We start from the raw sequence: 72,089 nt of genomic DNA, 5'->3' as shown, positions 1-72,089 counted from the left end.
TATATTGCCATAAGAGAAGGGCAGTATTGGATCTATAGCTGTGGTAAGACACTTAAGTGTAGTCTGGTCTCACCTGTAACATAACCATCTATAATACCTGAAATCAAAAAGTGTGGGGGAAAACTAAGCTCAGTAGTCTCATACCACAGAAAAAATAAGTGGGATGCCAAGTCAGGATGTTGTTGCCTTGATGGTGGGGTTCCCAGGTAGCTGTAATCTTGATTAAGCCTAAGAATAACTTTCCTACTGCTGTAAAAGGTTGTAATCACAGTATGTCATTCCGTGACAAAAGTAGGCACAAAATAGCCAACTCAAACCAGATTTCTGATATCAGCAGAATAATTCAGGAATATTTGCATGGCAAATTCCACAAGAGTAAAGAAAAATGTCATTCAAATAATTTCCGTTTGTTGGAGGGTAACCCAAACACCCAAAGACCTTGGAACTGACTTCAATACTGACAATTTCAGTTTGTTGCTCATTGAAAAAAATGTCATTGTATCTGCACTTGTGTGCATGAGAAAATGATCAAATCTTACCTTATGAAGTACATTACTAGAGATGTTCAGATCAGGAGGCATTTGGATGTGGCCCACCCTTTTAAACTTACCTGCATTGTAGGATGGGAGCAGCTGGCATCAGACAAGGTCATTTGTTTGAAAATGTTGCACAGTAATGCATCAGAAGTGGTAGATGCGACATCAAGTTGCCATGGCACAAGCTTCTAAAAGACCAAGCTTTGCTGAACCAAACTTCCAACTTTAGAGTTGTGTTTGTCACAGTCAGATGCAGTTGGCCCTTCCTATACATGCCCACTGCTGCTCATGATGCACGTCTACTTACCCGACATCACAGGTGATCCCTTATGTCATAAATGGCTCCATGTTAGGAGAGAGAGTCTATATAAAATATTCTGCCACCATAATGCTTTTTGTCCTCTCATTGAGTCCATTTCCAGTTTCCATGAAACTTGCTTTCCAGATAGCTGGTTAATATATTTGCGGATGGCTCATGTGTTAATCTCTGCAAATTATATGACATTTCTTTCTACCGTACCTGTAGTCACAAATTATTACTTAATTCATAATAGGTTATGAATCTTCGTAAATCTAGCCATTCTAAATAAAGGTAAAGGAAGACTTCAGCAACTAGCAACGCACACAATAAAGCCACCTGAAGGGAGCTTTATGCACCAATATAGAAGCAATGCAGATCTTTTTTCCAATTTTCAATCTAATGAGCATTAGGGGAAATATTTTAAAGTTCAGCAAGTAGTTTTGAATTTTAATACTCACATTTATTAACACAGTTCTTAGACGTGGTCTAGCATTCTAATCAGGATGGAAAATGTCAGTGCACTGCGAAGTAAGGAGTCATTTAATCTCCTTTGTCTCATCCCTTCCTCAGTTCAGTTTTCTTTTATTAACAAGAGAACGTCATCAGGTTTCTCCAGACCCTGTCATGCTATTATTTCCCATCTCTAAAATGCAGCTGGCATTCACCAAAGTCACCACTGACTGGCATTCACCAAAGTCCATCATTCCGTATTACTGGTTAAAATGGATTAAAGCCGGAGAGTGAACACACTGCACCAGGAAAGAGAAGTGTTCGCCCTATGGCTACACTACAGCTGGGAGGATGCTTCCCAACTAGGTAGATGGACATACATTACCTCTGCTTGAGCTAGTGTGCTAAAAATAGCAGCATAGCTAGGTAGCATGGATGTCTGCTCCGGCTAGTTCTCCACAGGTTTGTACTTAAGCAGCCCAACTTGCCATTTATGCTACACAGGGCCATGCTGCTGTTTTCAGCATACTAGCTCAAACAGATCTAGCACAGGTCTGTCTAGCCATACTGAGAAACTGCAGTGTAGACATAACCTATATATCAAAGCAGAGGAGGAGGAGCTGTGATCCCAACCCACCCAAATCTCACTTAATTGACTCCTTCATACTTTCCGAAAACCTTAAAATTCCCTCACTTCTGTGGGGTGAATTTCATTGAATAACACTGAGTTCCTTTAAAAAGCACTTAAAAGACTTTGCGTTCCCGTACACCAGGATTAAATTTAAGGTCTTTTGTTACAATGCAGCTAAAACATCTATCCACTTGTGCAGTGGCATGGGGAGAGGCACACAACATAGTAGCTGGAGAATAGCAGGGAAAGACTTCTAGGTTATGTCTACACTACCAGACAAATTCAATTTTATTAAAATTGATTTTTTAATTCTGGGTTTTATAAATTCAAATTTGAGCATCCTCACCTTCCCACAGGCTCCCCGCAAATTCAGCTTATTGCTGCCAAACACAAGTCGCCAAACATAGACTGTTGCAGCGGTGTGTTGTGGGAGCCTATCCCACAGTTCCCTGAGCCCAGTAGCATTTTGGGTAATTTTCACTGGTGCAGCATGGGAAACAAATGACCTGCAAGTGGCTGTGGGTATCTGATGACATTGTCCTACATTGTATTTCCCTCATTCCCCTGCTGTGTTAAGCAAATGCCCCTCTTTTCCAGGCAGAATCTTGCTTGTATAAAGTGATTTGCTTTTTATAAGTGAGGGGAGCAGAGTGGTTCAAGCATTCACCTGCTGAAGCCAGGGCTCAATGGTTTTCATAAGAAAGTCTTCCCACTCAGATCAGTGATCTGGAATGGATTAATCCATAACTCTGAAAAGAAATTCTGTGTCACTTAAGGCCTGAGCCAAAGCCCATTGAAATCAATGGGATTCTTTTAATTGACTTCAATGGTGTTTGGATCAAGCCCATATTAGGGTAATTATAGAGCTAATACACTGACTTAATGACCTTTGGATCAAGCTTATACCAAGCTATTACTCTGAAATGTTTATTTCTTGATGCTTCATAATCTAGAAATGTATGTTTAAGTATACACGGGCATTACACTACAAATGCAAATGTCTCATTAAATCAGATATGGTTCCTTTGCTCACTAAGCCTAACTTGGCTAACTGTGGTAATTGTAGAGCTAGTACATTGACTTCAATTACCTTTGGATCAAGCCCATACCGAGCTATTGCTCTGTCACGTTTATTTCTCGGTGCCCCCTAATCTAGAAATGTGAATGTCTGCCCTCTCAACTTTCAATGGCACTTCTTGTGCCTACCATGGTGCAAGCCTCTGAATATCTTAGGCGCCAGGGGAAACTTCCCCTGAGCAGCAGCAAGCCCCCAAAAATCATTCCTGTACTGGGAGCCCTCATTGCGCACAACCCAGGATCTGATGCTGCCTGGCAGCATGGTCAACACCAAAAGGAAGCACGCCCTTTTATTGAATCAGGAGCTAACCGTGTGATGTGGCTGAGCACAAGAAAGACCCTCATGGTGTGGCGCCTGGGGGGGAGGAAGGGGGGTTTGCGCACAAATGTAAACAGAAGAAGTTTTTCAGACTCTTATGCAAGCATGACCCCCAAAACAGTCTTTTTGCTACATGGTGTGGTAGAGCAGTGGCTGGCACCAAGCAGCATAGATAAAGATACCAGGTGTGGAGACAGAACCACAAACTCCGTGCAGGGGTTGTTTGTAATGGGTAGATGCACTCACAGTGCTAATAGCAAAGAAAGAAAGACATTTATCAGGCTCTCATACAAATATGACACCGCACCCTCAGGCTTCCTGGTCCCAACATGAAATTCATGGTCTTTCTGTTACCTAATTCCTGTGTGCCCGAGACCAGCGGCCAGAGCGGAGCACTGTGGAGCATTGTGGGTTACGTATAGAGCACCTCTGGAGGCTAATACTTCTAATTTTAAGATGTGGTGTTTCCACATTGGCCTTAAATTGAAGGTGATGCTTGATGCTATACCCATCAGGTACTGACAATATTGTGATATCAATATTAATGTTCCCTAAATCAAGCTAATGGCATTTAGAGGGAGACGGTCAAGTGGCAATATCAAGCTAACTGCCTTAAATTTGAATTTATCTCATAGTGTAGATGTAGCCTAGTTTGATCACTAGGGAAAAACCTCTAGTCTTACAAACACTGCTGCAAAATCTTAAAGATCTAAGCAGAGCAGACAGGGAACTATTTTTAAGAACAAAATCAAAAAAATAAAATGCTACCCAGAGTAAACTGTGCTCTATTTAACTGCTTTGGAAGGCTTTGAAGCTATGATTCTAGGTGTTTCAGGGAAGATGTTTAAATGACTAAGCCATTAACATTTGACAGCTTATCTACTGCACTCAAGCTGTTGTCTGCATGCTGATGCTTTCCACCATGGTAGAGTCCTATAAAAACATTTTTCATGAAGAATTCTGAAGCTGTCAAGCTCCTGTGTATTTGCATAGTTCTGAGTCCTCTTATTAATACTGGTGTAGAGAGTGACTGACTAACCATGTTTGTATCTTGAATTTTACTATTAATTAACAACAGTGACTCATAGCACTGGTTGGGGTAAAGCACAGCAGGAATCACTTCCTTGTACAATTTCAGGCTCAGGTTTGGCAACGTTGCACGTTCCCTACCTGGGGTGACTATTCATGGGCTTTTTCTGAACAAAGACTGCCACCCATGCAGCCAACTGTGAGGTGAATTGATGAGGAAGACAACTTTCCAGCATGGAATGAACTATTATCAGCAAGCTTAAGTCTTGAATGGCAAAAGGCTGGTGCAAATGATTCATCAGAATTATTCTGTGCTTTCTGAATGCAGCAATCTTATTGCTTATTTTAACCACACTGTACTGTCCAGTCCAGTTCCTAGATTTCATAGATGGCTTAATGACTCCATGTTTATTTCCATTCTCAATATTTTGTAGGAATATTACATCCCTGTTTCTCCTTGTTCAACAACACAGGGTGCCCTTTTTGTCACTGAATGCCTTTATTAGCATTATTAGAGGGCTATTTCTTCCTTTTCCTTCCTGAAAACTGGATAAAATCCAGGCTTTATTTTATTACTGGGCTTTTTCCATGTGATTTCTTTGATTTTAGAAGCCAATTACACTAGTTAATCAAGAAGCATCTGAAGACTTCATAAGACATAAGTGGGGTGCAATAAATAAACGTCAAGTCTTGCTGCTGTAGGCTAGAAATAAATGCTCCTTAGGTAATGATGTCTTAGAAACTGAAAAGAATGGAGTATTTCTAGCTCCTAGTTTACTAGCAACATTAATGCCTTTACCACTGAAATCCAAGTAGCAAAAAAGCTGAAACCAGTGTAGTGACATTTTGTTAATTATTTTTTTCAAACAACCACACTCACCTCAAGCAATACCCTTCAAATTAAACAAAAATTGGGCAAGAAGCAGTTTTTCCACAGTAAGGATAGTCTTTTCTTTCAATTTGTCTACTGCAAATGTCTAGAACAATGAAAAAAAATCCCTTGAGACAATACCATCATCAGAGAAATGAAAATAAGAGGCATTCTGTTATGGGAGGGACATATGCCAGAATGTTCTCTGTCAAAATATCACACAACACATTAAAGGACCAGAAAAAATGACAGGACTGTATCCTGTGTTGCATATTTGTTATACTCGCACAGTCAAACGAGACATTAAGTGATCTGGTTAAAAAAATCTCTATTTCACTTGGACGAATTTTTAAAAATTCCAGGTGTTTGGTTAAAAGGGTGAAAGGAAGCAGAAGTGTTTAACCTCGTGTTGAATTATGTCCACAGCCTTTAACAAGCCAAAATCTATGAGGGAAAAGCAGAGTGCATAGTTCTTATGATGTGACAGCCCTGATAGAAGCACTGACTCTGGTGCCACTGTGAAGTGGCATACGCCCAGTGTCAACTTTAGATGCACATGTGCCCTAGTGTTAGTAGCATGACCACCTTCATGTGCCTCTTACCCATACCATGTCTTCTAGAACGGCGAGACTGATGTGTAGTGTAGGCAGCAAAGCTTGCTGCAATGGAGCCTTCTTTAGAGCAGTGGTGAGTTTACTCCTAGCACTGCTTCAAATGAGGCCATGACACCTGGCTAAGGATCCCTTTGTTTCCCAGGTTATACCCTTCTACCTACCACCTGCTGCTTCTGAAATTACCTGATGAAATTAGATGACTTCTCCTTCCCCAGAAGAGCAGGGGTGTGGGTGAGGAGAAGGGTTAACCAAAAGAAACTAGGAAATAGTGAAAACAGAATATGGAATAATTGATGAGAATTGTGTTCCAGTGATGTAATGCACGTTATCACTCATTAACCTGTTCATCAGTATGTTCTTTGTTCTCCTGCCTCAAAATAGGACTCACTAAATTTTCATCTAATCATTGTGTTAAGAAAGGAAGCTTTACCCCTGCAGAAATGGGGGAGAGGGGAAATCTAACCACTCCAGATGTGCAGGGTTGTGGGAGACCAAGGCTGTTCACCCTGTCCACACACCCTTCTCCAGCTCTCTTCTTCTCCCTATCAGCATGATTAACATGGAGTCAGGTTGACAGGGCTTCCTGTGCAGACAGCTGCCTCCAGAAATGCAAAATGGAGGTGTACAAAAGTATTAACTTCAAATCAAATATTAACTTCAAAGTGGACTGCCTAGTGGTTTCAAAGTTATTGAGGATGGGGGGATGTAAAGAAGGATAATCCATATGGCAAACCCATACCTTCACTTGCTCTTCCTTCCTGTCCCCACCCTGCCCTATGTTTGGATCTTCTTTGTGAATTGTAACAAAGGCAGTGTTACTGGTGAAGAGATGGATGAATCCATTTCTGTGCCCCCAGCTGAGAATTTACTAGGTTTTCATCCCCTCTATCTGCGCAGAAGGAATTTGGCCATAAGCTTGAAAAGAAATTTGCATGTCTTCTTGGAAAATCAAGATCTCAAACCCAGACAAATCATGTACAGGCTTAGACAGTCTTTGCTTCTACAAAAACAAGATGATAGCTCCACAAGACTCAAGGAAGCTTCACACTCTTTTTTGCTGTGCATTAGTCTCAAAAAGAGAAATCACACAAAGAAAAGACTGTTGCAAAGATTTTTTTTTCAAAGAGTGCCCAAGTAAAATAGGACCACTATGAGAAATGAGAATACCTGAGTTGTGAAATAATGGCCAGGACCAGATTCAACAATCTTGGTAATTTTCTATCCCTGAGGCAATGTTTTTACAGAACCTGCTGTCAAAGCCAGGCTATCTGTAACTACTGTATTTCTCTGCCATATATTTCACATACTGATGGATCTCCAGCTACACAGTACAAATAAATCTGCATGCACAGGAATCCTTACAAAGGATTCTGAGGAGCTGTTGCCTAACACTGCTTACACTATTCTTTAAGACAGACTGGCAACACCATTGCAGAGGATCAGCATGCCACTCATATAAAGGCCTGAGGACGTAATTTGTTTTCTTAATCAATAGCAAAGCTTTTTTTCAGAGTGCTTGTGTGAGAAGACAGAGCAAATGTATTGTAGCTCAACGGTTTCAGCATTGGCCTGCTAAATCCAGGGTTGTGAGCTTAATCCTTGAGGAGGCCATTTAGGAAGTGGGGCAAATAGATGTCAGTAATGGTGCTTGGCCCTGCCAAGAGGGCAGAGGATTGGACTAGATGACCTCCCAGGTTCCCTTCCAGTTCTAGGATATGTGTGTCTCTTCCCAAATCCACTATGGAGGAAGAGAGAGACAGTCCAATGCCTTTTTTAATAAAAAGAATGGAAATAGTAAGGAATGAAACAATGTCCCCTTTTAAAAATTAAAAATACTAGGCCTCACATCTTCTCCAGAGATCACAGATAGTACTTCCTTACAAAAGGGAAATTGTTATTTTCTCAGTAATAGGGATAAATGTGTTCCACTTCATTTTCTCAATCAATTCAAACTTAATTTTTAAAAGTGGAAGGATGAAATTCAAATTGTTTGGAGGTTCAGAGGTGGTAGATTTCCTTGCATCTTGCCTGTCCAGATTAGGGTCAACAGCACATAATGAAAATCCTGCTCAATATATAATCCTCACAAGATGAAAAGAACAGCCTGAAAGTCAATAGCTGTTGAAAATTGCAGTCACAAGGTAGTATTTAAGGAGATGCAATGCAGATGTGAACTGGCAAAAGGCTGAATAGGGAAAATTTTTAAAAAATGTTTGATTTGTTTGTATTTTCAGGAGGTGAGAAGGCAAGTTTCAAAGAACAAGATATCTGTTGGGATTAGTAGCAGGATACAATGGTTAGTAAGTAACCTGTGTCAATCAACCTTAGTATATAGTGTCATATGAAGGTTATTTGTTAGCCTCTGTGAAATGAATGTGATGGTCTCTGTCCCATTTCCAGTCAGACCTTTGAGATACCACTCATTTCACGTCATGCCACTTACTTTGGTCCTGAAGTTACCACATTTCCACACATATTTGGTTTCTCATTTCATTTGCTGAAAGTTACTGATGTCAGAAATAAAGAACCCTAAATCTCAGGTTACATTGGTAGCTACGTCCAAAGGAATGACATTTTAAGTTTTCTGCATAAAGACTATTACTGGGACTTGGTAAGTTCAGAGATATATTTCTAGTTTTCTGTCTCAGTTCTTAGACCAATAGAGAATGGATACTGAATTCCTGATTAACAGCCGAAGTGGCCTCTCTGTTTAAAATCTGAGGTGTGATAAATGAGAGGTATTGCTCTATTGGTGGTAATGTTTTGCTTGTTTTGTAGATAAACAGAGAATGTAACAGTTCTAGGATTGACAATCTTCACTTTAAACAGTCACAGGCAAATCACCTTTCACATAAATTTTTTAATTAATTAGTTCAAAGTCATCCCGAGTGTAACTCCAATGGCTTCAATACCATTCCACTAGGTAAGAATCTGGCAAAGTATCCTCTTGGAAGTGTGACAGCTGATGTTTGCTTGATTGCTTGCCAAAACTGATTTTCCTCTCTTATGTGTGGACATGGATTGCTTGTAAAGACCAACCTGTGCAGACCAAGTTGTGGATATTGTACTCTTTTGTAAGAAGTAAGTAATTCCCTTGCTATGGATTGCTCTTCAGAGCAAGTCTTGTGGCCTTGATTATTTTTATTTATTATTATTTTTAATTGGTGGGGGAAGAGGTTATCAAAGCATTAGTTTTGAACCAAAGAAACCAGAATTGTCCCCCACCATGCTGCTCTCTTAGCCTATCTCCATTTTAACCCAGAGCAACTCTGCTATTCCAGCCATGCATCTCCCCTGACCAGAGATGATCATCATGCCAGTGAGATTGTTTTGAGGAGCATATGATAATTTTTCTTTTCTACAAAATAAGCTTTCTTTTCTACAAAACCAGGACTTGAATTCAGCTCTGTATAGATGAATGGGTACCCTAACAATCCAGTGGTGAGAGGTGTTAGCTCTCCCCTCGAGCCTACCAGACTTTAAAAATGTTTCCTTAATGTTAATTTAGTGGAAGTGAAAGCTGTGGGTTTATTTGACATTAAATACGTCATGGAGCTACAGGAAACCAATGGCCTCCTCTTTTTGAGAGGGAAGGGGCCACAAACACAGAGAAGTCAACTAGCATGGGGGACAATCAAGCAAGGGCAAGCACAGGTATAAAGTCAGAGGTATAATGGCAAAGCAGGATATCATGAAAGATGTTAGACTGATAGTTGCGGAAATTGAAATCTTCTGTACTGCACTGGTCATGGCAATATGCACTACTCCCACACTGTACTTCCACGTGTGTCAGATTTGACTTTGGAGGAAACTTCTGCAGGGTTGAGAAGAACGTGAAGATCCATGGCTCATCGACTCTCTGACTGCTATGCTGAGTTTTTCAGCAAAGAGAATCAATCATGATACCAGAGTGCTGGGTTTTGTGACATGGACACTTATGTGCTGGCAACTGGGCCAGCAAACTCATGCTAATATCCCTCAAGTCTTGTTCTGGTGAGCTGTGTGAATTATTTTATGCTGCCACCATGTTGGGGAAATTCAAGTTATGGGGAAGAGGAAGTCTGTATTTAGAAGACAGAGCTTTGTGACAGAAGGAGAGCAAGAGAGAGAGTTCTTGCTAAGCACATTAGAGCAGTAAAGCTTTCCTCCAAGAGGAAGAAAGACCCCTGCCTTCTAACTGAGGTGCAATGTGGCTGCTGTTTTTTTCTGTGCTTGGTGGGCAGTTTGTTTTATTACATTAAATGTTCCTCTCAGGCAGGTACTGTTAGTTTGATGGAATAAAACTAATTAGTCAGATCTTCTTGCAAAACAGGGATCGGTATTGATGCAAAATTCAAGCTGTATCTGTGTTTATTGTGCTTTTGAATTATACAAGTGTTATAAAAAGACAAAAATGTATTTTTCCCATAACATACTCTATATTTTAATAGAAAACACAGTCAGTGCTACCAAGCACAAGCATAATGTTCTCTGGTTAAAATACTACAGTATAGCATCTGCCTATTTATTGCTTTGTAAATTAATATTTGTTGGGTAAGTACTCTGAACTGCTGTACAGTCAGAAATGGTGCAACATTGCCCCCATGAGTTCGCAAATGAGATTTTTTTTTAAACGTTAATATATTTTTCCATTACAACTTGGATGTGCATATCAAAGTAGTGTTCTATGACTGTTAAATGATGCCAATCAAAAGAGCCCATTATTAATGTGGTAACCACGTTTTCCACACTCAAATTCACATTTTTGCTGTCAGTCATTTAACTCAGCTTCTTCCATAGACAATAGTTTCCTCGTAGCCCTCGTTCTACCCTCTCGAAATTAACCTTCCCTGAAAGCGTGTTCATCTTCCTTTAACATCTTATGGAAGCTCAGCAACGCTAGAATCACACTTTATACTCTCTTTTTGGATTCCTCCAATCTCAAAACTCAATTTTGAATGATTAATTAATTATTTCCAACACAAGTGGGAGACTCAGAAATCAAAATATAGTATATCCCAAATTCCCAAAATGAACAAATAGTTGCTGAAACTCTGAGCCAAATTCATCACTAGTGAAACTATACCGAGATTACAAATGGGTTACACCAGGAATGAATTTGGCCCTGTGTTAGGCTACAACCAATAAGATGTTTCAAAATATCTTATTTCAAAATAACACAATTACACATAAAGGCTATGTCTACACTACAGAGATCTTTCCAAAGAAGTTCTTCTGGAAGATATCTTCCAAACTCCTTTTGAAAGCGTATATCCACACAAAAAAGCAGATCAAAAGATCGAGCTGCTCTGTGATAGAGAGCATCCATGAAGCCACTGCTCTTTCAAAAGCATGGGCCAGGGATTGAATAATCCTGCACCATGAGGACACCTCTTTCAAAAGAAGGGCCACATGGAGCGTTTACATATGCTTTCTTTCGAAAGAAGGCATTCTTCCTGATCTGGGAGGGGGAAGAGTGCTTTTGGAAGGGCTATAGTAATGTGGCACTTCGGAATATGCTAATGAGGCACTGCCATGAATATGCAGCACCTCATTAGTATAATGGCATCCAAGCAGGCATCGAAACTGCTGGTTTCGAAATGAATGCTGCCCGTGTAGGTGGGGGGCCTTTCAAAACAGCCCCCCTGATTTTGAAAGCCTTTTCTTCTCATCTGCTTTTGAAAAGAAGGGGCTTCTGAAATCAGGGGGATCATTTTGAAAGGCCCCTGAATACACAGGCAGTGTGCATTTCACAACAGGCAGTTTTGAAGCCAGTGCGGATGCCATTACGCTAATGAGGTACTGCATATTCATGACAGTGTCTCATTAGCATATTCCAAAGTGCCACATTAACATATCCCTTCCAAAAGGAGGGGCTAGTGTGGCCAAGCCACTGTGCTATTTCAAAATAGCGTCATTGGAGCCCATTATGGTTTTTTTCGAAATAGCACTATTCCATGTTTTAATAGCACTTATTTCAAAATAGCAATTTCAAAATAGGTGCTATTCCTTCTGCATTGAGGGTCAGTAATACTATTTTGATTTTATTTCAAAACCTCACATGCATAGTCTAGACACTTTATTTAGAAATAATTTATTTAGAAATAATGGCTGTTATTTCAAAGTAACTGTAATGTAGCCATAATATTAGGGACCAAAGGTAAGGCCTTTGGAGATCTGGCTCTTTAGATCTAGAGTACGTTTGTGCCAAAGATTCACCTTGGCTGCGTCTACACTGCAGTGATCTTTCAAAAGATGATCTTCTGGAAGATCTTCTTTCGAAAGAGCACATCCACACACACAAAAAGCAGGCCAAAAGAGTAATCTGCTCTTTCAAAAGAGAGTGTACACACAGCCCCTGCTCTTTCAAAAAAATGGGCCAGAGATGGAAAAATCTGGCACTATGGGGACTGCTCTTTCGAACAAAGGGCCCTCAGAGCATCTATGCATGTTTTTTTTCCAAAAGACTCTTTCAGAAAAAGGCTCTCTTCCTCATTTGGGAGAGGAAGAGGGCCTCCAAAAGTGCCACGTTCTTTCAAAAGGAATTCAAAAGAGCGCATTTTCTGCATGCATGCTCCTCTTGTTCTTTTGGAAAAGGGCCTGATTTTCCAAAAGGATTTGCTAATGTAGATGTGACCCTTGACAGCATGCTGTGAGAAACCTTTCTTCAGGGTGTTTCCCTAGATACATTAGCTTCCCTTTCAAACTTAAGTCTGTGACTCTGGTTTGTGCATCTCTAAGAAAGCAGAAATGGATGATAAGAGTGGACTACAGTGAGAGTATGGTTGCCTAATTGTGAAGTATTTTATTTTTTCAGCTAGTTTATACTATAAGACGCCTGCTCTAGGATATTAGACAAGCTGGGATAATGAGCTCACTAGCTTTGGTGTCTGTGGACAACTTCATGAAACAGAGAAATGTTCTTGAGGGGCATCTTCCTCCCCAAACATTTAATCCCACTGTTAGGGTCTCAGACTATTCCATCCCATTTTACAGCAGGAAAGCCCCCACCAACTGCACATTGAGATAGTGCCAATTCATAAGAACCCGACGAGGAAACTGGTCAGCCTAATTTCACTGCTTTAACTGAACAAAGTGTGAAAATAAACAAACAATGGAGATAAGTAGATTCTTTGTCCTTAACACAGGACATATTTTTGTAAATACAGCATTTTACTCTTCGCAGTGTCTCTACAGGTATGTCGCTAGAGCATGGAGGACTGTATGTAAATCTTTCAAATTATCTACACGTTGGGTCAGGGACTTTAGTTTCTGTTGTGTTTGGAAATAACTTAGGTATGTACAAACTGAACCTGTCTAATCTGGCACTCTCTTATCCAGCAACATCCGTAATCAGGCATGATTTTAGTTAGCCGGATGACCAATTATCATGGTGTGCCCAAGTTTCCCACATTACCATAAAGTTTGTTTCCAGCCACCAGTCCTGGCTATCAGTGTTCTGTGCTGTTATTTGTTGTCATTTACCCCTAAATGTCACCTCAGAGCCCAGTATGCAGCGGAAGTGCTGGTAACGTGCTAGACAATGTTGACCTCCTGTAGCCTGTCAAATTCTCTCATCCAGCACCGGTCAGGTCCCCAGGGTGCCAAGTAAGAAAAGTTCAAGCTGTATATGCTACTAGAAAGTAACCAAATAATAAAAGTAGTAATAATTATTAAAAATCATAATCATGCAATTATTTGGAGTTATTCAGCTCATGTAGTGACAGCCACAAATTTAGAAACCAATTTGACTTCTGACTTGAATCACCTTCAGCTACTGATCAGTAGAAATAAGAATTTGGATTTGATTCTGGGGCTTAGGTTCAGCATATGCAATGATACAAGCCAGCTGTGAAGTTCAAATCCAAACTTCTCTAAAATTCAGAGGTGCTCTGTTCCAGGGAGACTGAAACAGATCTCATTTCAGCTATGGAGGCAATTTGCTTACTTCTTCTGCCTTCCAGAGTATAATACTTATGAAAGTTTTCATTTTAATATTCATGGTAATGAACAGCTAGTTGTGCCAACTCAGCAAAAAGGGAGACTGAGTGAGCAGTATTTATTTTCTACAGGAGGTAAATATCCGTGTAAGCTAATTTAATCATTCCATGATAACATTTAGCACCATTAAAGGAAATTAATTAACAGGCTTCCCTTCCCATCAAAGGTATAATCAAGGCTATTTGCTTCCAGATATTGTCAAGATATGTCAGGTGATCTTAGCCATATTAGGCATTTTCTTCATGTAGAAATTTAATTGATTTTCCAACATATGTTTTCCTGTGGGATTCAAATGAAGCTTTATAAAAGTTGTGGTGCTTTTATGTGTAATTAGTCCTCTTGAGATCATTGAGGTTACCTCGAATTAGACCAACAAGCTAATTTTTCTTCCCATCTTGTAGTCGCTTGCATCAACCATCATAAAAATGTGATTTAGAGGCCACTGAAAACTTGAGTGCATACAACAATTTAAAACAGAAAAACCTTAGCAGGAGTTAGCAATCAGCACTCTCTTTCACTGAATTCTTCAGTAAATACCTTTCAGAATGCTAATAAGATGGTGATGGTTTGAAAGATCCACTGCTTTTTGTTTCCTCTGTGCTTGCGGGCTATGTAAATTCCATGTAGGAACAAAAGGTTAGGAAAGGTGATCTGCAAAACAAAATTGAAAACTGAGTTAAAAGCAGGTATGTATGCTGAATGAGCTGTCTGAAGTATTTGGGATATGCCCATTACCATAGCATTGGTGAACACTCTAACCATGCGTTTCTCTGTAGGGAGTGGAGGTAGAGGTGTACGTTTAGGGAAGAAATCAGATTTGCCTTTTAAAAAGCTTTTCCTCTCTGTGAATCCTCTTGCAATTCCTGCTGACAGAAGATGCTCCAGAACCAGCATATGAAACCACAAAAGTCTAAATTCAGTCCATGATCATATGATCTGTATGATTATATGATCTCATATAATAAAGCATCCTTTCTGGAATACCTTCTTTGATGTACCAAGAGGATTTCACAGGGAATTATGGAAATAATTTTAAATGGTTAATTGAATTTACGTCTTTACTGATCTTTCATTATCATTACCACCATGACCACCACCTGCTTGGCACCAACCATTCAGAAGAAATTGGGTTGAACTGGTTCTAACTCAATTCTCATTTTCTTAATTTACAGTCTACCTATCATCTACAAGATGCCACAAGACTTCTCATTGTTTTTGCAGATACAAACTAACACGGCTACCCCTCTGATACAGTCCACTTTTCAGTTCTCTTTGTAAAAACAGGAATGCACTAGAGGGAAAGGACTTTCAACTAAGGAACATGTTTATTGGTTCCGTTGGTACTTATTTGCAATCTCCTGATACTTTGATCCAATAGGTCCTCAATATAGACCTGTAATAGAGTGATACATATATAATGAAATAAACAACAAAAGAAGCTGATTTCTAAATCTAAAACTGATTTACATCAACAACTATTGAATACTGGAGAAAGTCTGGTTTAAGGCATCCCAAAGTCAGGCTACTTATGAATTAAACTCAGGATAAAACTGAGTCACAAAGCTGAATTGAGTTTGAACTTTGGAAGCTACAGAACCATGTAGACAGGGCCCTTCTGGAAGGAACTCCCTGGAAATGTTTCAGGAACAAGAGGACTTTTGTAAGGGAGGGTTCCTTCCAGAAGGGCCCTGTCTGCATGGCTCTGTAGCTTCCAGAAGGGGCTCTTCTGGAAGCAAAATTTTGTGGGACTATGCAAATGATGCATGGGATAGTTAAATCCACACCTCATTTGACTATTCTCCTTTGTTCATTACCATGCCCCTTCCAGAAGGGAAGAACCTGTGTAGAAGTGGCTATAGAGCCTATTTCAAAATAAAGCCATTGGACACACTATGGCTGTGTCTACACTTGCATTCCTCTTTTGAAAAAGGAATGCAAATGAGGGAAATCAAAAATACAAATGAGGTGCAGATTTACATATCTGGTGCCTCATTTGCATATTATTCTTTCAAAAGAGCTTCTTTAGAAAGAAGAAAAGCAGTGTAGACACAGCTCTTTGCCACATACAGCACAGCAGACCCTGTGCAGGGACCGGATGATGTCTCCAGTGCCATGTGGATCCCCAGCAGGTCCTTGAGGGGGAGCTCTTTGATGCCATAGCCAGATGCTCGTGGCTGTCCTCCAGTGGGTCTGTGGGGCCACCTGCATAGCTGCCTTCCTGCAGACCACCCCTGCAGAGAAGATCTGGCCTCTGTGGAGATATACCAGAAGCAGCGAGTGGTGGAACCGGTGGGCATTGGGGCATGGGGATGACAACTGCTGGCTTCAGAACTTCCGCAAGACCAAGCAGATGTTTCTGGAGCTGTGTCACTGGCTCAAGCCAGCCGTCCAGCACCACAACACACAGATGTGGCCCACACTCCCCCTGCAGAAGAGGGTAGCTGTTGTCCTGTGGAAGCTGGCCACCCCGGACAACAACCGCTCAGTTGGCCACCAGTTCAAGGCGGGGTCATCCTCCTGGAGGTAAGCTATGCTTGGGTCACAGACCCACCACAGGGTTGGGGGAGGAGGATCCTGGGCATGGGGGACCCTGCAGGGGATGGCATAGCCCTGAAGGGGAAGGCATGGAGCAATCCACCACGCACTCATGGGTGTGTTCTCCCTCCACCCCATGCAGGTTGTCAGGGCCATAAACAGCACCCTCCTTCATTATGTCATCCATGTTGGGGACCTCAATGCTGCCATCACAATGAGGAGTGAGGCACGTGGAGAGAGGTCGGGTGGGATCAGGTCAATGAGGTGAGGGGCTGTGGGGGGGATTCAGGGGGAGCTGTGGGGAGGGCTGCAGGAGGAAGTGTGAGTGTGAAGTGGGGAGGATGCGGGAGTGGTTGGCATCAGAGCAGGAGGCTGGGACAGCAGGGGGTCACGACCCAGGTGACGGTGTTGAGGGCACCTGCCACCTGGCTCCAGGCCTCCTGCTCCATCACCAGCCACTCCCACAGGATGCTATTGTGGTCCTACAGGGCAGCTATGTAGGGGATAGCACCCTCCTCCTCTTGATGGCACTGCCACACAGCTGTGCTGTGGCCCCATGTGCCCCAGCCCCCTCACTGGCTGCTGCAGGGCTCCCTGACCCATGGATGGGGCTCAGCCGGCCCCCCTCGTCATCGCTGGTGGCCTCAGTCTCCTGTCCCCATCCACCGGGGGATGCTACCACCCCCTGGTCCCACTGGGTCTTTAGGCTCAGTCTTTGTCTCGTGCTCCAGCCCAGAGGAGTCCAGGATCATGGTTGGGATCCTTTGTACTGAGCAGGCAGTCCAGCTTGTTGAAGTGGGGTCAGCCAGTGGGTGCTGCCCCCAAGCGGCTGCCTGCATACAGGGCCCAGCAGTAGGCCTGCCACAGCTCCTTCACCTTTCAGTGGACCTGGTCTGAGGTGTGGGCGGGGTGGCCCCAGAAGGTTCGGCCAGTGGACAGATGGACAAATGCTGCTGTATTCTGGCGCTGGCCGGTGCTATGGAGGAGAACCCTGCCCAAAGTCCGAGCAGGTCCCTCGTCTCTTCCTCACTCCAGGAGGGGGCCCTCTTCTTTGGTCCCTGCCTGGGGTCCTGGGCCATGATGCTGGTGGGTTTGCATCTGTCGCTCTTGGTTGCAGAGAGGGCATGCTGCAGAGGGAATGTGCTCTCCTTGCAGCCAGCTTCCTGTCACAGGGTTTCTGGGTCCCAGCATCTTTAAACACAGCTGGAGGCAGAGACAATAGAACCTTGCTTGTGCTGACAGGGGCTTTTCCGCTCTCCAACCAGCTGGCGCAATGGAGGACCCCCTCTTTCAAAAGAGCGGCCCGCAGACCATCAACACATGTTCTCTTTTGAAAGTGGGTACTATTCCTGATACAGGAAGGAAAGAGCAGTTTCAAAAGGTGGGAGGCATTCTTTCAAAAGGAATTGTGAAAGAATGTGTTTTGTTTGTAGATGCTCTGCGTGATCTTTCAAAAGAGGTCCTCCTTTTGACAATTATTTCAAAAGAACCTGCTAATGTAGATGCAGCCTGTCTTAACAGCACCTATTTCAAAATAGGCACTATTCCTCATAGAATGAGGTTTACCAATTTTGAAACATGCCAACTGCTATTTCAAAATTATTTCAAAATAGTGGTTGCATTGTGTAGATGCTAGGATAGTTATTTCGAAATAATGGCTGTTGTTTTGAAATAAGCGCTGTACAGACTTACCCTCAGAAAGCAAGAAATATACCATGTGACAAATCACATGCCACAAATAGCAAACAGTAAATCTCTGTGCATACAGTCCATATACAAGCTTAAATCAGGAAAAGTCCAGTCTACCTGATGAAAGCTTATGAGTGACAGACATCTGAAAAATTCAGGAACTGTTTTCAAGTGTCACATAAAAAATAAAAGGGCATTAAACTGGTCAAAATTTTGATCCAGTGAATACTATTCAACTAGAGCTAGCTTTGAGTGTTTTTACAGCCTGGATTTTGAACTAGACTACTTAACAGAATCATTGGTGGGCTGGGAAGTAAGTCTAAACAAAGGACAGTCCTGAAGTAAATTTTCACTCGCCAAACAGTCTGAACTAAATTTGGACTTTCCTGAGCCTTTGTTTTTGAAAGCATTGTAAATATTAAGGTTGTGCATAAAAATATTAACACAACATCAACAGTGCCTGGGCAGAAACTATTAACCTTCTTTTACTGTAAAAATTCATCCAGCAGGAAAGTAGGTGGTTGGATAAATGTTTTGTCATATTTAGGGAAACTGGTTATAAATCTGATGCAGACAAAAGAGTGCATCTCAGCTTCCATCTTTTAAAGAGTGAATATGCAATTTGCAGCAAATCTAAATGGCAGAGTCAACACTTCTAAGTAATGGGTGGAATATGTCCTCTAGCTAAATTATTCTGAGAAACAGAAGCAATATGACAGATAACACTTGCATCTTTCTGAGAGTTATGCATATCAAATTTTCTAAGGTTTTATTCATAGGAACAGGAAAGCAAATGTGTTCCACAACACCTATGAATCTTGAGGTTTATTTATTGCTAGGGCCTGTGTGCATTACAGAAACAACCACGTCTTAAGGCCCAGTTACAACATAGTTCAAAATTGTTGTGCTGATTGTCTCTAACTCTGTTGTAATCATTGCATACACCCAAGAAAAGGCCTTGGACTTTAGCTTAAGGTTTTAGCATGGTTATGAAACACAATCAAGTTCTGCCTACAAATTTTAACTTTACTGTTGTGCTGTTTAAGGACAGCTGTGTTGTAGTCATCTTCATGACACAATCAGATATAATTTAATAGATATTAATAAACTTCCCATAGGTTTTTCCCTTCTGTAAAACTAAGCAGAGAATTGTATCCATGCTATAGAATTGTATAGGATTCAGCTTCAAGATAATTTCCCATTTGATTCCTATATTTTTGCCATAATTTCTATAGAACACTAATGCATTGGGTTTCATAATTATTAAAGTCCATTGGACTTTTCCACACAGGCAAGTTTCCTTACTCTACTATTTTTGTAGTGTGAATGGGGTCTTAGAAACAGCACTGAGAAACATTGTGTACTGGTCCAAGTTGGAACTTTCCCAAAGTTTGGCATGAATAGACTTGGGAGCATGACTTGGCCCTTAATACAGTGAGTGGGGACAGCCCCTAAAGCTCAGACTGAAATCAGACCCAGTGGTTTTGTCCACATCCCTCCTTACTTGCTATTTTGAAACATGATTACGTAAATACTTGATCTGAAGAAAAAACATAATACCCTTCATAAGATCACAATTGCCTGCTCTGGGGAATTTTCATTTCCACGGTCCTTTTCAGAGGTTATGTGAATAAGATAACACTTTTGCATGTTCACGGTTTATTGCACTTGATTTCCATTTAGGCATGAGGTCCATGTGACCTTTGATATATTAGCCCGACTATAAGAATGTCAGTACATCTTAACCCTTCCTTTTCTTCTTGCAAACATTTAATAAACAAGTGAGAAAGCTAAAATATCTCCAATTTGCTTCCTTAGTACCTAACAGTATCATAAACAGGTGACATGGCTGTACAATAATCCTGCCAACACACACCAAGGTGTCTCCTCAAACGGCTTTACCAAACTCATCATCATTTGAGAAGTTTAGAACTTAATTAAAACCCTTTAAAAGAAAACAACACGTTTGTTTTCAGAAAGGACAGGCACACACTTAACACCTGGCAGAATGTCATGTGCCAGGGATTGGTCAAAGCAACCAACCAATCAGTGAAAAGGATACATTCCCTTCAAGAGAAACTCCCAAGACACATGTGGCACCTCACGCCCACCTGTGCTAACTGCCAGTTCACCACAAGAAAGATCATAGTGGTGGGAATGCCCTTACTTATCGCAAGTGCTCATCTCTGTGGTGCAGGGAACTCATCTCGTGGGGCTGTGAAGAATCTTTATCAAGGGTTTCCTTGTCTTTCATGTGTCACTTCAACTATCATGAGCTGAACTTCTGTGGTTTGAGAAGCCAACATTTTCAAGTCCTCTTGTCAGCACTCAGCCAGAGTAAATGAACTACGTGTTGAAGAGCTCTGTTGGGATCAGAGCAAATGAATCTTTGCCCCATCCTTTTCAGTTGCCACTCTGCACCCCCTACTACAGCTTTAGTGCTGTGGTGGCACTCACAGCTGCTCCACCACAATTCTTTATGCAGGGTGTTTTGACCAAATAGAGGTGCATGCCTGAACTAGGGCTTAGGACCCTTCCTGATGCAGTCTGAAGAGGATGCAGGCCCCTAGCGACATGAACAGGTTCCTCTCTCTGCTTGGCCTTTCTCGCCCGCACTTGGATGGCAGAATCTGAGCCAAAGGGAAAATCAGGCCGTCACTGGTATTATCTAAAATGTGTGGTAAAAGCCGTAGAAGGCATATTTGTTCCTGCTAGTCGGGTTGGTATTTTGACATCCAAGCTGTTAGTCAAAACTGTGCAATACATGGGGTTGCTGGATTTGTGCCATACATGGGGGCCTTAGAATTTAGTTCTACGTTGAGTTCTACATCACAAAGGTTTAGGTCTGAGCTCAATTTGGGAACATCTTCAATAACATGTCACTATTCCCGAGTAATATGGGGACTTCTACAAACAATTCCAAAATGCACAGCAGGCCCAATTTCCCATACTAGATTTTCCCAGTCCTTGTACAGGTAGGTTAAAGACTTGAGAAAAAAATGTGAATTACGAGAGTGTATATGTTGGCAACACTTGTAAGCAAATTAACCTCTTAAAAATTACAAATTTGTATTAAAATTAACACTAACATATTGGAAAACTAACTGATCTAAACATGATTTGAAAATGTACTACATTTCTTTGCTAACTACAACAAAATTTGATATTCTGAAGTGTCCACAGTTAGAGAAAGAATGCAAGAGGGCTCTGTGTTGAAACTAACAAGTGAACAATTTAAGTTCTGTTCTTATATTCTGCCCCTTCCCACAAACGCAGTTTATATATTCTGATCAATCATCTGTGAGATTTCCCTTTCAAAATTTGGTCATTTTCGGAGAGAGGCCAACCCCATGCTGGTGGAACAACATACGGAAAAATTCCTCAACCTTGAATTGTTCCTTGTCCCTAATGTGGATTTGTGCCAAATACAGGAGAAGAAAATTAAACTTGTATAATTGACTGCAAATAAAAAAGTAAGTGTGCATATATGTGTTATGTATATATGTCATTGTCCTGCCCCCTCCCCACCACCACTCCCAGCCAAACACTAATTATTGGGTGGGGAGGAAGGAATCTGGGAGTTGACAAATTTTGGCACATGACCAATCAGGGTAATCCACTGGTGGGCCACTAGACTTTTGTTTTACAATGATTGTCCACAGGTAGGCCCCATCTGAGCACTCTCTTCTTCGTTTCCTGTTTATTAACCCCACTTCAAAAGATGTCATCTAATCAATCAATACAAACATATCTTGCTTTTGATGGTGCGTATTTATAATTTGCTACATAATTGAAATAATTTCCTTTAGAATGGCAATGGCCTTTTTAACTCACGGAAGGTGTTGGCTTTGGAGTAGCAATCCAGCCTCATGTATTTCATTCCAAGTGTTTGAACAGCGCATTGTTCAATCCCAGTTCTAGCTACCCAAGTATTTTTACCATACTTACTGTGCAGTTACCATATTCTACTGCAGTTAATGGTATTATGCCAAGAATAAATTTTGGTCCATAACTGAAGTTGATGGAGTTACACTGGTATGGAGCCGGTGTTGCTAATTTTGCTCATGGCTGAAGAAAAGTAAGGACTAGTAGGAGTAGGCATCCTTCAGTCTGCATAGACTATGGATTGCGCCCTTTAAAGTTTCAATTGAGGACTTCATTTACAGCGTCTATTGTGACTATGAAGACACACACGAGAGTGACAGTCCTTGCTGCATCTCTTGCAGGTGTAGTGGGTGTCTGGCAAGTCCTTATTGTGCTTTCTGTGTGCTCGCTTCTCCTCTGCTAGCTGTCTGATCTTCATCTCACCCTTCTGAAGGCCCTTGTGTAACTCCTGCCTCCATCTGCTGCGGTCGTCTGCTAGTTCTTCCCAGTTGTCCAGCTCGATGTCTACCTCTCTGAGGTCTCTCTTGCAGACATCTTTGTAGCACAACTGGGGGCGTCCGGTAGGTCTTTTGCCAGAGGCTAGCTCACCATACAGGATGTCTTTTGGAATCCTTCCATCATTCATCCTGTGGACATGGCCAAGCCAGCGGAGTCGACGCTGCCTGAGGAGGGTGTGCATGGTTGGGATTCCAGCTTGCTCGAGGATGGCGGTGTTGGTCACTCTGTCCTTCCATGATATTCCAAGGATGCGCCTGAGGCAGCACAAGTGGAAGACGTTCAGCCTCTTTTCCTGGAGGGCATGCAGGGTCCAAGTCTCGCTGCCATAAAGGAGGGTGCTGAGGATGCAGGCTCTGTAGACTTGCATTTTGGTGTGAGTGTACAGCTTGTTATTATTCCACACTCTCTTGCTGAGTCTGGACAGAGTTGTGGCCGCTTTTCTGATCCTCCTATTTAGCTCAGTGTCCAACGACAGGGTGTCAGTGATGGTGGACCCGAAGTAAACGAACTCGTGGACGACCTCTAACGTATAGTTGTCAATGCTGATTGATGGGGATTCAGCAACATCCTGACCAAGTACGTTTGTCTTCTTCAGGCTGATGGTAAGCCCAAAGTCCTTGCACGCTTTGGAGAACTGATCCAGCAGTTTTTGAAGCTGGTCTTCTGTGTGAGACACTACAGCAGCATCGTCTGCGAACAGCATGTCTCTGATGAGGACTTCTCGCACCTTAGACTTAGCTTTCAGCCTTGCAAGGTTAAACAGTTTCCCATCAGATCTTGTGTGCAGCAAGATGCCCTCTGTTGAAGATCCAAAGGCATGCTTCAGGAGGAGTGCGAAGAAGATCCCGAACAATGTTGGAGCAAGCACGCATCCTTGTTTGACGCCGCTCCTGATTCTGAAAGCATCCAATAATGCGCCGTCATATTGGATGGTTCCTCTCATGTCTTCGTGGAACGACTGGATCATCTTGAGTAACCATGGAGGACAGCCTATCTTGTGGAGCAGTTTGAACAGACCATCCCTGCTGACCAAGTCAAAGGCCTTGGTCAGGTCGATGAAGGCTATGTAGAGTGGCTTTCTCTGCTCCCTGCACTTCTCCTGCAGCTGCCTTAGAGAGAAGACCATGTCAACGGTAGACCTCTCTGCACGGAATCCGCACTGCGATTCGGGGTACACCCTCTCAGCAATCTTCTGGAGTCTGCCAAGGATGACGCGAGCGAACAGTTTACCAGTGACGCTTAGGAGGGAGATTCCATGGTAGTTGTTGCAGTTGCTTCTGTCTCCTCTGTTCTTATACAACGTTACAAAGTTAGCATTGCGCGTATCCTGTGGAACCTCACCCTCTTTCCAGCACAGGCACAGTAGCTCATGTAGGGGTTCCAGGAGTGTGTCTGTGGCACATTTGATTACCTCTGGTGGTATACCATCCTGACCAGGGGCCTTTCCTGCTGCAATGCTGTTGATGTCTCTCTTCAGTTCATCCACAGTCGGTTCTTGATCCAGTTCGTCCATTACTGGCAGGAGCTCGACTGAGTTCTGTATATCTCATGACTCGCAGTGTAAGCATTCTCTCCATAAGGTCTTTGGCCTTATGTTCTTCTTTCCTCGTATGCTATGGAGCATGTTGTATGCATTTTCACTCTCCACCCTGCAGGCTGCCACATTTTAGTGATGCTGAATGTCTGTCATGCGGTGAAAATCCTTGGGACCTTTTCCCATATGAATATACAAAATGTTCTTATTCAGTCTCAATTTTGCTTATCAAGCTAGCTAATAAGTTAACTTACTGCTATTTGGCGTCTCCTGTCCTGAAGACTTTTTGGGCTCAAAAAAGTGGGGGGCTATTTTTCAGCAATGATACCCTAATTCAAATTATATTATGGAAAAATATTGGAAAAAATAGGACTATTACTGACCTGAAGAACTGAAATCACAAAGAAGATACTGAAATCTTACCTGGGTTTGATCCTGGGTCCACGGATCTAAATCTTTACATATTAGAAAAAAGGGCTAAACGCTGATTGCTCAGTTGCAACAAGCTCATGCTTACATTCTGGAGGAAGACAGCCAGAAACAGCTCTGAGATGACTCTAGGCTGGCTGAAGGCTGAAGCTAGCACAAAATGTAGTCAGAGGGGTGGGCAAAAAGCAGCCTAGGAGCTGGATGCGGTTCGCCGGGGTTAGCTGCTGGTGAGGTGCTTGGTGCTTTATCTATCTATGTGGACTGCGACACCACTTCTGGCAGCTCCCATTGGCCATGATCAGCGATCCATAGCCAACAGAGTGTGCAAGTGGCCATAACTGCAACCATTCAGGTAAATAAAGTGGCTAGCAGCCTGTCAGGGGTTAACACTGGTGAACTATGTCTGGCCCCTGGGCCACTTCTTACCCATGCCTGCCCTACAGATATGTCAAGGGGGCAAAGAGAGAGAGGAATCTAGCCTCACAGGCTGTGGAGCTGCTATGCTTAGACTGCAAGCTCTTTGGTGCAGGGACCACCCTTTTGCTGTGTTTGAACAGATCCGAGCAAAGTGGGGTCCTGATCTATGATCAGGCCTTCTCCATACTAGAGAAATGCAAATGCTACGCGGTGACTACTTCATCCCTGTGCTGCACAGGGTACATGAACATCCTATAGATTCTATGACAGGCCCTCACTGGCTCCATTGGAAAAGAAGGAGCTGGATTTTCCTCTTAAAAATATTTTTCCAGCTGACTAACAGAGAATGCCCAGCAAGGTATGTCAGCTTCTCTCTTCTGATCCTGTTGACTCGAGGCCGACCCTTGCTTTCTTCTGTCCCGACACGTTTATAATGGCCTTCATCTCAGCCTCAGAGAACTTGAGGGTCAATGCCACACTGTCATAGTCAAATTCTGCATCAAGGGAGAACAGCTGAACTTCATCCCCTCATGGCTGCAAGAGGAACAAACACAGAAATATAAATAAAACAGCAGCAAGTAGCAAGAAAGGAGCTTAAAACATAAACTCCTGATTAATATTTAATTAAACTATTTTTTTAGATTCCAGCAATCTCAGCTGATTAAGCTGTTTTTAAGTAAAAGAATAAATTCAATTATTCAATCTGACCTAATTTAAGCCATTTAATGTGCCCCATTTATACCATACTATATCTGAATGAATATCATTAACTAATTTTTGCTCAAGGCAAGGAATCAAAAAGCCTGCCTTGCATACATCTATTACATTTTCACCACTTGTAGCAGCAGGGCTGTGAGGATATAGAAAAATTATGCAGAGCTAACTTAAGTTGCAAGGATAGATCCTGTAACTTTAAAATTTTGGCTAATTTTAAGTGTTGTTTGCTCAACTACTACTACATATTGTAGCAATGTAAATGCCTATAAGGCCATGGCACCCAACCAGTTCTGTAGTGGCTACTGCAGTGGCAAAGGAGTCATGTTATTCTGAAAACATATTCACTGTTCAAGTCAACTGGCCACACTCAATTGGGCAAATAGTCAGATGTGGCTAATGGCTAGCATGTTGGATGCCACGGCAAGGAGCAAAGAAGCATGATCAGTTTTTGGTTATTCAAACATTGCACGGCCTGTTTCCTTTAACCAAAGAAGCTGTGTGCAGTGGGTTATTTTGATTGATGGGAGGTAAAATACTGCAGAATTAGTCAATTTGACATATTGCACTGAATATTTTTAATTACAAATACATTTTGAAACAATTTCCTTGGCACCATTAGATTAAAAAAATCAGAAGATAAAAATAAATCTAAAGATAAAATAAGGTAAGATTAAAAAATCATAATACTTTAAAGGCTGCCTACTAATAAAGACATTCAGAGGGACTGTAACACAAAATGTTTGAATAAGACACTGAATAAAATTATACCTAGAAATTACTGATGGGAAAATCTTGTTCACACATCCTTCACATCCTCCCAGCTATCCTCCAGTACAGTAAACCCCTGAAATATGTGGCTTCGAGTTGTGTGTAAGTCACTTTAACATGAGTTAAGCACAACTTGAAGCTGCTCTGCAGCTGTCAGCCTGTCTAGTTTTCCACAGCTGCAGGCAGCTAAGCAAGCTAAGAGCCGCTTCTCCCTGCCTACCCCCAGCAGCGCCGCTATCAGGCTGACAGCCACGCCACTGGGGGAAGGCAGGGAGAAGCAGCCAGGAAACTGACCAGCCCTGGTAGCCTGGTCAGTTTCCTGGGTCCTCCAAGCAGTGGAGAGCTGGGGACCAAGCAGCAGCCTGGTTACTGCCTCCCCACCCCACCTTGTGTGAACATTTGAGTTACGGGGGGCGGGGGGAGGAGGGATTGCAGGAATGCAACCCCCATGTAACTCAGGGTTTTACTGTACAGGATTGTTCCCTGTGCTTTTCCCAGTTTAGTATATGGCTAGGGTATGCTTACATTGCACTGTAAACCATGGCAGAGTGGGACCTGGGTTTATGGACTTGTGGTTTTCAAGCTGACATCTGACTGTTCACACTGGTTAGTAAATCTGGGTTTCTAGTTGCCGGACCTAGGTCTCACAGCTAGGCTAACATATCCATATGGTACCACACAAATCTTCTGACTCAAATCTGCAGTTCAAGCTGCATCCACACTGCAGGGCTTGGGCCCAAGTCACAATGGGACTCAGGCCCTGATCTACCCAACTAGCAGGGCCCTAGGACTCAGGGATTGAATCCATACTGACCCAAATCAGACCGATTTGTGGATGAACATAAATGGGGCTTGGGCTCAACTTGAGTCAGCACCTGGCTCAGTGCCCAGGGTAGACACATTATGTGCAGCTTCAATAACCACAGACAATCAAAAAATCTATGCTACAAAGTACCGAGCACTCCAGGCCCACTCCATCAAAGCATTTAAACATGCTTAATGTCAAGACTGTGATCAATACCACTGAAATCTATGAAGCTACCCATGTGCTTAAAGTTAAGCACCTGCTTAGTCTTAGTGGTGTGTGGGGCAAACTATCATGCAAGATTGAGCCCCAAACGCGTCACATATGATGGGATACTTTAGAATTCACAAGTTGAAAACATTGAGGGTTTGGCACAAATTAGTATGTTACAGCGTCTTGAGTGCAAGAGAGAAAAAGGCTGTGTACCTTAATCCCCTTTGCGCCTTTGAAAATCTCAGCCCAGACTTGTTTGTTCTGTTTTCTCTTTTTCCATTTGCATTTGTGTAACATACAGCCTTGTGCCAGATGCTCAACATCTCCCTATTTGACCACTGGGATTGAGATTTTTTCATCAAATAGTGCTCCCTGGGATTGTTCGAGGGAAGGGAGGTCAAATGGTGTAAGTAAAGGCAACAGGATAAAATTAATGGGAAAATGTGAGCAGAATATTAGGAAGAATCTCTTGAGCATGAGCTCTGTTACATTGCACACTACAATCTACTGAGCACTGCCCCACCTCTTGAGTACGTTTAAATTAGGCTGGACAAAGCACTGCAAAACAATTTTGTATTGGCAGGGGGGTGGACCAAATGACCCTGCTGTAATAGAACTTCCCTATTTCTAGTTCCTGTGATATTATTATTAACTTTTGTCACTGGTACTTTCATGACAGAAACTCTGGTATCAGCAATGACTTTGGCAGCAGAAGTAAAATGTAAATTGAAGTGAGCACACATAGGTTTTCTATTGTAATCCATCTATTTCTCCTCAGACAAGTTCATTAAATTTTAGCCTATGGAAAGAAATGTCTAGCATTTACCCTAGATCTCTTACAGTACTATATCCTGGCACACAAGTATCCTCTTTTTTTCTCCCTCTAGTCTCTTGCAGGACCAGCTACGTTGATGGCCTTTTGCTTCATTTTTTCTTCCTTTGGGTATGAACATTGATTTTGATTGCCTTGGCATTTAAAGATCCAACATCAATGTCTTTGCAAGAGGAGCAGCTCTTCAGTCTGCAAAGTGAAAGCAGGCAAGGAAGCTGGTACGAGAAAACCTCACTAAGAATTACGTGTTGTAGCATGAAATACAATCTCCACTTTTTCTTGTTTCAGATGAAAGCTATAAAATCCTCAAAGTCACATTAGGAATTGCCATGTAGTGCAAATTCCCATTCAGAATGCTCCTGCTTCCTATTAGTTCTAGCTGGCAACAAAGTTTTGGTAAAGGTCTACTGGACTACTAGTTGTAGTGCAAACTGGGTTGTTACCTGAAGTCCACTGAGTTCAGTAGTATTCAACCTGTGCTGGTGACAGATATCACCAGGACCTGGGCAATGGTGGGGGAGGGGTGGGGGAGAAGCTCAGCTCCAAGCCCACAGAAGGGGTGGACTAGGGGCGGCCAACGCTCAGTGCCACCCAGACTGCACCACACTTCCCAGTCTTCATGGGTCTCCGGCAACAATTTAAGGGCCCATGTCTGTGGCTCCACAGCCTGGAGCCCTGGGGTCTTTTAATCACCAGGTCCCAGGACAACTGCTCCCCCTCCCGGTCCCAGACATCTGCAGTCCTGGATTCACCCAAGACCTATTGAAGGGTTCTACTGGGGCTAAGTGGACTTTCCATTCATGACTGTACAATAAAACAGACTTGTACATCAAAGGAAAGTGACATTTAGATCACAGTACAAATACTCTACACTTGATTTTAGACACCAGGCTAAGAACCAATCATGATCATTTTAATGAGGTTTTTTTTTTATGGTGAAAGCTAGCAATGATCTAATAAGTGTTCCTTCTTTATGTTGAAGCATGACTGGCTTTTTATGGGGTTGAGGGCAGAGAGAATGTCTTACAATCAAAAATATTTACCACATTAAATGTGAGGGAAGAGAATCTTGCAGATCTCAGTGGATCTGATTAGTATTTAAATTTAGCTTTAAGTCTCTTTGGAAATACTAGAATGTTCTCCCTTAACTTTTCAGATCCACTTTCAGATATTCAATTTCTGTATTTCTGTTCTGTGCAAACTGGACCCACCTTTCTGGTTGCTGAATCACTTACAGATAGGAAAGAAGAGTTTGCCTCCACATGAGTAGTCCCACTGACTTCAGTAAGTAACGCTCGCATGAGTAAGCATTTGCAGGATCAGATTTCAGATCTGCAGGAGGCCAGATACTGTGGACCTACTGAAAGGATTAGTGTTGCAGCCCAAAAGCCTGTTCTCTGCAGATGCTAAATACACTAAGCCTAGAAGTAAACAGACTGCATGAATGGTATTTGGGTCTTCATTTTTTTTAAATTTCCATTAATTAACCGTAGCTGTCTAATGCCTGAAACTCTTTCAATTGATGTATGTGTGCTTTAGGTCAAATCTTAGGTGCAGAGCCTTATGCCCATGATTTTTTATAAAGCACATTCAAATAAACTCTGTTGGCTCAATATGCACAAACAAGCTTTCCTGAGCCACTTTGACCCACTCAATGTCCATTGCATTGGTTCTCCCAAGAGAAGCCTGTTAAAATACCATGCCATGGAGAAAGCCCTTTAGATCTAACAGGGATCTATTCTAATTTTCTGAATGCACAGAGAACAATCCCAAACCAAACCCTAAAAATATTATTTAATGTTTTTTACATGTTTTCAATTTACTGTGGCTATAGCAGTGTCTGATAACTATGATTACAAGTAATTAAATTAAGAATACTTCAGATTGCAGTAAACCTTTGTAGCAGTTCAACAAAATCAAATGTCACCTCTGCACCAAAGCTGTTACAAGTATCGAGAATACAGTACATATTCAGCCACTATGACCTTGCGTTGATTCGTATATGACTAAAGTATTTCATGAACATACAGATGTGCAATGGAAAAGTGTTTGCAAAGGAAGAAAAATGCATATGTAATTCCAAATGAAACTGGTAGAACAAACCAGACTTCACTCTGTTAGCTCTCCATTGCAAGTTTCAAAATGTCCAGTACATCAGTATGTCTACTTATGTGATTATTTCTCAGGCAAATATTGAAAGTAGCAGTTTTTGGTTTGGTTTTTATCTTCTTCTCCCAAGCACTCGTTCATTTCAGCCTCCTCTGAAGGAAATCAGTCCAAAGGCCTTTAGATTGGAAAATGAAATTCTGATTTATTTCAAAAGGAAGAAAGTCTGCTGTGGAACACTGAATCCCTCACAGCTGAACAAAAACAACAGTGAATCAAGTTATTATCTTGTTATTTTTGCCTAAGGAGCTAAAAGAAATATGTGTATTTCAGGTGTCTAATTTAACATCTAATTGAAATCTTTTCTGGAAGCTCTCTGGAAATAGAATTTGTGCTCTATTAGAGAACTGCCAGTTTTCTTAAGATTGCCCGTGTGATTTACTCAAACAGAGGCACCGCTGAAGGAAGAATCATTTTTATTCACAGCTACCGCAAATCCAAATTAAAGAAGAAAGAATGTAATGTTCAGATTAATAACCAGAGCATTTTGCTGGAGGCCACTTTGCAAAGTAATGTTGTAAATAAAACAGCCTAAACTGAGAGTTTCAAAGGTATATTAAAGGTTGGTAACTCAGTTTCTTTTTATTTAATCTGTGTGCAGATACATTGATTCTGTACTTCATAACTTCTATTTTTGCATAGTTTGGGGGTAACCTACTGTTTTCTTGTTTAAATTATGTAAACGACGTACCTCAAAAATAAATACCGCCGCATGTATTGTATGTTCAAGGGAAAACAGACCAGCTCAATATCCCTGGCTATGGTTACACTAGCAAGTTTTACTGGCAAAACACTGGTTTTGTCTACAAAACTTGTGGATCATGCACACACAAACTGGCTTTGTCAACCGTAGCCCAACAAAATACAGAACTTTTGTCAGCAGTGTTCTGCCTCAAAACTTTGGGGCATAACACCGCTGTCGACAACAGAGCTGTGCAAATGCCCCCAGGGGGCCTCTTTCGACAGAAGGGCATCCACAATAATGGGCAGCCTTGTCTGCTGTGCTTCGGGAGGCCTGTTTTGTCTAGGGAGTGGCTGGGCAGGCCAGCTGCTCTGTTGACAGGGCAGAGTACTCTCCTGATTGGCTTTTGTGTGTGGCCACACTCCGTCGACAGAAGTTTTGTCGGGAAATCTCTTCCGACCTGATTTCTGTTGACAGGATGCTGTAGTGTAACCACAGGCCATGTGTAAAAGATTTAAAAAAAACATGTGTAAGCAAAGTATACATGAACATAATGAGCCAAGATACTTTGAGAAAGGAAGGACTGCCCAAGGGTAAGACACTGGGGTGGGAATCAGAAAGCATAGGTTCAATTTACATTTTTGGCACAGATTCCCTGTGTGACTTTGGACAAATCGTTTAGCCTACAGATATGCTGACACCACCAAAAAAGACAAAACAAACAACAAACCATGACAGCAATGCTCAGTGCCCAGCTTGACTGACCTGGGCTTGTGTACCTCATGCACACTGTGAGGTTAAACATAGACGTGTACACAGGCTTGCTGACAGAGAGGGGACAAACGGGTAACTACCCTGTGGCGTGGTGATTCAAAGGGGCCCAAGGGGCTCCTGACTGCTGCTGCTGCTGCTGCTGCTGCTGTGGTAGTGTCAGCGGCAATAGCCCTGGGCTCTGTAAATAGCCCCAGAGTGCCACATGTGTGGGGGACAACAGCCACAGCCCCACCCCTAGTGCCCAAGACCCCACCCCTTCCCAGGGTGAGGAGTAGTGCCCTCCTCTGCCTGGTCAGGGGGCTAAAGAAGCTGTTGGTCCCACTTGGTGTGCAGGGCTGTCCTTACGATTTTTGCTGCCCTATGCAGCCCAAACACCTACACCTTCCATCCCCTTCCAGGAGGGGCGGTGGCAATCCACTGTCTGGGAGGGGCTGCGCTCCAGACTGATATGCCAGGAGTTGTGGAGAGCAGGGAGGCTGATGGAGAGCACCTGGACTGAATGGTGCAGCTGGCTGGAGCTACAAGGCTGGGAGGTGGACAGGCAGAAGCAAGAGTGGTGCAGCCCATTGGAGCTGCAGGCCAGGAGGTGAAACGGGTGGGAAGGCTGGGGGATTAGGGCTGCCCACAGTCGGTGGTGGCCTTAGTCATATGCAGCATAGGGCATCATGTGCCCCAACTTTAGCTGCACCCTACACATCTGTGTATGCTGCAAATGCGTAAGGATGGCACTGAAGGTAAATATTCCCACTCAGCCCGGAGCTTGGGCTCTGAAAGCCAGAGAGAGGGACGGGTCTCAGAAGCCAACCTCCAAGCCGAGTGGGACCACCTGCATTGCTATTTTTAGCACTGTAGCTTGAGCATGAGTCAGTTGACCTGGGCTCCGAGACTTGCCGCCACAGCAGGTTTTATGCACCCCAGACACACGGCGTTTTCTTTCTCTCATACTTTGCCTTCCCTTCAGACTAGAGGCTCTTTGAAGCAAACCCTTGCTCATGCTCTGGGTATGTATAGAACTTAGCATAATGGGACCCTGATCTTGCTTGGTGCTTATGGGTAAAACTGTGAAACTACTGAAATCCATGGGAGTGACACCAGTGACTTCAGTGGGCCATGATTTTGTCTTGCAAGTGCTACCGTAATAGTCACAATAGACGCTGTAAATGAAGTCCTAAATTGAAACTTTAAAGGGCGCGATCCATAGTCTATGCAGACTGAAGGATGCCTACTGCTGCCGTAATACAAATAATAAATAATAACGACATAGTGATTGGCACTATGTGCATGCTTGAGTGGGACAGAGATAGGCAATGAGGGAAGGAAGCATATGTGTATTGAGGGATGGAAAATATATTTTCATCTAGACAGCATGTAGGGAAAAGAGCAGGAAAGGAGGGGACTGGGCAAACACAAATGAATTCAAGGGCAGCTTAGCAGTAGGGCAGGGTCGAAAGAAAGGCAGGAGGAAGCATTGAGAAAGGGATGATGATCTGAACCGGGCATAAGCAGAGGGTATAAGAGGCAGGGGGGTGCAATGCTTTTGCAAGCTGCCAGCCCAGCCCTGCTCGCATTCTGCCTCCAACTCCCTCCCCTCCCACAAGCACACTTCAGCATGTGTTCCCCAGTCTCCCAGGGCTGTCTGCCTTCAGCACTGCTGAATCTCAGGCCCATATTACTTCCTGGGGCAGGAAAGACTGGCACCATGAGCTGCCTGCACTCTGGAATCAGGGGTGGGGAACACCCACCACATGCCCTCCAGGGACACGGGCCCACCCTCCCTACGCTCTGGGTATGGCTGGGACTGCACAGTACCCTTCAGTCCATGCTTCTGCGGGGGTGAGGGGAGGCTGGGCCCACAAGCTGCCTGCCCTTCACCCTCATACTCTGGCCAGGGCTGGGGAAAGTTGAGACCACACACTGCCCTCCCACTCCCCTGTGCTCCGGCTGAGGAAGGCTGGGCTTGCATGCCACCCACCCTCCCTCCTTTGCTCTCATGCTTTGGCCAGACCCGGAGAAGCCTGGGGCTGCATGCCACGTGCTGGGTCAGGGGTTACTGCTCTTCTGGGGTTCAAGGTGGCTTGGCTCCCATGTGGTCCTGAGCATCAGGGGCAGGGCTGGGGGCTTGCCTCCCCTGGCCCTAGGTTCACACACCACCCATGGGACTGGAGTCAATGAATATTCAAGGATAATGGACTCAAACTCTGCTGTCACATACTCACAAGCTGCAGTCAGTGACAGCACCTACAGAGTACACAGTGCTGTAATTATAAAGGGAAATGCATGTGCCTAAAACCATTGAAGAAAGTGGAAGCAAGTTGCTAGCCAAAATGAACACATTACCGAGTCATTCATCCTTGTTCTCAATTCATTTGAGAGAGGGATAATTTTCAGGGAGATGGATGTCTCTTTTACAATTAGGCATGCTTACACGTAACAATGACCATGGCCATTCGATGAAAATTACACATTCTTCCAAGTCCCTCACACTGTACGGCAGGGACATGAACTCTCCTTCAGCATCCTGTAGTAAACTAGTAGTTTGGTGTATTTTTAAGGGGTGGGGGATGGAAAAGCCAAATCCCAGCAACACAGCACAGATAGCCATATTTTACTGCCCTCCTCTAGCAGCTTCTTTGATGAGCTGGAACACTTTAGGGTTGAAAGAAGGGTTGGCGATGACAGTACTATTCTGATCCCTTGTCTCATGGCAGTTTCCCATTCTTAAAAAGTTTAACAAAATACTTGCATTTTCTGGGGAGTGCGGGGTAGTCTGTGCTGCTGCCTGATTGTATATTTTGAATTCTGGTGTTCATACCTCGTAGGTCATACACTAGTACACGGCCTCCCAAACTGAGGGGGTGTATCACCCTAGGGGGGCATGGAGAAACTTTGTGGTGGGGAGTGTGGCAACCCATCGCCCCCAGGTCATTCTCCCCACCCCAAAAAGAGAGCCAGCCCTTGCTTCTGGCTCAGCCCCTGTCATTTCACATAGGCTACCTGGTGCAGCCACTATAAAAAGCAGGCAGCTGGCAAAGGCCCATGTGGAGCTAGCTGCCTCCTGCAAAGGTGAGTGAGTGGGGGTTTGGGTGGGGAGAAGAGGATGTGTTTAGATGAGGGGCTGGCAGTGCCTGGCTTTAGGGGAGGGGAGGGTCTCAGGCAGGTGGCTGACAGGGGTCTGGCCCGCCTTTAAAAAAAAGAGGTGGGAGGAGTGAGGGTTTCTCAGAAATCAAAAGAGGGGGGCATGATGCTGAAGCGTTTGGGAACCACTGCAGTAGAGCCTAACTGCAAAGAATTGGATTTTCATCTGTTTCTGATAAGTTGTAACGTCTAGTGTCATGCGCATTCAGTTATTAACCCTTGAGATTTTTGCAAACCGCCTTCCTCTTTATGTCCCCCTATGCTAGTCTCCAAGGACATGTGTTTCAATATGTTATAGTACTTTTGTGTGAAAATTTATATTTCTAAATATATAAAGCTACACATTAAGTATCATGGTATAGGTCATTCAGAGAAACATATGACAAGAGAGCTGGAAAAGATGCAGTAGGGCATTTAGTCCATCTCCCTGCCAACACAGAATTCTTCTTTAGAGTGTATTTTCTAGTGTTGATTGCAAAATATATTTGAGCTCAGCAGCAAGACTGCATAAACAATGCAGTAGCATAAATCAGGTCACACATCTTTATAGTCTTTATTTAAGCCTCATGACACATCAATAAGCAAACGAAACTAGCAAAGTGCCTGATTTAAGCCAGAAGCAATCTTAACATTTCAGCATCTAATATAATGATTAACAAAAATCAGAAACCCTAACACAACAACACATCACCTCTGCCACAGAAAAATTCCTTATTCTAAAATTAATATTTACACTGGCTGATTAGTTGGGAAGTTTAAAGGCTTACAATAAGCCTGCGTGCATTCTACACCTACATTTCTGATTTTAGTGGCACTCAAATTCTGAGGGAAAAGGGCAATTTAAATTAAAACATGTATTGACTGCTGATTTTTAACAAGCTATGGTGCAGTCCTCTGCACTTCACCTGGTGGACAGTGCAAATACACATCTCAGTGACAAAAATTTCCAAAAGATAAATCCCAACTCTGTGATCAAGGTATGTTCTTGGGATTCTTTGTTTTTTTGTCCTGTTTGTAATGTGGCATTAAAGGAATTGTCCATTCATTGCAATATGGAGTTTGTATTTTTGAACTCGCCCGAACAAAAGTTTAAGTGTAATGTAATACTGCCAAAGCCATCAGGAAATTAAATAGTATCTCATTCTGCATAACCTGATGATTTCTTAAAAGGTCACAAGCTACAAAGGTTTGTTTGAATAGACTGTGAGCTTCACCAATTATAAAAAATGCATTGTCTAAAATTACAGGCAAGCAAAAAATGATATATTTCACTGGCTCATAATGCATGGACCCAATTCCATCAAAAATCAAAATAACTTGTTTGTTTTTAATATATTTTAAAATTAATTGCTAACTCAGTTCAAGGTAGTTCCACAAGGCTCCTTCTATGTCCCTCTGTTTTTGTATGGAAATAGCATTAAAATCCACTTGGGAAATAGAAAACTATGTTTAAGTAAATATGACCTCATACCTCTTGTATTTTTCTGTTTCATGGCTGTGTAACTGACAAGGTCTTAAACTCCCAATTAGTAGCCTAATCAAATGAAGGTGTATACCAAATTGCTGTCTGTTCCACCTGCCCTGGAAGCACTAATAACCCTGCTGAAAACAAAATACCTGACTCACTCCCTCTACTCAGTGTATGATTTAGCAAAATTATACTCTAACATCATGCAGAGCTCAGTAGCACTTGCATTATACTTTGCTTGCTGTACAAAACATAAATACACATATTTATTTTTAAACCTGATGTGATATTGAACCAAAGGCCAAATCCAAAAAAATCATGTACTTTCGAGGACTCAACTAGCTTTGAACTCGATAGTTGGAACCAATTTCTCAAATAAGTTAACTCAAAACCTTAGATTGTGGAGACCCAAAAATTCCCAGGAAGTTTGGGTCTGGATGCACCTGTATTCAGAAGAGGAAGCATGGGCCAATGCAAGGGTCTGTAGAGTGGGAGCCAGGAAATATGAGTTTCATCCCCAACTCTGGCCTTCTGGGTGACCTCTGGCAAATCACTTCAGGTTTCGTCATCTGTAATCTGGAAAGGATGGGGCCCGCTATCAGTGGATCCTGGAGACAGACTTCTCTCCCGCCCACTCCACCTCCTCTGAGGTAAACTGTGAGTGTGCTGGGGAACCTGGGAGGCTTACAAGAGGGCATTGCTCTCGCCTCACCTCGTCACTTCCCACATTAACTGACATGACACGAATTTACATACTCTCATTATCCCAGTTATGCTATGGATGTCCAAGTGAGCCTAGCTGCTTCTTCTCTGAAGATTGTTTATGGATTTAAATCAGCAACATTATATATATATTGGTTTTGTAAAGGGGACTCTTCTTTATTAAAGAGCTGAAACTCATCCCCCTGAGATCTCAAATTAGGTTCAAATCATGAGTTAAAAAAATGAAAATCCAGGAATAAACGTGCTCAACATCTTTCAGACTTATTTATTTCTAGGCTACTCCATAAATCATTGCATTGGCTTTCATTTCTATAATATTTGAGCACCTTCCAAGTTAATTAGATAGGCCTGGATAAAACTGCCAATAGGTGTGCACTAAGCCTGGATGCATTTAACCTCTAAACATGGTGGGATCTCCCCCAAACTCTTTCAAATTCACTTGCTTGATATACTTATTGTGGGAGGCAGGTCTGAGCATCCCCACCTAATGTAAATCATTGATCATTTCTGTACAAAGAACAAACATACCACCTTTTACTCCCAACCGGCCTATTTGCAGAGAGACGAGGGGGGAACTCACCATAATGAAACCATCTGGCGAGATATTTAAAAAAAAAAAGTGCTAAAAATTAGGACAACCGAAGGAAATTTATTTTTGCTTTCAGCAAGAGGTGCTTTGTCACACTCAGGATGTCAGTCCTAATTTTTTAAAGCTTGTTAGTAATGCAAACAATGTTTCGGATTTCTTTCAATCACCGCCATAAGAATGTAGTAATCAACTTTTGTTTGCCAGTAGACGTATCAGAAATGAGCATTTTTCCGTACCCTGGCTGTGCAACAGCAAATGAGAGCCTAATCAGTAAATGCGGCTTTCCTTGGTAATGTTTAATCAAGAAACTCCTTCAGAGAGAAAAATTAGGGAGTCTTGACAGACTTCCTTCTCAGTGGGAGGTTCCACAGGAGCTGTAGGGCTCTGTAAGATACAGCCAGTACCTCACAGCTGGCTTAGCCCAGTGGTTCTACAGCACTTGTGGAAGATGATGATCCTAATTAAGCTACTAATTACATTGTAACTGGAGGTGATTAATTAGCAACAGGACAGCCTTGGATGCTGCCGTTGGCATCATACACACAGAGATAACTGAGCAGGTACTGATATCAGAAAAGGAAGGAGGACTTGGAATGCATCTTGCTTAATACTATGGAGAATCATTTTCCTGGATGATGTGGTTGTGAAATCCTAGGATTCCACAGGTTGAAACTCCAAAATCAGGGATTTTCTTGCCTGGCAATATCCATGGTCGTGCTGGACCATGATTCTTCCAGGACCAGAGAGTCTGGAGGCTGGGAGGGGGAGAAGCCCGCTAGGCCGGAACCCATAGTAGGGCTGAGCTGGAAGTGGGGTAGAGGGGCAGAAGTGGACAGGAAGCCTGGGCCAGGAGCATCAGCAAGGTTTGCCTGGCTGTGGGACTGGTGACCAGGGCTGGGTAGCCAGCAGCCCGGGCTGGGGTGTGGCAGCTAGCAGTGGCTCATGTCCAGGGCCAGGCAGGAAGCCACGGTCAGGGTAAGTTTTGGGCAGGGCTGGGCAGAAAGCTGAGGCCCAGGGAAAAAACAATTACCTTAATAAATAACGTCATATTGTACTTTTTGTATCTCCTATTTTAAGAACAGCGCACACACAAAGGCTACCAGCTAGTAACTAGAAAGAGAGAAAAAGAAAAAGAGAGATCCAGCAACTGACAGCACGGCGAGAAGGAACTGGACAGGACCAAACCTTTTAGGAAGTTGCAGAAGGTATTTGTGGCATTGGCAGATAGAATGAAGGGCCTCCCTGTCTCCTCCCAGTGTATCTCCTCCTGGATAGTGACCTGCATTAAAGAATGCTGCAAGCTGGTGGAGGTTCCCCTCCTCCAATCAGTGCTCACTGCACTAGAGTGCATGTCTTGCAGCATATTTGCCCATGTTCCTATCCAGGACATCTGCAGGGGGGCTTCCTAAAAGGTTTGGTCCTGTCCAAAAAGCCCTTCAAACATCCAAGGTATGTAAACTCTGTACCCTAGGAGAGGCATGAGGTTTTGGGTAAAAAAACCAGCAGAGAAATACCCTGATTGACCACCTTCGGTCAGAAGAGACCACCTTCGGTAAGAATGCCAGGTGGGGTCTCAGCATGAACTTGTCTTTGTGGAACACCATATAGAGTGGGCCCACTGTCAGTGCCCTCAATTCAGATACCCTCCTGGCTGAAGTAATGGCAACCAAGAACACTGTCTGTAACTTAGAAACCGCAGGGAACAAGAAGCAAGAGGTTCAAAGCGGGGCCCCCATAAATTCTGACAACATCAGATTAAGATTCCAGACAGGAAAAGGAGCCCACACCTGTGGTTTGACCCTCTCCAGGCCTTTCATAAATCTTTTAGTCACTGAGTCTGAGAAAACTAAGGATATCCCAGGGCCAGGGTGAAGGGCTGAGATAGCTGCCAAATGCATCTTGATGGAGGATAATGACAGTCCTTCCTGATTTAAGTACCATGAGTGGTCCAAAATGACAGGTATCGAGGCTTTTAACAGAGACAGCCCCCTCTGAGATACCCTAATAGAAAACTTTTTCCACTGGGCCACATAGTGAAAGGCTTCCTGCTATTTAACAGCCTGCCTTACAGGGCCCGAGCCTTCAACCATGAAGCTTACAAGCCATGAGGAGCAAGGAGCGAAGGTTGGGGTGCTGCAGTCACCCCCTTCCTGCATCAACAGGTCCAGGTGTAACGGGAATGTCATTTGTTTGCAGACTGACATTTCCAGGAGGACTGACTACCAGTGCTGCGGGGCCCATGCTGGGGCCACCAGGATGACAGATGCCCAATTTGAACAAATTTTGAGTAGGACCTTGTGGACGAGTGGAATCGGAAGGAAAACATATAGCAGCAGGCCTGACCAGGGAATGTTGAACGCATCTGCCCAGGATGCCAGACTCCAGTTCTGGTAAAAACAAAACATCCAGCACTTTGCATTGAGGTGCTATGTGAATAGGTCCACTTGGGGATGCCCCCACTTTTGGAAAATTGAGTGCAGCATGTCTGGGTGTAATGACCACTCATGGCCCATGAAGGACCTGCTGAGAAGGTCCTCCAGCAAGTTGTGGACTCCCAGGAGGTATTAGGCCTGCAGAAACATCTGATGCCGAATGCAGAACTCACAGAGCCTGAGGGCCTCAAGACACAGGGGAGAGGAGCATGCCCCTGTTTATTTACCTAGTGCATTGTTGTCATGTTGTCTGTGATCACTAACATGCCATGTCCTGCTTAACACCTAGCATGCGAGCCTGATGGCTCTGAGCTCCCAAACATGTCTGTGGAGCTGGAGGTCCACTCTATTCCACAGAGCCTGAGTTCGATGTTCCCCCAGATGCACACCCCACCCCAGATCCAAGGCATCCATTACTAGGGAGAGAGACTGCTGCAAGGGGTTGAAGGGGACTTCCGCAAACTGTTTGTGCATCTAGCCACTAGTGCGGGGTTGACAAAATTTTCAGTGACACCACCACCAACAAATCTGTTGTCTCTGACAGGGCAGTACACCAATGCAAGCCAGAGATGAAGAAGATGCATCCAGAGTCTGGTGTGCTGGATTACAAACATGCATGCTGCTATGTGAGCCAGCAACCTCATGTAGCACCATCGTGGTGGGGAACCTGATTGTATCATGAATAAGAGACTCCATGGCCTGAAACCTGCTGTCTGGCAGGAAGGCCCTCGCGTGCACCACATCCAGGAGGGCCCCCACAAACTCCATTGTCTGAGTGAGAACCAAACCCGACTTTGCGGGGTTGGCAAGGAGGCTGAGACTTATTAAGGACTGTCTCATATTCACATGTGTTGCAGCTCTTGAAGTGTTGATTTTGTAACTGAATTTAAAAAAATTCTCTCTTTGGCTATTTTGGTGGCAGACCCCTGGCCAAGTGGGTGAAACCACAGAAAACCAAGGGAGAGAGCTAGAAGGGCCCAATTCTCCTCTCGCTTATACCACTATAAATTGGGGATAGCTCTACTGAAGTCAGCAGAGACACACACGATCGTAACACTGGTATCTGAGAGGAAAATCAGCCCCATAAACATCCCTATCATAGAAGGTGATCTAATATACGATACAGAGATGAATAGGCCAGAAATTAAGAATCTGATTTTATAGCTTTAGCTGTGTTGCAGTCATTAACTTCCACATGTCAGCACGTGCATGTTGTTATCCCTCTTTTTTTAAATGGGAAAACTCCAGCAGAGAAGTTCCTCTGATTTGCCCAAGGCCACAATGAGAATCAGCGTCATTGAAATCAATGAGAGTTTTGCTTGAATAAGGCCTTCAATATTTGGCCATTTAATTATTAGTAGGTTTTAACCCGTGTGTTGAGTCCTATATCCCACCTCAGTACTAGGGTGCCTCCTGCTGGTGACTCAGAAATTATCTCTTCAGCCTCTGAAACACCCTTTTCTGGCTGGTGTCTCACCTGCTGTTCACTGCCTTCTGTTCCCTGCCCCCAACTTCTATCACAGATCATATCCCTTCCAGACCATGGTGCCCTTCCCTCAGAGTACTGCCCTGCCAGAGTGCCCCCACTCCCTCTGAGGTACTCCCCTCCCAGGGAACCCCAAACCTGAACACCCACCTCACTTATCATCTAGCCCCTTCACATTGGGGCAAACTGCAGTCTGAAATGGCCCCTCATCATTAGCAAGGGGTTTGTGGGCCTGTTGCCTTCTGCCGCCCTAGTACCTTCAGGCCTTCTCTGAGGCCCTACAGCCTGGGAGCTTGCCTGGCTAGAGCTCCCACAGCTCTGCCTGTCTTTCTGCTCTTGGTTAGAAAGCACCTATAGCTTCCATGATAGCTAGGTCCCTCCTGCTCCACAGCTAGAACAAGAGTCTTCTTTTTCTTTCTCACTGGGAGCCATCTATTTATAAAGCCCCAGCTGGGCCCTAATTAGCTGCATCCCTAATTGGCAGCTAATTGCCCCAGTTGGTGGGTCCTCAGCCCTAGCCTTCTCCCAGGGCTGAGTTGAACCTTTCTCCTCCTGAAGCAGGGTTCCCGTCCTGCTACAGTCCCAAACACTGAATTCAGCCTGTAGGGGCCACTTTGTCCTTTTCTTTGTAACACAAGATTGTCCAAACCCTACATTGACCCCACAGGTGAACCCACTGAAAACAGGGAGACTGCACAGGGATATAAATCACAGCAGAACTTTCTCCAGAAAAAATAACTGTACAACAAAGGGTCGGATTCTGCTCTCATTTAAACCTGGAGCGAGTCCTCTGGCTTTGGTGGAGATATTTCAGAATATAGACTGTTGTATCAGAAAGCGGAGCTTGATCTCATTAATTGAAAAATGAAGAACTTTTAAAAACTGTGCACATTGGAGTTTCAGGCTTGAAGTATTTTTAATTTGCTTGTGGTTTAATTTATATTTTGATATGTAAAGTTTTTGTTTTTTAAGGCCCCCAGACACAGGGACGTGCAACTGCAAACAGGTAAATGCATACAATGTTACAGCTGGGTGGCTCCCAGCATATCAGAGAGACAAAGTGGATGAGGTAATATCCATTATTGAACTCACATCTATTGGTGAGAGGCAAGTTTGAGCTTATGTAAAGCACCTCTTGAGGTAAATACAGACACTTTGTTGCACCAGTCCGTTTGTGTGTTTACTTCTCCATTTTTGAATACTCAGATTGATGTTTTAGGGACACATCCCAGGCATGGCATAAGCACCTGTGTGTTGAGACATGGCCTTTGGAATCTTCAGGTCACTTCACGAATCTACAAGCTGGCACATTTGGAGATAGGAGATGGTAAAATTTATAAAACTCACAATCCTGACATCTGCACAAGAAAATAAATATATGATACTTGAAGAAATCGGTTTTAGCTTTCTACCTCATTTCACCCTGCCTTTATAGACATTCCCAGCACTCATTCACAGATCCGAAGAAAGAGGGGAAAGACACAGTAGATTATCAGGAAAGATTCCCTACAGTATTTTATTGATTGCTGGCTCTAGTCTTCTTTTAAAATATTTCTAGATATGGGGCTTTCATCACTCTTCTTTGGCTATTATTTAATTTAATAGATTTCTCTGTGAGCAAAGTTTGACTAGGCAATAGTGATATCATTCTTCTTTGACTTTGTGATAACTGATTTCACTATTCTTTGAAATAGATGGGTGACCAGACTGCATCTCTAGGAGAAGCCAGTCCCAATGGGACAACAAGAATTATTTTTAATAATACAAAGATTAGGTAGATTGAATATGTTTCTCCAATACAAATATGTTGATAAAGCCAGGCACCTACTTCTCAGAGACTCCTTTATAATGTATGTACCTAACAGGCTCACAGGCCAGAAGGAATCATCATGATCTAACTCCTGATAATTGCAGGCCACAGAATCTCACCCAATAACATCTGGAGTTAGACCTAGCCTCAACTTAAAGACTTCAAGTAATAGAGAATCTACCATTTACTCTGGGTCAAATCAACTAGTGACCTGTGTCCTGTGGTGCAGGAGAAGGTGAAATCTCCCAGGGTCTCTGCCAGTCTGATTTGGGGAAAATTCTGTCACAACCACAAATATGGTCATCAGTTGGACCTGAGCATGCAGGCAAGACCCAAATGCCAGACACCTAGAAAATAACTTGCTGTAGTAACTAACAGCTCTCCCCATCTACTGTCCCATCCCTGGCACGTGGAGATATTTGCCAAAGGTCCATATGCTGTTGTAGGGAATCTCATATCTTCTCCCCTACAGACTTATCAAGACCCCGTTAGAGGTTCATATTGGCTCTCTCATTCACCCACACCTGTTTGTTGTTTTATTATTACTTGCTTTAAAATTTTGGCAGTGGAAATTCTGAAAAGTAAAACCGAGGTTAGAAAACTTTCTGCAAGTCAAATAACTGGATCCCCACATAATTTTAGGTGTCCTGCTCTGCTACTTTTTATTGTGTTTTTGTCCTTTACTTGGGCCTTTGTGACACCCTAGCAAAGGCCAGTGTTGCACATTTAGGTCTTGGCAGGTACAGAAAGGTGGCTGTGAATAATGAGTCAATTATTGCTTAGCCAGGGGAAGGCAAACTGATCCTCCCACTGGCTGGAAAGTGGTCCCTCCTTCCCCCATCCACATCTCCTTCAGAAGGAAGGACAAATGGTTTGATTTCAGACCGCTGACAAAGGAGTTTAGCCAAAACATTTGTCTACACAATGTTGTTTCTTTAGAGTCTATCTAGTTTATGATGGAGTGTTTTTAATTTACTTATTTATAATCTCTACTGCAACTGCATCAGGGGAGGCCAGTTACTGAGATGAATGTGGTAAGGAAGATATGGACTGCTTTAGCTAGTATGTACAAATCAAGAGTAAATCTCACTAGCCCAGAGGGAGTGCACCCCAGGCTACCACTGTAATGTTAAAATCAATCCCCAATTTATATGGTGTAGCCTTATTACAGACATGATAGCATATCTTCTATTGAGCTTGCAGCATGCATTTTCAACTGCCCTGGGTTGCTTAGATTTTTTTTTTCTTCCCTCTGACTTTTGCTTCTCTTCCAGTCAGGAATCTAGCAACTCACTGCTTCTGTGAACTTTTCATCAAATGAAATGCTCAGTATTATATAACTCAACAGTCCTGGAACGGGCCTTTGCAGCAAAAAAAGGTTTCTGACTTTCAAAACTTACCCAAATAGCTCACCTTTGACTTGTGGAAAACAGAGTATTATTTGGGGTTGGGGAGTACTAACTGTAGAGAGGAAAGACCTGTTATCTGTTCAAACTACACTCGATTACCTATTTGATCTGAATAGCTTTTCCTTTTAAAATCCGGGCAATAACTGTCCCCCATAAAATATGAACGTAGCATAGTGAGCTTGTGAGTGTGCTTTTGTGGATAGTGTTGAATTGGAACTGCTTTTTTATGTATCATTGTCTAGCCCGTATAAAGCTAACAAAGATGTTGATTTTAGCTGCTGTTTTGGAGCTGAAGTCTGAGTTCCACCTCCATTGTTGCCCTGAAGTTCTGAGTTGCTATGCTCCACAGTATAATAATAATAATCAATTAATTAATTAATTAATAATAAATACTTAGCTTTCACAGTGTGTTTAATCAGCACATCTCAAAGTGTTTCACAAGTAGAAGTCAGTATCATCACTCCCATTTTACAGATGGGGAAATTGAGGAGTGGAACCATGATGTGACTTGGCCAGGGCCACCCAGGAAGTCAATGACAGAGCCAGAAATAAAATCTAGGTCTCCTGAGTTGCAGCACGGTGCTCTAGGCACCATGTCACTTTGCAGTTTTGTTCATCGGTGTGGATTGACACCAGGAGGATCATGGAATATCAGACATGCATGGCATGGGCTTGGTCCTTCTTACACTAAGTAACTGAGATTCTCCCTCAATGATTTCATTGAGAACTGGACTGGGCCCTGCATTTGTGGCACTCAAGATCAGGGAGGGAGGAAAGGAGAGAAGAGAAGGAGCAGGGCTGGAGGATGCTGAAGGGTAAAGGGAAGGTGGCTGTAGAGCCCTGCAGCCAGGGACCAGGAGCTCAGCCTTGCTGGTGCAGGGCTTGGTGCATGCCTGCAGGGCTGCACTCCTGCAGCTCTACATCTACTCTGCCTCTTCCCCTGAGAACCACCCCCCAACCACCCGCAGTCCATGCTCAGTCCTGCTCTGATGGCAGCAGAGGAGCCAGTGTGATGGAGTTGGGGGAGTGCATGTGAGACTTAGGCTGGATGTATGTGTGACAGGCAGAGCAGCCCACAGCTGCTAAGGATGACCCCCTGGGGCTGTAACCTAAGCTGGCAGGTAACACCTCTGACCTGAACAAAGAGCAGGAGAAGCGGAGCTGGGTTTGAATTGGGAGGCGGCATTTAGAAGCAGGGAGGAGAGAGAGTTGGAAGGCAGCCAGCCTGGCTAGAGGGGAAGCTACACCCCAGCTGGGGCACCCCTCAGGCTCCTCTCCCCAGAATGGGTTGGAATGACTGTCTCTGCCTGCTGTACTGACACCTCTGTACTGAGCTGTGCCTCTGTTGACTAATAAACGTCCTGTTCTACCTGCTGAGTGAGAGTCACTCCTTCCTACGGATGGGGTGCAGTGCTTGGGGACCCCTGAACCCCATCACAGCCAACACTGATTGAGAAGGGCTGGGGAGGGGCTGCTCGGTGGAAGAGGCAGGGTGGCTGCGGACCCATGTGGTTTGTAGCCAGGAGTGCAGCCCCACAGCTGGCGGCGGGGGCTGGGAGTGCAAATCAATGGCCATGGGGCTCAGTGGCAGCAGAGGGACTGGCATTGACCTCCCTGGTCTGGCAGATTCCCTGGTTATCCCAAGAGTACCAGAGGAGGGAGATACAACCTGTATTTCTGTAGCCCTTACTTATATGAATGAGAACTGCAGGGTTGAGGCTGCAGCAGACATGAATTGTACACCATAATGACCGGAGCACAGAGGTGTCCCTAGGGATTAATAAGTAACTGGGAGAGTTGATTGCCTTGGATACTGACTCTAAGACTGTCATTAAGTTCATGAAAAGGTTCCATCCACACTGCACACTGGGTGGTGTTATAATGCCTGAGTGACTTTAAATGCATGAGACATTTAATCATGCCTTAGAAATGCATTGCAGACTGCTTCTTCTTATTAAAAAATGTAATTTTCCAAGTCAAAATAAGGTAGATAGACTTGTGCATTTATTGTGCATTATGAGCATATGCCTGCTCTTGGCACGAAGTGAGACATCCATTTGTGCCTGTTGTTCTCAAGCCATTTAATAATTTACTGTGTAACTTTTTATAGAAAAAGGGAAAAGTCACGCTTCATTGTTTTCCTCTTGGCAGTCTCCAAAACACTTTTTGTAGTGCTGCGAGAAGAAAACCCTCCGATTGTTCAATGAACCATCAGAAGTCAGTAAGTCAGTTATTAAACATGTCCTGATCTCCCAGAAATGTCTAAGCTGAGCTTTCATTGCTGAAATCTGGTCCAATGACACTGTTAGCTAAGTCCTGTCTCTGCAGCTGCACCACAGCTACATTCACATTAATCCTAACTCTGCTCCTGTTGAAGTGGTGAAATTTTTCAAAGGCACAGAGGACCATCTAAGGTATCACCTATCTACTAATGAAAGTCAAATGGAAGTAATTTGTGTCTTTAAAAATCTGTTAGTGGTAAAACGTCATTGGGGCAGAGCAAAGCACATGCTGGTTAGTTTTATAAATCCCACTAAAACGTCAGAATAGCCATACTATTCTAATCTAATCATCAGTGCTTGGAAAAGTCCTCCAAGAGAACCAACCTGGTTTGAATGCACCCACTTAATCTTTGCGTTCAGGAATAAGCCCAGTAGAGGTATCCTGCTGACTGCTGTCAACCAAGCTGTAAGTGTTTCCTAGTGTAATTGCACCTACTCCATGGGTTTCAGGAATGCCTTGGAAAACCAAACCAGGAACATGCTAATGCAGAGCATAATCTGCACACTCTACCCTGTAAACTATCTTGCAGAGATCCCGGTAGGCACTTACCCACAGTTCAGACGAGAGGACTCTTTACTAGGGCTACAAAGACACAGAGGATGCAAATAAATTAGGTGCATACAAACAAGGGGGAATACAGTAATTCTCAAAGTAGCCTCTATATGAGTGTCCCAATGCAGGGTAGAATGCGAACATTCTTCCGCTGGATTCCTCAACTTGTAATACCTGCCGGACGGCATCTCTTCTAGTTTGTCCCTCCATTGTCTTCCTGTTATCCAGCTATAGTATATGTCCCCACAACCTCCTTCGTGCCAGCTGTTGCACTGTGGTTGACAGTAAGCTAACAAGCCTATCCTAGACTGTCTTGTCTGTATTTCTTACACAGGCAGAGCTAACAGAAATACTGTCCATGAAGGTGCTTGAGTTCCCCAATTGTGTTGCCCTAGGAACTTCAAATTCCTGCAGTAGCAATAACTCTGACACCAAAGTATTTTCCCAGATGGTTTCCAGATCCACACACATAAAGGTAGATGCTGGACTTGGCCTTCAATCTAGAGGAGGAGATAGGACATAAGAGCTACTACTCTCTCCTGGGCATCACCATGTGCAGGGCAAAATCTGAGTTTTCCAATGTGCACAGCAAGAAGATGCTTCAACAGTGAAGGGATATAAAGGAGGAGATGGAAGTTACTTAGCACATTGGGTAGGGGGCTGGCCTTCTGGGCAGATGGGGAAGTACAGGAAATGGCCAGTGGGTTTTTGAGAATGTTGTTTTAACACTTGTGCATGCCCGTGTTAAATTAGTGAAATATAGTTGCAGGAGTGTGTACTAGTTTTCAGGAGCAGGAGTCACATCCTGGCCTGAGTTATACGGGCATAAATCTAATGTAATTCTATTGAATTCCATGCAGTTAGTCTGGATTTCACTAGTATCACAGAAGGTTCTGGTTCTGTCTGCATGGGTGTTTACTTGCCCAGTGAGAAAATGTGTAGAAGTATGACCCATTTTGCACAGCCTATATATATAGCAGCCAACCTCTGAACAAGTTCCCTGAAGTGTTTAAAAGAAGAACAAAGTAGCAAACTTCATTGTAAACTAGACTTTTGTCTTTCTGTTTTTCATTCATCATGTTGTTTTTATCTAATTTTCTGTACATTACACAAGACTGCACAACAGCAGTGAGTACTTGAAGAACAAGGTTAAAGGGAATTTACTATTTTTATACACAAAATGTTTATTCAATTTTATGAAAAAGATGACACAATACATGTCATCACACATGTGCATACCTTAAGCTCCAAGAATGAAAGGAAAATGGCATTGAATAGACAAAAGAAGCATTTATGGTAATAATGCTTGTACCAACAAGACACAGTGTGTATTTGCTATGCACCTTTCTTTTTTCTTGGAGGGTGTGTTATGTTTTCTAATGCACTGTGATTTTTCCCTGCAGAAGAGTTGGAAATGAAAAGCCAAGCATCTAAAATGGATTCTGTAGAAAATACATTTTTGATGCTTGAGTTGTCAAACAAAAATAAACAGAATGTATCTCCTGTAAGAAACAGAGAACCTTCAGTGTCTCTCTCAACACAGACTCTGGATGAAGACCAAGTAATGAGACTGGCATCAGTCCACAGAAGCAACCATTAAATGGCAGAGAAGATAGGCAAAATATCCATGCATAGAGAAGAAGAGGCACTCTTCTGGCTCTAAAAGCTCTCAGAGAGTGAAGCAGAGGAGATAGATGTACTGGCTGAGTGGTAGTGACTGAAGGCAATATCTGATCTGAAGCAGATTCCATAGAATCTACGTAAGGTGTGATGGCCTCACAGGTGCTTGAGGGGTACGTAACAGCCATTAGCTCTCTCTTTAGAGCTGCTGCAGGAAGGCCAGGTTGACGGTCATGCAGGAAGCACAGACCTTCATGAATGAAACTCAGACAGGGTTTTTAAAAGAATCACAATTGTCAGATCCTTGTATAATCTGACTGATAAAAAAGCTTTGTCTGTTTCATCAAGAATATGGTTCCATCTTTGGATAAACTGCCTTTCAGCCTCTTGTCTTAGTCACTTGTGAATGGGATTTCTGCCTTGTAAAGGGCCATGAGACCTCCATTATCCCTTAGTAGTGGAACATCCTCATATTCGTCTTTGTTGCCGTAAAACAAAAATTCCAGGCATGATCTCACTTTTTTGTCACTTGGTAATTTAAGAAACAAATTCAGTAATAATTGCATGCACTGGAAACATTGCCACAGCAATAGCACAGAACATTTGTAATACAATCAATTGGCTGCGGTAACCTTTACACCTGCCTTGGGAAAAGAATAGAGAGAACAACTGCCAGTGAAAACATTGTTTCTGTTTTAAACACTCCTGTTACACTTATTTTGCCTGCTCGTTGTGTTTCTTCATTGGACCTGGTTTGGATATATATATAGGATTATAGGTTTCCTATTCTCTGTTCAGAAACTATTTCATTCACCCATTTTTTTTATTCTACATACATTTTATAGGACCAAAACTTGAAGCTCTTTTGCAAGTGTAATACAATGGGAGCTTTGAATGAGATCTGTATTCTTGTTTCATTTTAATGCAAGCAAATATCCCTGCCTGCCTACTTACTGATAATGATGGGTGAAGGCTGGCAAGTTGGCTGCTTTCACCAAGGTGACCTCAGTCTGGCAAGAAGAGTAGAGGTAAGATTTGCTTCAATGCTTCTCAAGATAGGCATTATGAACAGAACACAGCTAATCTCTGTCTCATGCATTGATTTACAAATTATTTTACTGGGCAGGGGGAAGCGCCTGGAAATACTATGCTTGCTTCCACAGTCATTTTGAGGGAAGGAGGAACTCTAGTTGTATTGTCTAACTTTTTTTTTCTGTTAACAAGTTTATACTTTTATTATGATCCTGGAGCGTGCTCTTTGTAAGGGCTTAAATTGCTAGGGACTGGTAGGAGGGACTGGTCTTGAACTCGATGAGACAATTAAACCTTTTGCATCTGTCGTTTCTTTGTGCTGCAAGCTCAGTGCAATATAGGGCAACTCTCCAACTCAGTAATGCCACTTCAAAGAAGCATAGTACAGCTGTACTCCAGTATTTGATCCGGCTTCTAGTTCATTTCCAGGTGTAGTTAAAGAAGATAATTTTGGCCTACATATCCCATTCCAGACAGTGTCTCTTCCCTTCTTTTTAACCTAAGACATGAGGTTGGTTGAGATGTTTTATCTGACAATCCCTCAGTGCGTTCATCTGAGATTGGGGGGAAAGGCATTCCCAGTGGATGGTTTCTACTGTGAAAATTAGTCCTCGCTTTGCTGTCACGGAGCTCAGATTCATTTACCTTTATCTTGGCTATGTCTAGATTACAGGGATTTGTTGGCAGAAGCTTTTGTCGGAAGATACCTTCTGACAAAACTTCTTTCAACAGATCATGGCCAAACTGCCAAGAGATCCGCTCTGTCAACAGAGAGCAGTCGGACTGCCTAGCTGGTCTCCTGACAAAACAGCCAACCAGAAGCACAGCAGACAGGTCTGCCCGGTGTCCTGGAAGCCCTGTCTGTCAAAAGTGGGCCCCACAGAATGTCCAGACTGGCTTTCTGTTGATAGATCTCTGTTAACAGAGGCATTCTGCCTCCTGGGGGGTAGGGTAAGACTGTTAACAAATGTACTGCATTCTGTCAATTTACTGTTGACAGAAATCAGAGAGATAGCCGTGTTAGCCTGTATCTTCAAGAACAAGAAGTCCTGTGGCACCTTATAGACTAACAGATATTTTAGAGCATAAGCTTTCGTGGGCAAAGGCCCGCTTCAAGCCCATGAAAGCTTATACTCTAAAATATCTGTTAGTCTGTAAGGTGCCATAGGAATTCTTGTTGTTGTCGACAGAAAGTGCTTGAGAATCTGGACACTCCCCAGGTTTTGTCAACAAAATACCCTAGTGCAGACATAGCCCCTATGTTGCCAGGTAATTCATTTTCGTAGGGCTACGTCTACCCTGCATTCCACTTCTGGAAGTAGAATGTACGTGAGTGAGACTGAAGATGCAAATGAAGCATGGATTTACATATCTCATGCCTTATTTGCATATGCGCATGTGATCATGCTTCTGGAAGAGGCTTTTCTGGAAGCAAACACAGCTGTGTAGACAGGGCTCCTTCAAAAACAAGCCCCGTTTTTGGAAGAACCCTTCTTCCTGAAACAAAATAGGGAGAAGGGTTCTTTCAAAAACAGGGTTCGTTTTTGAAGAAATTCCATCAACATGGCTGAGTTTGCTTCTGGAAAAGCCTCTTCTGAAAGTGCCATCACATGAGAATATCCAAATGAGGTGCAAGGTATGTAAATCCATGCTTCATTTGCATTTTCAATCTCACTCACAGAATACAGTGTAGCTGCAGCCCTAGCTGTTTTCAAAGAGGCTTGGTTGAATGCAATGAATGTGTAAAGTCTCCGTTTTTTAGCATGACATGGAGTCATTCTGAGGTTATTTTTCCTTGGTAATGATGAGTTTGTAGAAACTAGATTGTTCCTATGTTCAGAGTTGCAGCTAGGCACACTGTCAAAACCTATGTTAATAAATGTTTCCCCTTTAAGAAAAGCAAGAAGAGCCCAAGGAGGAAAAGCTTCCAGTCATTTCTCTTGTACCTGCAATCTATTTAACTTCTGAACTCATTTTATCCTTCAAAGGCATTTAGGAGGGAATTCTATTCTGGATGCTTCAAAAGTGGGGCATAGGACTTCTGGCCCTCTATACCCAACAGCACAGGTAGGTGAACTTAATGAGTGACATTTTGTTGCACCTGAGCCTTCTGTGGGCAACACAGATGGGAAGAATCTTTGTGCCCCCTCCCACTAATACACCTAGGAAAAATCTTAATGATTAAGCAATATTCTTATAAAGCACTCTAACTGTGCCTAAGGCATTTTATATGGCCATTGTCAAGGCTAAAAAGATAATGAAAAATTTTTAAATCTGAGCTGTTGTTTGGTGTCTTCACTTCAGCTGGTTTGAATAATGAAACTAGAATGGCCAGTTTCTCTTCTGTTCAGGTTCAGTTTCACTTTCTTGGTCTCATGCAGAGAATATCCAAGATTGTATAGTAACAGTCTTCTCCTACTCTGTTTTGACATTCTTGTAAATTAATGAAAACATGGTGATTCAGATTATGCATACTAGAATTTGTTAAACCCATTTTTCTGCTTCACAAAACCTGAAGTTCATCCTAAAGTATTTGTCAGTGTTTCTTTAAGTACTTTTAAAAACACGGAAGTATACCATACATTTCTTCCTTTCAAATAATATTTTAAATAAATTTTCAAATTCTTCTAAAAGCTACAGGGAAAAATGGAGAAACTGATGTAGACAGGCACAATTTTCGCTTTGCTCTTAACTGCAGTGAAAACCATAGAAAGAATTTTATTTATTTAATTGTATTCGTTTTCAGCCTTCTCAGAAGTTGACAATTACTAGGAGTTAGAAGATTTTGACACAGATGATGAATCTGGTCAAGAGATATGGAGTGGTATGTTTCATTACTTTCTCGTTTGTGATTGTCCTCGGTCTCTACCACCAAAAATGTAAATTTTTCTTCCTCTTTAGATTCTGAGTCAAGCTGTGGTTAAGAAAAAATAACTCAGACCTTACTCTGAAAGAGACTATTGACATAATGTCCTTATCCAAGACTGTAGGAAGTTCAGTTACAATACTAGCCTAAGATGTATCAGTCTGGGTACTGGGGAATGGTATTTTTGATAACTGTTCCTGAATTTTTGTCCACATCTTTATTTTGTCCAGAAGTCATTCTGATTTTGCAAAATTTCTCAATAAGTCTACAAAGAGATGCAGAATCCTGAAGTTCTGTAAATTTTTATTATGGAAAAACAATTTCACTCAAATGCAGACATGTTTGCTGCAAATATTTCATTAGAGTGCTAAAATTTCACAGAGTTGGGCCCATATTAAATTTGTAGGGACATGCCCTACAGATTTGCAAATATTTCAAAATTTCTTTGCAGATATTTCATATACATATAGTAATTTGAATCCCTTTCCTTAAAAAAAACTCTCCTACATAGACAATTCTGCTAGAGTCGATCCTGGATACTTGTGTAGCTCCTGCTAACCATCATTATCACTGTACACAGTTTTTAACATATTTATCCTCACAGCACACCCATGACATAGGAAAGTGCAGATGGGAAATGGAGGCACAGACAGACTTTGCAGCTGTAAACACTTGTGGCTGGCTCTGGCCAGCCGACACAGGCTTAGGGGCTGTAAAACGTCTGCGTATAGACCAGAGGTCAGCAACCAAAACAGCAAGAAGAGCCATTTTTTTGAATTCAGTGAAAAAGCACAATAATTCAAGAGCTGCAATGCATGTGATTATGAGACAGTCCTTAATAAATAACCTCAAACCATACTTTTTGTAACCCTTGTTTTAAGAACAGCACATGCAAAATGATTTGTACTGTCATACGTGTTTACTGCAGGACATTAACAAACTTTTTACATATTCTATTTCCTCACACATTACTTGTGTGTTTGTACCACTATCTGCCTGACTTTCACTCCTGAACCCACTTCAACTATGCCAATTACTTCTTGTTTAATTTCAGTTTTCTTTCTTAACATGTATGTTGCCCTTCGCATCAGGAATACCGCAAGCTTCCTGTTCCTTTTCAAGATCAAGACTTTATTAGAAACACAGTCAAAATACAAATACAGGATCATATCCCACAATACACTATAGATATTAAAGGGGGAGTTATCCAACTTTTCAAGATCACGTATCATTTACTATTTAGATATGAGTTGTGCTCATTGCTGGGCTTTTATATGTTCAGTGTTCATCAAAAATAACCAAGAGGGTTTTTTTTTAACTTCACAATTAAAGTCTCGGAACCCACAAAGATGTCCTTAAAGAGCCACATGCCACTCCAGAGCCAAAGGTTGCAGACCCCTGCACTAGACCAAGGAAAGCAGCAAAGATGGTTTAGCTATAGATTTTCATTAAAAATTCTACTTCAGCTGAGAGAGCTCTGATTCTTCTTTAACTTATGCCAGTCTTACACTCATGTAACTCCACTGTCCCAGATCCTTAGCTAATGGAAATCAGTGTTTGATAAATCTGGCCAATTGATTTTGTTGGCATTACTTCTGATTTATACCAGTGTGAATAAAAAATCAAATCCTAAGTACTAGAATTTGACTTCTGTCCAAGCGCTTTATCTTTAGTTCTTTCCTGTCTTATTTGTTTATCATCCTGCAATAGCAAATTGATTGCTGGTGGCAGGTGCAATTCACTATTGACATACCTGCCTTATTTGAGTGTAATACATTACTTCCCTACGCTAAATTTGAAGACACCTAACTCTTTTCATAGTGTATCAGCGTTTCTCCTTTTTCCTTTTTGAAACCTAAATACAGGATTCTAAAAATTACTCCTTGCCTATGTTTTGTTTTACACATTGTCTATGTCTGAATTTTGTAGATGTAACATTTCCTGTTTGTGACACTTTTTTGCCCATCTGACCATTTTTTAAAAAATATTTTTCTTCCATGGTTCAACAGTGATGTTGCTAAAAACTTTCCATATTTGAATACACACCCGCTCAGTTGAATCACAAGGCACATGTTCACCTGACCATTTCAGCTTCCTGAATGAGAAAGATCCTACCTTTTCCAACACAGAAAGAAACATCTGTGCCCCAACAATGACCAAAAATAATTCTGTAAAGAGTCAAAACATCCAAGATAAAAATATGTTAGAACCTCATCTGATGTTCTTCAGTGCAGCTCCCTTATTAATGGAGTTATATCAATTTATATCAACTGAGGAAATGACCTACACAGGGTTAAAATAGTAGATCACATATGTAATCCTGGCTAAAAAGAACAATTGAATTGAAAGTGACCATCTGAACAAAAAAAAATAAACACAGGAGCAGCTTCCTAAAGGCATATATTGTACCATTTGCTCGGGGTTTGTGAATTTATTTGCACATGTGTTTGGGATATAGACTGTCTCCAAAAGTTAGCAGGGGAGAAATTGGCCTGCACTCTCTGTTTTCAGTGATCTTTCCACGTTTGACTTCACAGCAGGAATCTGCAACATACAGAATCACAGAATACTAGAACAGGAAGGGACCTCTAGATGACGTTAAGTCCAGTCCCCTGCTCTCACAGCAGAACCAAGCATCATCTATAGCATCCCCATTAGGTATTTATCCAACCTGTTCTTAAAAATTGACAATGACAGTGATTTTACAACCACCCTAGGCAATTTATTACAGTACTTTACCACCTTGACAGTAAGGAAATTTTTTCTAAAGTCCAACCTAAACCTCGTGATCAGCGGTGAGCTGCAAGTGGCTCATCAATTCTTTCTGAAAACACATGATAAGAGGAGCATTCTGTGGGAGAAACTGGGCACAAGTCTGGCAGTGAGCACCAAGAAGACCCTCAGAAGAAGATGGAGGACATCTATGGGTCATTGCCACTTCTCATGAAGTTTACTGAAGTGAGCCACGTTTTCGACCTTTATTTTCACCTTGATGGAGGGGGAGCTTGGTTTATTTGTCTTTGTTTCTTAAAGGCATTCATTACTTTAACTTTATTTGTTTTCTAACAAACCCTATCACAAGCTTTAAAGCTCTGCCTGGGAAGTTATAATCCTTTCTTGCTTCCCCAGCACAATTCCTAGCTGCTACATATTTATATACACTGGGAACTGCGAAGGAAAGACAGTAGAAAAGGTTAAGTGATACACTAGCAGTATTCAAATAAAAACAGGTGGAATTCAATAAACAGGCAGGTATCTCAGCTGCTTTCATTAAGCACTGCAAGTATTCTCAAAATTGGATGCAATTTAATTGGCCCAGTCGCTTGACACCAACCGCTCCCTACAATTTCTTTGTCCCATAACCATTACTATAATAGAAATATGAGAAAAACAGAGAGCAGAATAAAAAACTTGCCAAGATTTTCAAAAATGATTAGTGATTTCGAGTTCAAAATTTCTGAGGTGCCCAATTTGTGACTTGATCTAGTTTGGGAAACCTTGTTCAGTGTGTCTAATGGTTACTGCACAAGACTGGAATTATGATTATGCTCCTGGTTTTCCTAGTGATCCACTGTATGACATTGGATAATTTTGTTTACCCTGTGCCTTGGTTTGCTCATGTGTGAAAAGGAAGAACAATATTTCTCTACCTCAGCAGTGTGTTGTGAAGCTTAGTTAATTGACACCTACAAAGCATTTTGGAATCACTGGTGGAATGTTCTGTCAGACCAAATTACTGTGAAATACTATGTATTACTATTCCATAAATAGGCATACTAGGCTACCATACAATGTATAAAACTGTAGAAAGAGATTTAGAGCAAAATATCCAAACCAGAAGTGGTTTATTCTGCTATAAATCTTTCTTTCTGGAAATAGGAAAACCTCAGCTATGCAATATTTTAAAACACTTTTTTAAAATTGCTTGATTATAATGTGTAGAAATTCAAAACAGCAAAAATCAATTGCTGACAAAGCCCAACTTTTGCGAGGTAGTGTCATTCAATGGCTGTTGGCAGTTACCATACTAAATCTACCCCAACACCCTTTCACAAAGTTGGGCTGGTAATTTCTCCATTATGGGTCTCAGTTTCCTCATCTGTAAAATGGGGACTGCAATATTTATTTTCCCTTGGTATATATTTTGAGCTTTATGGATGAAAATCATTCTTGGGACAGATGAGCTGTTATTATTGCAATATGAATATGTTACAGCCCATTGTGTTCAAACAACCCTTTCTTTTTAACTTCAAGGCTGTGTATATTTGATTTTACATCATGATGAAAAGAAGTTACATAATGATGGACAGTGAATATATGATCAATAGAAAATTGCAAACCCTTTTTTCTCTCCCAATCAATTATTTTCTAGTGAGCTGGCAAAACACACCAATAAAAAGCTCTGAATCAAAGCTGTTTCCCTATTTCATGTCCTGCTTAAATTCCCTGGGGATGACAGATTAATTTAATTAGCTTTATTGGACTGCCTAGTTGCTTTTATTGGCAAATTCACTCATAAAAGGCCTACTACAAATTTCTCTTGGGGTTAACGCCACACTGTTGGTCCGTTTTTTTATATTAAAGTAAATTTATTGCTATCCCTTGTGTTACTTTCAGCTGTGCTTCATGCTGTTCAATTCACATGTGTAAAATGCCTTCACAGCCACTTATGATGTTTAAACTTTAAGAAAAAAGCAAAAAACAAAACACAAAAACAAAAAAACCCTGTGATTAACGAAAAAAGGAAGCAGACAGATATTGCTAAATGGAGTGTAAACTAACTACACCACTCAACAGTCACAGGGGAATTTAATTAGCCTGATCACAACAGCACAGAAAATGCCTCTTAAATGCCACCTGGAAGCACAGAAGTGGTCAATCAGTTTCCAACTTCCTCTACTAACCATCCTGCTGCTGGGTGAAAAAGTATCAAAACAGGAGTGTTGAAGGTCATGGTGAATGAGGTAATAACGTTTTACTGGACCAACTTCTAATGGTAAGAAGCGAGACAAACGCAATCAGACAACTGCTTCCCACAGCGCCCATGGGCCAGGATCAGTAAACTGTGGCCAGCTGGAGCTGCAAGTGGCCATACCTGCAGAGGCGGATGTAAATAAAGTGTCTGGCAGCAAAGCCTGGTGAAATGGATCTGGCTGACAGGCCACTTATTGTCCACTCCTGGTATAATAAATATAACGGATTGAACTTAAACACAGTACCCAAACACTTTCCTAGACACATTTAAATCAGCCTTTTGCTACTGACTGTCTCTGTCTATGTAACAGGCTAATACAGATGCTAGATCAAAGAAAGCACCTCCAGATTTTTAGAAAGGTGATTTAAAATCCAGATGCAAATTTTGCAGCTTGGACCATTTCTGATTTTTCTTTATATTTCTGTGGAAGGGAGGAAGGAGATAGTTTATGCTCCAGTGAACTTCCCATTCCACTCTGAAGTTAGAAAAACAAGCAGATGCTGTCTTATTATTTTGTACCAGCAGATTTCAAAACATGTTTTTTTAGACCTGGAGGCGACAGTTAAAATATGTGACTTTTTGCTCATATTCAAAGAGATCTGGAGCATGAATCAGTTCTATTGAATGGTCCGTACTGAAAATATCACTCATCTTCCCAAGCTAAATAAAGCTGTTCAATCAGTTCTACTGTCAACCCACTTTTCTCAGGGGCTTCTAACTCAGGCCCTGATCCTGCAACTGGATTTCTGTACCATGAAGAGTTCCACTGACATCAAGGGGATTTTACTGAGCCAGGAAGGTCCATCCATGGGTATAATGTCACAGAGTATTGTTGTTAATATTCGCTCTGCACTGAAACTTAACCTAGAAAGGTCATACAGCCTGGCACTAATAGATAGTTATTTATGGCTATTTCATAATTTTTGTATTAAACATGTAAAGGTGCATATGAACCAAAACCAAATGCAAACACTAACATGAGCACAACAGTTTACAATGCAGCTGGGAAGAATATGAACAAATATGTTGAAAAAAATAAGATCTATAAAAGAATGCTGTTTTCCACTGCCTTTATTATGGATTTGCCTAAATTCCCTTAGTCTGGCAGTCATATTCTGCCCATGCCGAAGCTTCTGAAAGCCCTTCATGGAGGATGCAAGAGTTTCTCCCAGAAACAAACCGCAACTGCTAGATTATATTCCCAGTTTCAAGGTTCAATGATGCCCTAAACTGTGTATGTCACTTGTTAATGCTGTCCTTAGAGTGAAGGAGACACAGAGAACAGCACTCAAAAGAAAATTATTGAATTTACTGGAGCTGCAATTTAGCTCTCAAGAGCCCACCCACTACAGGATCAATTAAAAATTATTACAGTTTCTACCAATTATGCATGGAGTGCTGCTATGTACTGTCAATTTTTTCCAAAGATGATATATTAAAAATATCTGCATTATCTTTTTTCGCAGTGCATACCTTTAAAGTGCTAAGGTCACACTTTTCTAAATGAAGTGCAATCATCTGCCATTGTTATCAAAGCTGGTAGGAGTGAGGCATAACCCTTAGTGTCAGTTAATTGATTGAACCCTCAGACTTTGAGAGATAATGAGCAAAATTCAGTCATATAGACCCATAAGAACATAAGAAAGGCCATACCAGATCAGACCAAAGGTCCATCAAGCCCAGTATTCTGTCCTCTGACAGTGGCCAATATCAGGTGTCCCAGAGGAAAGAAATGAACTGAACAGGCAATCAAGTTATCCATTCCCAGCTTCTAACAAACAGAAGTTAAGGACACCATCTCTGCCCTTCCTGGCTAATAGTCATTGTTGGATCTATTGTCTATAAATTTATCTCGTTTTTCTTTTTTCTTTTTTCTTTTTTTTAAAAAAAAACCCTGCTGAAGTGTTGGCCTTCACAACATCCTCTGGCAAGGAACTCTACAAGTTGATTGTGTACTGTGTGAAGAAGGACCTCCTTTTTGTTTTAAACCTGCTATCTAGTGATTTAATTTGGTGTCCCCCTAGTTCTTGTGTTATGAGGAGTAAATGGTTCTTCTTTATTCACTTTCTTCACACCAATCATGATTTATAGACCTCCATCATATACTCCCTGAGTTATATCTTTTCCAAGCTGAAAAGTCCTAGTCTTAGTAATCTCTCCTCATATGACAGCCATTCATTACACGCCCCAATCATCTTCATTGCCCTTTTGTGAACCATTTTCAATTCCAATATATCTTTTTTTGAGATGAGGTGACAATAGCTCCATGAAGTATTTAAGATGTGGATGTAGTATGTATTTAAATAGAGGCACTAAGATATTCTCTGTCCCTTTCTTAGGCTGTGTCTACCCTAGAGAGTTTTGTCAACACAAGGGGCCTTCTGTCGACATGACTTAAGGAGCATCAACACACTTAAAGTATTCTATTAACAAAGACTCGACAGAAACCTGCATTGTCTCAACAGTATCATCCCTCAGAAATTCAAGGCATTTTGTTTCCCAGCCACCCAGTTTTGTGAGATCCTTTTGAAGCTCTTCATGGTCTGCTTTGGACTTAACAATTTTGAGCAGCTTTGTATCATCTGCAAATTTTGCCATCTCACTGTTTACCAGAGGGGTGGCCAACATGTGGAACACAGACCAGAATCCAGCCCGGGAAGCTTTTTCCCCTGACAGTGGCACCATTTTACCCGAGCCAGACAAAGTGATTGTGGAACATGGGGTGTGTTCAGCCTGGGGAAGGGGTCAGCAACCTACAGCTCTTTGAAGGAGCCACTTGCAGCTCTCTTCCCTGCCACAGCTGAAATAACGGAACTAAATTTAATTGGTTTAACTGCCAGTAGGGCAGCGGGAGGGATCCACCTGTTGAACCAATTAAATTTAGTTCCATTATTTCAGCATGGCAGGGCAGGCAGCTGCCTGCACTACAGGTGGGGGAAGTGAGAGGTAGAGCTGGGGGGAAGGGCAGCCGAGACTGCCCCTGCTGCAGCCATGCAGCCCCCCTGACAAGCGGAGCGGGGTGGTGATCGCGCAAGAGCCTGTGGAGTTCGTCATCTCAGACAGGTTAATCCTGGGGATGAGCGGACATGGGTTTGAGGCTGAGAGGAGTTAATCCTGGGGATGGGGACGAGGTTTGTGGCAGAGAGGGGTTAATCCTGGGGATGTGGAGGTGGCAAGTTTGGGGTTGAGAAAGGACTGGGGGGTGGCGAGTTTGGGGCTATTTTGTGTTTGACCACCAGAACATATAAAAACTTGCCATGTGGCCCCTGATGCAAAAAAGCTGGCCACCCTTGGTTAGCCAGATCATTTATGAATATGTTGAATAGGATTGGCCACACTCCAGACCCCATAGGGGACACCTCTAGTTACCATCCTAAATTCTGAAAATTGCCCATTTATACCTACCCTTTGTTTCCTTTCTTTGAACCAGTTATGAATCATAAGACCACCCTTCCTCTTATCCCAGGACAGTTTACTTTGCTTCAGAGTCTGGTGTGGGACCCTATCAAGTGTTTTCAGAAGTACGCTAGATCCACTGGATGCCACTTGTCTACATGCTTGTAGATCCCCTCAAACAATTCTAGTAGAGGGGTCAGGCATGGTTTCCCTTTACAGGACCATCATTGGCTCTTCCCCAACAAATTATTTTCCATCTATGTGTCTGACAGTATTGTTTTTTACTATAATTTCAACCAGTTTGCCCAGTACTGAAGTTAGACTTAATGGCCTGTAATTGCCAGTAGGATCACCTCTAGATCCCTTTTTTAAAAATGGTGTCACATTAGCTATCCTGCAGTCACTTGGCACAAAAGTTGAATTCAAAAATAGGTTACAAACCACAGTTAGTAATTCTACAATTTCACTTTTTGAGATCTTTTAGAACTTTTGGGGTGAATACCATCTGGTCCTGCTGACATATCTATTTAGTTAATCAATTTGTTCCAAATCCTCCTCTAATCTGGGACAGTTGTCACCTAAAAAGAATGTCTCAGATATGGAAATCTCCCTCACATCCTCAGCCGTGAAAACCTCTGCAAAGAATTCACTTCCCTTTTCTGAAAGGAACTTATTGTCCTTGAGTGCTCTTTTAGCCCCACTGGTTATTTAGCAGACTTGTTCCTTCTAATGTGCTATCACTTCTTGAGTTTTTGACTAGCTGTTCTTCAAATTTTTTTTCGGCCTTTTTAATTATATTTTTACACTTCATTTGCCAGAGTTTATGTTGCTTTCTATTTTTTCTCACTAGGATTTAACGTCCACTTTTTAAATGATGCCTTTTTATCTCTCACTGCTTTTTTTGTTTTTAAGCTATGGTAGTACTTTTTTTGTTCTCTTATTGTGTTTTTTAATTTGGGATATACATTTAAAGTTGAGCCTCTATTAGAGTGTGTTTTAGAAAATTTCCATACTGCTTGCAGGGATTTTAATTTTAGCACTGTACCTTTTAATTTCTGTTTAACTAATATCCTCATTTTTTGTGTAATTTTCCTTCCCAAATTAAATGCCACACTCTTGGGCTCAAGCTAGCTCTGCTAAGGAATCCCAAAATTAAAAGGATGAACTTCTTATACTAAACATCTGGCTTTTTTTTCCTCCCCCAAGCAAGTTACCATGGTTCCATGCACCACTTCCAACAGACACACTTATAACTAGGTAAATCTCACGAAACTGGGAAAACAGGACAAGAATCATAGCCTTCCATTCTCAAATCACAGGCCCGGCCCACTCAAGTTAAAGGAGAATCCCTCTATCCTTCTTGTAGAGCAGCCAACATCAGGGTAATGTCATACATAAAACAAAACAAAACAAGCAGTCCTGAAGCACTTTAAACATTAAACATATAATTTATTAGGTGGTGAGCTTTCGTGGGCTCATGAGAGCTTTTTTGTTATGTGAAGATACAGACTAACATAGCTACCTCTCTGTGAAGAATCGCCATGAGTAAATATCTAACCACACACATGCACTGCAATACCAATGGGATCTAAGTAACTCTGTGATTTTGTCCCCTACTTTCCCTGCAGTCTGACCATGACATAGCCACTACATGGGGATGACTTTAAAAGAAAAGTTTTAAAGAGAGACCCATCGTCCAAGTTAAAAATATGTGTATGCCTGGGTGTCTCAGTTGGCACACACAAGGACATATGCTCACTGGACATCTGAATATGCAACTAAGTAGTTAAAGGTCTAGAAAATGATATGTGAAATTACTGAGACTGCAGACAAAGCTAGACATGTGCATGTGTACGTGTCTGGTATGTAAAGGTATAATCATGTTTACAGTGTAAACACATACAACCGTGCAAATAAATGTGCAAACATCAGTCTTTTTTTTTTTTTTTCAAGTCTGGCCCTACAAGGGACTTGAACTGGTGCTGACCTAGGAGTGAAAAAGCTCCGAGCTTTACTACCAGATATACCCTCAGCTACCCCAATTGGTCCTTTAAATTATTTTCATTAAAATCCAAATAGCTCTTTTTCATGATATTAGAGTACTAAAGAAAGAAAATAGCAGTGCAATAGTTTAAAATGCATGTTTGCACCATTCCAGCTCTTAAGGCTTTGTGCTTTAAATGGAATTTTTTGCAGGTCATTAGTTTATAATATGAACCTGTGCCTTTGGGTATTCTGAGAGGGATGGGGGAAGCAACCCGCGTTATTTTGTTTAGAAGTGCAGCTTCCTGTGCTGGTATAATCATTTATTTCAGCCAGAACTTCAGATACCTTTTATACACACATTGGGAGCCAGATGCTGTGTTGAAAGTCAAGGTGAATGAAGTACATGCTGTGACTTTCTGCAAGCTGCATAGTGAGGTGCACCCTGGTCTGGGATCTGAGCTCTCCCCAGCATAACAGCTGTGCATAAAGAAGTTTGTTTCAGACCCTTGTGTTAACCCTCTGGTTGGTCCCCCAGTGCCTCATCTAGGAAAGAGGTCGAATGTTGAAACCATTTCCCTTCCCCAAGCTGCTTTTCTGCTCCAGTGCCTGTGAATGACATTCATATTTGCCTGACAGACAAGGACAGAGTAGGACTCTGAGTGCCAATCAATGGAGCATGCCACATGGTATAATTGGAAAATATTCTGCTTGTGGAATAAGATGAAGATATCACTCTTAATAGAAAGCTGTGGCCAAGAGCAATGTAATTGGGGAATATTAAATTGGCATACTCATTTTGCAAGGCTGATTTAACGAACCCCTGGGTGCAGTTTTTACCAGAGATGAGTCAGAAATATAGAGTCTGAATCCAGATTAGATCTTCGCTGCAGTCTGTAAGAGTTTGGATCTCAGACTGTTTCTGCTCCGTCTGCTATGCTCACTTCATTCTGAAAGCACAGCTGTCCAGAAGAAACATTTGAGTCTTTCATTCGTGACTGGGTCTTCCTTCACTTTCATCAAATCCTCCCTTCTCAGCTGTTGATTGAAGTTATCCATACATGACCCACTCAGTGCATAACACAGATTGCAGAGCACATGTAATCAGTGCTTATATATAATGTCAACCAGAGTGTATGACTAACACAACCAGAAGTAAGGAAATTTTTGTATTTTACACAGAGGGCTGGGGAAAAAAACAGTAAGTCCAAGAATGGTCACCAAATAGAAATTTTTCTGCATCGTACACACAAACACAGTGGAGGTACTGAAAGGTGAGACTCAGAGAGTGAGGGGTTTAAGCAAGAGAGAGCAACACACATTCACACACACAGCGGCAGCTCTTATAATGCAGAGCTGGCCCAGCTCCCCACTCCAGGCATTGCAACTTGTCTCATGGGGTCATTGTGCCACTCAGGTTTGCCTCCCTTCCACCTCTCCCTACATGGAGATAGATTGGCAGACAGGCTGAACCCATGATCCTGTGCACCAGTTCACAATACAATTTGCTTTGAGGGCCTAAACAAATGTGTTTTAACAGCCATTTCCAACATTTAACAAACTTTATTCAAATTCATGCTTTCCATGGTCACTGTAATCTCTATGGCAAAAACATAGCCCCAACTCTGGCTATGTCTACACTATAGCAATCTGTCAACAGAAGTTCCTGTTGGAAGATATCTTCCAACAAAACTTCTGTCGACAGATTGAGGCCAGACTGCAAAGTAGATCGAAAGAGTGATCCACGCTGTTGACAGAGAGTGGCCGGACTGCCCAGCCACTCTCTTGACAAAACAGGCAGCTGGAAACACAGCACAGAGAGCTGCCCAGTGTCCTGGAAGCTCAGTCTGTCAAAAAAGGGTGCCCCAGATCATCCAGACTGGATTTCTGTCAACAAAGGCCTACTGCCTCATGGGGGAGCAGCAAAACACTGTCAACAAAAGTTCTGTTGACTTATTGTTGACGGAACATCTTGAGAATGTGGGCACTTTGTGGGTTTTGTCAACAAAACTCACTAATGCACACAACCTCTGATCTGCGAGACATCTCTTACCCACGGTGTATCTTCCTTGGGCTCTATCTTTCTTGCATTCAAACTTTTGGTCCCCTCTTTATTAAAGCGATAAACTCAGGTATTGAATCACCCAATAAAAACAGACTACAGTGGTCAAAATTGATCATATAAAAGAACAAAGTTTTACTATTTTTACTAATATTGTCTCTGAGGAGCTGATCAAATCAGACAGCCAAGCTAACCAGCAACTGAATGAACTGAAATGAATTATCCTCTGTGGTCCAAATTTTCAAGGACTGGGAAACTAAATCCATAGTTAGCCACATAAATAAACAATGATCTGATTACAGAGGTGCTGAAAAAACAGTTTCCAGTGACATCACCCACGGCTGGAAATTCTAGCCTGCACTCTTCCAAGCCACCTGCAGTCTTTGACCTTCCTAAGCTGTATGCCCAACAAAGCTTCAGAACTTCCTATGTAATATACATCTAACATTATGTTAATATCAACCGTCTATGAATCAGGTGAAGTAAAGTTGTGGATAGCAGTGATTTCACTGGTGATGATGACAGCAGTTGGCTCCAAGTACTGCGCTTAAAACCCCCCAAACCTTGCCAACCTATTATCATTCCACTGGTACCTGGAGACCCCAACCAAGACTCAAACCTTATTGTGCTAGGCACTGTATATACACACAGAGAGAGAGTGCATGTGTGTCCCTGGCCTCCAAGAGATTATAATGTAAATAGACAAGGCAAACAAAAGATGGCATAAGAAACAAATGCACAGAGAGCTGAAGTGACTTGCCCATGGTCAAGCAGCAGGTCAGTAGCAGCAGGTCAGTAGCAACACCAGGAAAGAACCCAGGTATCCTGACTCCCAGTAGAATCCTATCCACTAGACAATACTGCCTCTCTTTATGCTTATACTCTCTTTCTTTCTCAGAGCAATTTGTTATAAGAAACCCCAGAAGCTGATATACCTTTACAAAGATAAGTGAATGTGCTGAGAAATTTTTCATATGTCTGCTCCTGGCTATTAATAAACTTATTGAGGATACTGCTGTTGATGGCTGCCTTTTCATCATCCATGTCCATGACGGTCAAATAGGCATATCTGTTCTAACAGGATTCCTCTGCAATGAAAAAAGGGAGAACTGTATATAATAACAAAACTATTTTTATGCTGCAGGCAGAAAACAAATCAGAGGCTCCTTTAACTTCAGAGAGAATTTCTCTAGTTAGCATAGTGCAGTGAGCCATGGAATTCAGAAAATCATCTACATCTCTCCTTCTGTAAGCAGTGATTCCCTCACTGGCATTCTTGGAAGGCATTTGCAGGATTAGGGGCATAGTTATTTCAGGTGCTTTTAGGTGAAAAGCAGTGGCCCGTTTGAATCTGAGGAGAAAGAAGGCTTTCACTCATAGCATAGGTACTAGGTAGGCAACACAACAGTTCTTCTGTCTCCCAGTACTACCAAAGTCCTCCCACGCTGTTCAGGAGGGACCATGTCCAACCAATTCAGTTTGGTCACACTTCTTGTCGCAGTATTGCTTTCTTTGCTGAGCAGGTGCCACTTAGCACTACCTGTGGGGCTGGATTTTTTATGATAGTGTCACCTACAGCAGGGGACTTGAATGGAATCCACCAGCTCACTTCACAGGTGCTTAGTGTTCTACATTCTCAAAGCCACTAAACCCCAGTTTTCAAAGAATGTGATCCTGCAATATTATGTATTTGTATCAAGACAGAACACAAAGGCCCCAGTCAGCTCAAGGGACACAGTGTGGAAGGTATGAAAGACATGCCAAGGGCTACAGCATTTCCACTGAACGTTCCATCTCTGTCTCCAGGAATTCAACATCCTGGCTATGCAGCTACAGCATTCCAGCTGAGCCTGACTCTTTCAACAGGGCACAGGGAAATCCACAGCTGCATTTCAGGTACATCAAAGTTAATGCTGCAGAGTGCTTCAAAGTGCTATGCATTATCAGCATGGAAAGTCAGTACATATATGACCAGGCCTAATAGAGAGACTCCAGAGCACCATGCACACCTGCAAAATCTCTGCACATAACTGCAGTCTCACACACAAGTGGCCATGTGGGAGTCTAGCCAGGCCCGTATAACTATATAGTGTACACACTATTTTTATAGATATCTTGTATGAAATTATGCACAATTTTTTTCCACACTGCCCACAGCTTCTTGCCTTTCGAAAATGCAGTCTTTCATTTAAAGAAAATAACTCATTAGAAATGTCTTTACAGGTAAGCGACAATGTTACCAATGATTTTAATGGGGCTAGGCTAATTTATTAAAGCAGAATGAACTTGGGGATGTCCAAACCACCCCATCAAAATATACCATGAATTCTAACTTGATTGTTGATTGTCACCAGGAGGTGATTGTTCTGAAGTTTAAAATAAACCAAAACAAACAAAGCCCAAAACACAGAACTGTAAGTTTCACTAAAAACAAGCTAATATTAACCACTCTAGGGACCACGCAGATAATAATTTACCAGACAGACAACATGGTTTATGCAAATTCTAGTGGTTTTCAGGAGGAAGCAATGTTTAAAAAAAAAACATGGCTGTTCAGTTATTAGAGTCACTAACTACTTCAAGTGACTTTCACTGTGAGAAAGTCCAAGATTCCTCAGGACTTCTGAAAGAATCTCATTTGTTAACTTAAGATCTAAATAATAATAACAATAATGCCCTTCTGCAGCACCTGCTAGCTTAGAATTTCTAAGTGTCTTAAGAATATAAATTCAGCCCAAAACCCACCCTGGTGGAAGGCGCGAAGACATACTTTCCCCCTTTACAAATGACAAAACTGAGGTACACAGAGTTAAAGTAATTTGCCTGGGAGTTAAGGACAGAGCTGGGAGTACAGCCAAGATCTCCTAGTGATCCTTTGATCCGTTATGTGCTAGTATTTTAGACCAGTGGTTCCCCACTGTTGGGGGTAACTGTAACTGTCTTTGTTTGGTAGAGAGTTACCTCTATGCCCTTCCCATGGGCTCTGCAACTACCCTTCCTTAATGATCAGTCTGCATTCCAGCCTTTGTGCTGGCTCTTAGATCCAGGCCTCTCCCCATCTCTCTCGCTAACTTGTAACAAAGCCTGAGAGGCTCTAAACTCTGAAAGCGGAGCAGTGTCAGCTCAGTGTGAGTGCAAGCATCCCCTGCTGAATAATGGGAAGGGTACCAAAGACACTACAAAAGGCTGGACTTTAGTTTTCTCATTAAGGTTGAGTCTGGACGATAAGGGTTGAGCCTCAGAGACTCATTAGTATTTTTGAATTGACAGGCAGTACATGGCTGGACTTTGTTAGGAAAACTGTCCCAAAGCTATTGATCTACAGTCTCATACATTTTAACTCCATTGTGGCTTTCTACTGCATCCCTTGTATACCAGTCCCATGTTCCTCTTACCTAAAGGAGAGCAGTTGTTTCAGACTGTGTCAGTGCTGTGCAGAAGCTTTGTGGTACAAATAAGGGAAACCAGGCTGACCAACAGACTCTCATTTTCATTTTTGAGCAGCTAAACCATACCTGAACCCTGCTCTCCAAAAGTGAAAGGCTAGTGCATTCATGAAATTCATGGTATACAAGAGGCACCCTAGCTGAACTCAAGTGAATAAAGCAACTGAGTTTCCCTTAGTTGGATCTCCTGATGCTTGAGAATCCTTCAGGATATCATGTGATACGGCCACTTTTCTCAGGATGCTACTTTTTAAGGATTCGTTACTCTGTGGTATCACCATGGAATCTAAAGGAAAAGAGACAATACAGAACCAGGAAGTGGGCAGGGATTGAAGTCAGTTTTCCTTGTCTTATAGAAGGGAGAATCTTACTGCGAGAAGAATAGGGGCACACAGAGCCTTTCAGAGATGGGATGCATGAATGGCAAGATCCTCAGTGACAGTCCCAAAAGACTTGGGTTTGAGTCTCAATCTCACAGTGAAAGGAACCTTCTGTTCATCCAGGTGCAAACCGGATGCTTGATCTACTAAGCACTCAAACTGAATGGCTACGTCTACACAAGCCCAAAACTTCTAAATAGCCATGCAAATGGCCATTTCGAAGTTTACTAATGAAGCGCTGAAATACAAATTCAGCGCCTCATTAGCATGCCAGCAACCGCGGCACTTCGAAATTGCAGCAGCTCGCGGCTGCACAGCTTGTCCAGACGGGGCTCCTCTTCGAAAGGACCCCGGCAACTTCGAAATCCCCTTATTCCTATAGATCCATAGAAACTGGATCAATAAGGAACTGGAATAGTTCACCAACATGTTTTACTTAGGCAGGCAGCAAACTGTCATTCAACAGCCAATATCACCCTGAGTTGGATTCTCAATCAAAGTTCTACCTGAGCCAAGGGCTTATCTGGCTGATGTGGTTAAGGCACATCCATATGGTAACTAACAGTAGATAAGGAAGTGATATAGCCAGTAGGATGATCACATTGGCCACGTCTACACGAGCCCAAAGCGCCAGCAGACGTGGCACTTTGAAATTGCTGCAGCTCGCCACCATGCGGCTCGTTCAGACAGGGCTCCTTTTCAAAAGGACTCTGGCAACTTTGAAATCCCCTTATAGGAATGTTAAAGTGCCACGGCTGCCAGCATGCTAATGAGGTGCTGAATACGTATTTCAGCACTTCATTAGTAAACTTCAAAATGGCCATTTGTGTGGCCATTTCAAAGTTTTGGGCTCGTGTAGACATGGCCAATGTGATCATCTTACTGACTATATAACTGCCTTATCTACTGTCAGTTACCACATGGATGTGCCTTAACCACATCAGCCAGATAAGCCTTTGGCTCAGGGAGAACTTTGACTGAGAATCCAACTCAGGTTGATTTTGGCTGTTGAATGACAGCTTGCCTGCCTAAGTAAAACATGTTGGTGAATTATTCCCGTTCCTTATGGACCTAATTTCTGCTGTTGAGGACAGTCTCAATGAAATCAAGTGTCCCTCCAATATATCAAAAGAGTTCTGATGTTTCTCCTTTGGGGAAGAAGATGTCAACGATTCCTGAATCCTTTCCCCTTTTAAGAAGCTCTCATGGGAAATTGTAACTGGGTTAAAAAAAATGGTCAAGATTATGGAGGGTTGGTCCATTGATAGCTATGAATTAGGGTGATCAGGGACTAAATTTCCAACAGCCAGAAAATGGGACCAGAAGATGGGGAGATGGAAAATTGTTTTGTTCTGTTCATTCCCTCTGAAGAACCTTGAACAGCCATTATCAGAAGACAGGATATTAGGCTAGACAGACCTTAGGTCTGATCCAGTGTGGTTGTTTTTACATTGTTATGAATAGTAACAGAATAAGAGTTTCTGAAAAATGATGTGTTAAAGCAGAAGCCAATTTGTTTCCTTTTAAAAAATGTGCATTCTTTTTCTGCTCATACATCCAAATTACAGTAATGAGGTTACTTCAGGCTATCATTCATTAAGCCTTGCTGATCATCAGCAGATTATGGAGAATCAATTTTACTTCCTCAAATGTAGTCTTCCTCCCAGCTGTTTAAACCAAACCAGAAATGTCTGCAGTGAACCCTGGAGGCAAGTTGGCTCAGTATGAATACGATTTCAATTACACAGTTATTAATTCCATTAAATAGTGAAAAATGTAATAGCTATGAAGCATGGACTTCTTGTTTTATACATCATTTCTGAGCATTGCATTATGATTTTAAAGACTTTACATTTTTGGACCAGTGAAATCAAAATGAACTTACAAACTTATAAGCTCAAAAGGCAGGAGTGCCCAATCACGCACAGAAAAACCCTACATAATTCAACTGTTCAGAAATAAATATTGCATTACTACATTATGTAGTGTAATATTTTTTATTATCATACAAAAAGGGAAGTCACATTCCACTCCTGGGAATTTGGATCTATCAACAATCATGCTCAATAAAAACAGGTAATTCATTAGTCTATTTATTTACAGAATACTTTTCAAATGCATGGAGATATATATGGGATGATGGAGTCACTGTCCTGAAAAGTTTATCACCTAAATCTCAATGTCTCAGGCTCACAACTAATGTTCTGTTTTCACTGTACTGTGCCTAATCTATTTCCCTCAGACTTTAGGGCTTAAAGGCATTCCATTACCTGTTTCAGACTCAAAACATTGTTTTCCAAAGCTCCTTGAGACACTCAGATTATAAAACCAAAATCTGTTCTCTTTCAGTTGAGATGACAGTAATAGTCCACATATATTTTTATGGAATGTTTCACCAGCAAAGCTTACAAACTCTGCTCTTCCACCAGCAAAACTCCAGGCAAGGACCTCCATTTGGACTGAATTGTAGCCTGACTTGTGTGGCAGCATAGGGGCTAAGGGAGAGCTAGGCATGCAGCAGTATGGGAGAGGAAGCAGGCTCTAAAGATCTGTTACCTCCTTTCCTCATGCCTTTTGGCAGGACAGATGAGAATAAATGAAGCCTTAGCTACACTGGCAAATTGGGATGGGAGCATATCACTGTAGGAGGTAGAAACCCAATGTCATCTACTCCCTTCAGAGAGCAGCAG

At 42.3% G+C, this 72,089-nt stretch overlaps 1 protein-coding gene across 1 annotated transcript; it reads right to left on the bottom strand.

The window, feature by feature from the left end:
* Positions 1–25,158: 25,158 nt before the first annotated feature.
* Positions 25,159–66,623, bottom strand: IFTAP (intraflagellar transport associated protein). Its single transcript, XM_074998533.1, is given in 5 exon segments — positions 25,159–25,329; positions 36,359–36,489; positions 53,061–53,205; positions 55,273–55,325; positions 66,509–66,623. Coding segments are annotated over 5 exon segments (615 nt in total).
* Positions 66,624–72,089: the final 5,466 nt, after the last annotated feature.

The sequence above is a fragment of the Carettochelys insculpta genome, chromosome 6 (genome assembly GCF_033958435.1).
Source record: "Carettochelys insculpta isolate YL-2023 chromosome 6, ASM3395843v1, whole genome shotgun sequence".
NCBI lineage: Eukaryota > Metazoa > Chordata > Testudines > Carettochelyidae > Carettochelys > Carettochelys insculpta.
This window is presented reverse-complemented; position numbering and strand designations above follow the sequence as displayed.